At 42.1% G+C, this 72089-nt stretch overlaps 2 protein-coding genes and 3 non-coding genes across 6 annotated transcripts; 1 reads left to right on the top strand and 4 right to left on the bottom strand.

Moving 5' to 3' along the window:
• Positions 1-781: 781 nt before the first annotated feature.
• On the bottom strand, positions 782-8226 carry LOC115177143 (glycylpeptide N-tetradecanoyltransferase 2). Of its 2 annotated transcripts, XM_029737691.1 has the most exons (13): positions 7977-8098; positions 7426-7589; positions 7174-7291; positions 6693-6834; positions 4410-4528; positions 4214-4305; positions 3917-4033; positions 3629-3799; positions 3389-3497; positions 3042-3212; positions 2071-2238; positions 1827-1964; positions 782-1702 (listed from the first exon to the last, which is right to left on the bottom strand). In XM_029737691.1, exons 2-13 carry the CDS (start codon positions 7428-7430, stop codon positions 1682-1684), a joined length of 1371 nt encoding a protein of 456 aa, XP_029593551.1. In that variant the 5' UTR covers positions 7431-7589; positions 7977-8098; the 3' UTR covers positions 782-1681. The 2 variants fall into 2 exon arrangements, with proteins under 2 accessions (XP_029593551.1, XP_029593550.1); XM_029737690.1 differs by lacking the exons at positions 7426-7589; positions 7977-8098 and adding an exon at positions 8110-8226.
• Positions 8227-12226: 4000 nt separating this feature from the next.
• Positions 12227-45896, bottom strand: LOC115176567 (protein FAM171A1). Its single transcript, XM_029736624.1, has 9 exons — positions 45311-45896; positions 32806-33033; positions 29545-29637; positions 23717-23875; positions 22594-22770; positions 17222-17338; positions 16314-16428; positions 15977-16091; positions 12227-15730 (listed from the first exon to the last, which is right to left on the bottom strand). Exons 1-9 carry the CDS (start codon positions 45420-45422, stop codon positions 14135-14137), a joined length of 2712 nt encoding a protein of 903 aa, XP_029592484.1. The 5' UTR covers positions 45423-45896; the 3' UTR covers positions 12227-14134.
• Positions 45897-49211: 3315 nt separating this feature from the next.
• On the top strand, positions 49212-49284 carry trnat-ugu (transfer RNA threonine (anticodon UGU)). Its single transcript has one exon. It is a non-coding gene; the product is annotated as a tRNA-Thr (tRNA).
• A 6531-nt stretch (positions 49285-55815) lies between these two features.
• On the bottom strand, positions 55816-55888 carry trnat-ugu (transfer RNA threonine (anticodon UGU)). The gene has a single exon. It is a non-coding gene; the product is annotated as a tRNA-Thr (tRNA).
• Positions 55889-57354: 1466 nt separating this feature from the next.
• On the bottom strand, positions 57355-57427 carry trnat-ugu (transfer RNA threonine (anticodon UGU)). Its single transcript has one exon. It is a non-coding gene; the product is annotated as a tRNA-Thr (tRNA).
• Between the last annotated feature and the right edge of the window lie 14662 nt (positions 57428-72089).

Here is a 72089-nt window from a genome sequence, read left to right as displayed (position 1 = left end):
AACGTCTGAGCAGAGGAGCCTGACCCTTACCTTGGTTTGGGCACAGCCCCAGACCACGTTCACAGAGCCACACCTCAGAAACGCTTAAAGCAAGTAACTCCCCACGAGGGCAGCGTAAGAATGAGAACTATACATCTGCTCTTTCCATGACAAACTGACTTGGTGAAAGCTATGATCCCTTATTGATGTAACTTGTAAATCGGCTTCAATCAGTGTAGATGGTGAGGAGACAGGTTAAAGACAGTTTTAAGCCTTGAGACATGGATTACGTATGTGTGCCATTCAGAGGGTGAATGGGCAAGACAAAAGATTTAAGTAACTTTGAACAGGGTATGGTAGTAGGTGCCAGGAACTGCAAAGCTGCTGGGTTTTCACTCTCAACAGTTTCCCCTGTGTATCAAGAATGGTCCCCTACCCAAAGGACATCCAGCCAACTTGACAACTGTGGGAAGCATTGGAGTCAACATGGGCCAGCATCCCTGTGGAATGCTTTTGACACCTTGTAGAGTCTATGTCCCGACGATTGAGGCTGTTCTGAGGGCGAAAGGGGCTGCAACTCAATATTAGGAAGGTGTTCTTAATGTTTGGTACATTGTATTTTCCCCATGTAAACAAAAAAGCATTTTCCCCCATGTACACAATCAACTAACTCAGTTTCTCATTGACAGGGACACTTGTATATCTAACTGTAGTAACCATGATGACATCAGCAAACAGAACAGCTGTTCTCTCTCATCACAGGTTCCTTCATGTGCTGGATCATACACAAGGAGCTACCTGATACTCCAACCCAATACCTTTATTTATAGGTGAAGATGTCAGTTTGATTTTTAAGGGGCTTTAACAAATACTGACAGACATGGGAGGAATGGTGACAGAACACACACATAAGCACAATCCTAAATATCAGAATTGTGCCAGGGAAAGAAATTGGGACCTTTTTAAAATAATATGCTGTTAGCTACACAAACACACACACAAAAATAAAAACTATAACAGTTGTAAAATAATAAAATTCCCATCCTGCATTTTATGTTTCTCAAACACTCAGATATTGAAAAACCTAAATACACAAATAATCGATATATAAAATGCACCTGGGGTTGTTAAGGAGCCTTTCACTCAGTTAAGAACTTAACATTTGTGCTTCAAATACCTTCTTCCTCAAAAATCCCTAGAATCCCCTCCCCTTCTAACCGTTCATAGGAACACCAAAGTCAATAACATCTACGCTAGTTGAATCTTTCCTCTCCCACACTACAGGAATAAATATGTTCTGGCATTAAATGTACAGGTTACTACATTTCTGCACTGTCCAACAAACACAGTTACCAATGCACCTTTTTGAATAAAACAAGAAAAACATTTTGGATGCAAGTCTTCCTTCTCTTCATGTAGTGTGTGTGTACTGTACAAGAGTCTGTCTCAGGCAGAGCATGACTTCACATTCAGGATGTTGATGGTTAAAAAGAGTTATGAGTTCCGGGTGAGCAGAGAGAATGTTCTCCATGATAAAAATTATCCAGGAGAGATGCTCAAAGTGATGCACACCTCCCGATCACTTTGATTGTTGTCATTGTCTTCTTCTAGTTTGGGACTACCTGTGTGTCCAGGTAGAGCGATGTTAGGGGTCAAAGAAGACCTTTGACCTCTGAGTGTGTAGCAGTCACAGACAGACCAGTTATTGAAGAACAAGGCCAACCTGAAACAGAGCGACAGAGATAGAAACATAATTAGAATTATTGACTGATTTCCCATTATGAAATCCTTTCACAGCACACCCAGGAATACACCCCACCTTGTTGACACACACACACACGCCTCACCATGTCGGGGTCCATGGGGGGACATTTCCAGTTAAAGAGGTAATACTGCAGGTTGCCGTCTCCGATGCCAAATTTGAGCTTCTCCAGAAACACCTTGTTCTCCATCAGGTCCAGAGCATTAAACACATCAAAGCCTTTCTGTGGGACACACAAACACACACCATTTAGATGGACGTGATCGTAGTTGTGTTGAACCTTTGTATTTATGTTGGAAAGAGTGTGTGTGTGTGTGTGTGTGCAGTACCAGTTTGGCCAGTATGAGAGTGTCATTCATCAGGTCCAGTAGTGGAGTGTGTGTGTGAACGCTGTAGAAGGAGTAAGCAGCCTTTAGACTTCTGTGCTGTGGATGGTGCATCACTGTGGAGGGCAGGGTGTAGAAACTAGTGAAGTCTGTCAACACACCACCAGCACCCTGAGGGTAAACACAGAATAGCAAATTAAAAGTACTCAGATGTCAGTATCTAATTATATTGAACAAAAATATAAATGCAACATGCAACAATTTTACTGAGTTACAGTGCATATAAGGAAATCAGTCAATTGAAATAAATTCCTTAGGCCCTAATCTATGGATTTCACATGAATGGGCAGGGGCGCAGCCATAGGCCCACCCACTGGAAAGCCAGAGCCAGCCAATCAGAGTTTTTCCCCACAAAAGGGCTTTATTACAGACAGAAATATTCCTCAGTTTCATCAACTGTCCGTGTGGCTGGTCTCAGACGATCCCTGAGGTGAAGAAGCCGGATGTGGAGGTCCTGAGCTGGCGTGGTTACACGTGGTCTGCGGTTGTGAGGCCGAATTCTATAAAACGACGTTGGTGGTGGCTTATGGTAGAGAAATTAACATTAAATTATCTGGCAACAGCTCTGGTGGACATTCCTGCAGTCAGCATGCCAATTGCACACTCCCTTAAAACTTGAGACATCTGTGGCCTTGTGTTATGTGACAAAACTGCACCTTTTAGAGTGGCCTTATATTGTCCCCAGCACAATCAGCTTCTTGATATGCTACACCTGTTAGGTGGATGGATTATCTTGGCAAAGGAGAAATGCTCTCTAACAGGGATGTAGACAAGTTGGGCACAATATGAGAGAAATACGCTTTTTGTGAGTATGGAAGATTTCTGTGATCTTTAAATTTCAGCTAATGAAAATATTTTTGTTCAGTATATCCATCTAATTATCTAATTGAACAGACAAAAAGACAGACCCCTACCTCCACTACAAATGTGTCTATGATGTTGTCCTGAGGGAGGAACCAGTGTGCCACCTCCTCCTCGCCCATAGAGGGCGCCAGCTGGAAACGTCTCATGTGTTTCTGCAGCAGCTCCGTCACCTGACGCACGTCACGCCTCTCCATCACTCGCAAGCCAGGGGTCTTAGTGCTCTACAGAGCCGGAGAGAAAGGGGAGTTATACACATACACCCAACATCACACGTCTCACACAGGCCTGTAACCATAAAGCAAAGTTTATTAGCCCTGTCAGCTCGGGGAAAAGTGTCTTGCTCAGTGAAGGAGAGATGTGATAGATGGTGAAAGTGTAACATTGTGTGTGTTCTTACGTCTGGTAGTCTGTACAGTTTCATGGTTCTCTGCAGCGTCATGTTTCTGCTCAGGTGAGAGAATTTCACCTCCACCAGCTTCCTGGGGTTCAGAGAACGATGCCAGTACCTGTTCACAAAACACAACACTCCTGTTACATACTCTAGTTACAGTCAACTTACTACAGTTAGAATGCATAACTTAAGTTGCCTATGTATTCTTATTATGTTTGGACAAATTCATGAATTGTGTCTGTGTACCTGCAGGTAGACACAGGTTTGGGTAGTACCACTCCTGCCGTGTAGACGGCCTGGAATATACCCTCCAAGTTAACCCTTCGTGTGATCTCCCTGATCAGAACTGGAGCCACACGCTTTGAACGTAATTTCTTATGAACACACAGGAAGTTGATCTCAACCATTTTCTTTAAGCTGGAGAGAGGGAGGGAGGAAAACGTGTGCATCAAGTTCAGCACTGACATGCACCTGTCCACGACGTTGTTGATGTGTGATTAGAGCGTGTGTTTAGGGCGTGTGTGTGTGACTCACGTGTCGTAGATGTGGATATCAGCAGGAATGGCACTGATGAAACCGACCAGTTTCTTATTGGAGGAAACCCTCACCCCACAATGCCACTGGGGCAACCAGCCTGGAGGACGCAACGCCCTGAAAGAGAGAGAAAGAAAGAAGAGAAGGAGAGAGAGGGGGAGAGAGAAAGAAGAGAAGGAGAGAAAAAGGAGAGAGAGGGTGAGAGAGGAGGAGAGACACATAAGGAAGCAGAGTAGTTTAGACAGAGGCCAAACACAAACAGTTTAACAATCTAAGTAGAGTATGGATTTGACTTACCATTTGAGAAAGCTGGGTGAGTAATCAAATCTAAACATGTTGTCATCATCCTCCACATAGTTCTCATTCAACAAGGTGTACAACTCTTTCAGCTGAGAGAGAAAGAGAGTCTTAGTAAAGTCTTCTGACTGCACGACTTTGATGTCTGGTGGCAATGAATATAAACTTTTTAACACAAAGAAACATACACACTCACCACGTCAGCGTTGCTGAGGTCCAGAGTGTCCCACATAAAGCCCTGTGGTAGAGAGTAGGGCTCCTGTCTGATGTTGTCCTTGTCAGCCTCGATGGGCCCATGGCTGGTTACAACCTCATCTGCCAAAACACAACCAGCCAATCACAACCAACCAGCCAGCCAATCACAACCAGGGGACTTGAGGAAATACAGCCATTGTGTTTTCTTACTATAACAATGTGCTTAACTTTTCTCTGATTGTGGGAGTACTGTATCTGTACATATTTACAGGGCCTATAGAAAGTTTACACCCCCTTGAACTTTTTTTGCGTTACAAAGTGATCTTGAAATAGATTTGTCTTTTTTTTGTCATTGATCTATACAAAATACTCAAAATTCTACACATTTTTACAAATGAATAAACATTTTATACTTAGTCTTTTCAGCCCCCTTGTTTAGGCAAGCCTAAATTAGTTCAGAAGTAAAATGTGGCTTAACAAATCACATACGTTATATGGACTCACTCTGTGTGAAATAATAGGGGTCGACATGATTTTTGAATGACTACTCCTTCCTCTGTCCCCCATACATAAAACATCTGTAAGGTCCCTCAGTGAAGTATTGAATTTCAAGCACAGATTCAACTACAAAAGACCAGCAAACTTTTTGAAAGCCTCATAAAGAAGGGCAGTGATTGATAGATGGGTAACAATAACAAATCAGACATTGAATATATCTTTAAGCATGGTCAAGTTAATAATTATGCTGTGGATGATGTATTAAACCACCCAGACACATCAAAGATGCAGCAGTCCTTAACTGAGCTGCAGGACAGGAAGGAAACTGCTCAGGGACGTCACAATGAGGCCATTGGTGATGTTAAAACAGCTATAGCGTTCAATGGCTGTGATGGGAGAAAACTGAGGATGAATCAACAACATTGTAGTGACTCCACAATAATGACCTAAATGACAGAGTGAAAAGAAGAATACAAATATACAAAATACAAATATTGTAAAACATGCATATGTATGCAACAAGGCACTAAAGTAATACTGCTAAAAAAACACAGCAAAGGAACACACTTTTTGGCCTAAATGAAAAGTCTAATGTTTGGGGCAAATTCAACACAACACTGAGTAACTGCCTCCTTATTTTGGTGGTGGTGTCTGCGTCATGGTATGGGTATACTTTACATGGGCAAAGACTTCCGTTTCTTTTCATCCTGAAAAACTCAGGAGGGAGCTAATCCCAGGCAAAATCCTAGAGGAAAACCTGCTTCAAGCTGCTTTACACCAGACACTGGGAAAGGAATTCATCTTTTAGCAGGACAATAACCTACAACACAAAGCCAAATCTACACTGGCATTAGTGACCAAGAAGACAGTGAATGTTCCTGAGTGACCAAGATAGTTTTGACCTAAATCTCTTGAAAATCTATGTCAAGACTTGAAAATTGCTGTCTAGCCATGACCCCCACACCGTGACAGAACTTGAAGAATGTTGAAAATAAAATGGGCAAATATTGCACAATACAGGTGTGCAAAGCTCTTATGAAACTTACCCAAGAAGACTCACAGCTGTAAATGGCTGCCAAAGGTGTTTCTAACATGTATTGACTCAGAGGACTAAATACTAATCTAATCAAAGTATATTAGTATTTAATTTTTTCAGCCCGCCTGGTGTTCAACATTCCCAAGTTCTCCCATGTCACCCCGCACACTCCACTGGCTTCCAGTCGAAGCTCGCATCCACTACAAGACCATGGTACTTGTCTACGGAGCAGCAAAAGGAACTCTCCTTGCCGTTAGGCTAGGCTCAAATCCTGTACCCCAACCCGAGCACTCCGTTCTGCCACGTTTGGTCTCTTGTCCCTCCCACCCCACGGGAGGGCAGCTCCCCCTCAGCCCAGTCCAAAAATAAATGCCTCCTTACTAGCTCTGACTAAGCTGATAGTAAGTACATTTTTCCTGAAAGTAGCTATGACTGTGATATGTGGTTGTCCCACCCAACTATCTTAAGATGAATGCACTAACTGTAAGTCACTCTGGATAAAAGCATCTGTTAAATGACTCAAATGTACATTTATATGAATATATCTATATTTTAAAACATTCTTCCACTGAGTATTTAGCGTAGATCATAGACAAGAAAATCACTAATAAATCAATTTTAATCCCAATTTGTAACAAAATGTGAAAAAATCCAAGGGGGTGTAGACTTCTATAGGCCCTGTATGTGTAGTTTAGTAAAAGTGTGTGATCGAGTGTGTATGTCTCACTCACTGTGTGTGTCCCTACTCACTGAGTTTAGGTACTGGCTGTGTGTCCCAGAACTGGTACTTGTGTTTGGTGGCCTCGTCGATGCTCTTAGCTGGTCCCTGGCAGGACAGCAACTCCATGGCTCTCTGGATGTCCTGCAGCTTCTGCATGGGCAGCCCTGGGTTCTACACACAGGTGAGAAGGTTAGAACACACACATGAGAGAGGAGAGAGGAGAGAGGAGAGAGAGAGAGAGAGAGAGAGAGAGAGAGAGAGAGAGAGAGAGAGAGGAGAACGGGGCAAAATCCCAAATGGACCCCTTACAACCTATGCACTTGTGGAGATCTGAGAGGATTTGATTGGTATATGAAATATGGTGCAACTTCCACTTAGCCTCTCTCAGGACAAGGTGGCGCTATTACCATATTGCTTAAACCTGTCAAATCCAGTCAGATCTCCACAAGTGCATAGGGCTTGATTTGGGATTGGGCCAGAGCAAGAGGGGGAGAGAGAGCGGTTAGTCACCTTTATCTCCTGTGAGTCTGAGGCAGAGTCTGACTTGGCCCCTCCAGAGCTTGGCTTCTCTTTCTTTCTCTTCTGTTTCTTCTTCTTCTTCTTAGCCCCCAAGTCTCCCCCCGGACTCCTACACACACACACACACACACACAGATTTGATAGCTTGCTGGCTACATCTCTGCTCTGGAGTAAAGGTTAGCTGGTACTATTGTCATGCTGAATAATTAAAGTCAGGCTAAAATGGGGCCAGATTATGCATACCCCATTTGAGTTGCCGGACATGTATAAATCCACGAGTACCGCTGTAGGCTATAGTTGGTATACCTCAGTGGGTGTAACCGGAGCAGAGTAGCAATCACTGTTTTACGTCTAGCCTGCTGCTGTAACGTCAGAGAGGGACAGCCAAGGATATGCGCTGCTGTTTGCTAGCAAATGCGCCAGCAGTATAAAACAAAATAAGCCATTTAGTTAGATAAATATCAATTTAGTTTATGCCATTCCATTGACAATTGCTTTAAATGCAAACAAGTCAATCCTACAGGCTACTCACATGCTAAACTGGCAATTTAGCTAGCTGGCCAGTTAGCTTGCAATAACTACACAACGCCTAGCACGCCGAGTCTCATTCATTCAAATGAAAAGCTACTAAGCTAGCTTTCATTTATATGGCTACATTGCCATGACATCCACTAGCCAGCAGAATTACAATACACTTGCTACTCAGACGACAGAGGGCCATCATCACATAAAAACATTATGTGATAGAATTGACGAACAGGGCATATATGGTCCTTGGTCGTAAAAACACTAACGTTAGATGTATGCGCGAGCTCATTATCCAAAGAAACTCATCCACCCCCTACACAGGACTGAGCCACCGGAGCGTGGACGCGTGCTGCCCCGGACTGCTGCGTTTTGTGTCTGGTTGGTGAAGCCGAGCCTCACCCTTGCATGTGTTCATTCTCCTCCTCGTTATCGCCATCTATTCCGCAGGTGTCCTGGTCGTCCAGCTCCAGGCTCTGCTGACTGGCTGCGGACTCGCTATCTTCCGCCATCATGGATGAAAACCTATATATATATATATATATATATATATATTTAAAAATATATATATGCTGAATGAACAGGAGACAGGGAGGGATGGGAAAAACAAAGAGGTTAGTCGGCAATAGCGCCATCCAGTGGCCAATCTCATCGCAGCACGTTTGCAGAGCAGTAGGCTAAATTCCCAAATCACATCGAAACAAGGAGAGGTCAGTGATACACTACATGACCAAAAGTATGTGGACACTTGCTTGTCGAACATCTTATTCCAAAAGCATGGGCATTAATATGGAGTTGGTCCCCCTTTGTTGCTATAACAGCCTCTACTCTCCTTGTTAGGCTTTCCACTAGATGTTGGAACATTGGTGCAGGGACTTGTTTCCATTCAGCCACAAAGGCATTAGTGAGGTTAGGCCTGGCTCGCAGTCGGCGTTCCAATTCATCCCAAAGGTGTTCGATGGGGTTGAGGTCAGGTGCCCTGTGCAGGCCAGTCAACTTCTTCCACACCAATCTCAAAACATTTCTGTATGGACCTCACTTTGTGCGCGGGGGCAATGTCATGCTGAAACAAGAAGGGAAGGCCCTCAAATGGTTGCCACAAAGTTTGAAGCACAGAATCGTCTAGAATGTGATTGTATGCTGTAGCGTTAAGACTTCCCTTCTCTGGAACTAAGGGGCCTTGCCCGAACCATGAAAAACCACCCCATACCCTTATTCCTTCTCCACCAAACTATACAGTTGACAAAACATTCGGGCAGGTAGCATTCTTCTCCTGGCATCTGCAAAACCCAGATTCGTCTGTCGGACTGCCAGATGGTGAAGCGTAATTCATCACTCCAGAGAACACGTTTCCACTGCTCCAGAGTCCAATGGCTGCGAGCTTTACACCACTCTAGCCGACGCTTGGCATTGCACATGGTGATCTTAGGCTTGTACGCGGCTGATCGGCCATGGAAACCCAGCTCCGGACAAACAGTTCTTGTGCTGACGTTGCTTGCAGAGGCACTTTGGAACTTGGTAGTGAGTGTTGCAACCAAGGATAGATGTGCTTCAGAAATCCAGTTCTGTGAGCTTGTGTGGCCTTCCACTTCGTGGGTGAGCCGTTGTTGCTCCTAGACGTTTCCACTTCATAATAACAGCACTTAGAGTTGACCGGGGCAGCTCTAGCAGGGCAGAAATTTGACGAACTGACTTGTTGGAAAGGTAGCATCCTATGACAGTGCCATGTTGAAAGTCACTGAGCTATTCAATAAGGCCATTCTACTGCCAATGTTTGTTTATGGAGATTGCATGGCTGTGTGCTCGATTTTATACACCTGTCAGCAACAGGTGTGGCTGAAATGGCCAAATCCACTCATTTGAATGTGTGTTCACAAACTTTTGTATATACGATACCAGTTAACATTTTGGACACATCTACTCATTCAAGGGTTTTTCTTTATTTTGACTATTTTCTACATTGTAGAATATTAATGAAGACATAACTATGAAATAACACCTATGGAATTATGTAGTAACCCCCAAAAATGTCAACAAATAAAAATATACTTTATATTTGTGATTCTTCAAAGTAGCCACCCTTGCACACTCATGGCATTCACTCAACCAGCTTCATGAGGAAGGCTTTTCCAACAGTCTTGAAGGAGTTCCCACATATGCTGAGCACTTGTTGGCTGCTTTTCCTTCACTCTACAGTCCAACTCTTCCCAAACAATCTCAATTGGGTTGAAGTCGGGTGATTGTGGAGGCCAGGTCATCTGATACAGCACTCCATCACTCTCCTTGGTCAAACAGTCCTTACACAGCCTGGAGGTGTGTTTTGGGTCATTGTCCTGTTGAAAAACAAATTATAGTTTCACTAAGCGCAACTCAGATGGGATGGCATACTGCTGCAGAATGGTGTGGTAGCCATGCTGGTTACGTGTGCCTTGAATTCTAAATAAATCACAGACAGTGTCACCAGCAAAGCACCCCCACACATCACACCTCCTCCATACTTCACGGTGGGAACCACACATGGAGTTCATCCGTTCACCTACTCTGTGTCTCACAAAGACACGACTGTTGGAACCAAAAATCTCAAATGTAGACTCATCAGACCAAAGGACACATTTCCACCGATCTAATGTCCATTGTTCGTGTTTCTTGGCCCAAGCAAGCCTCTTCTTATTGGTGTCCTTTAGTAGTGGTTTCTTTGCAGCAATTGGACCAGGAAGGCCGGATTCACGCAGTCTCCTCTGAACAGTTGATGTTGAGATGAGTCTGTTACTTGAACTCTGTGAAGCATTTATTTGGGCTGCAATCTGAGGTGCAGTTAACTCTAATGAACTTACCCTCTGCAGCAGAGGTAACTCTGGGTCTTCCTTTCTTGTGGCGGTCCTCATAAGAGCCAGTTTCATCATAGCGCTTGATGGTTTTTGCGACTGAAATGTTCCAGATTGACTGACCTTCATGTCTTAAAATAATGATGGACAGTTGTTTCTCTCTGCTTATTTCATCTGTCCTTGCCATAATATGGTCTTTTACCAAATAGGGCTATCTTCTGTATACCACCCCTACCTTTTAACAAGGCACACATGTTAATGGAAATACATTCCAGGTGACTACCTCATTAAGCTGGTTGAGAGAATGCCAAGAGTGTGCAAAGCTGCCATCAAGGCAAAGGGTGAAGAATCTCAAATATAAAATATTTTTATTTGTTTAAACATTTTTTGGTTACTACATGATTCCATGTGTTTTGACATCTTCACTATTATTCTACAATGTAGAAAATAGTAAAAATAAAGAAAAAGCCTTGAATGAGTAGTAGGTGTGTCCAAACTTTTGACTGGTACTGTATAGCATAGATCAAACGTTTCCATCATATATTAAAAAAAAAACATCAACATTGCCACGCTATGGAGCTGATAAGGGAATTTATATGTTTAAAGGTAATGACTAAACAATTCCACCCTGAAACGTAATTATAACATTATGTAACATATATAATGAATAATTAGACAAACGTAACTATTAGTAATTATTAGATTCTGTAACATGTATAATGAATTAGAATGATAAACTTCAGTCTAATAAGGTTTGGTCGAGACAAGTAGAAATGTGTGTGTGACTAAGAAAATACCAAGAACAATTAAACTCTGTATGACCTGACCTGGCTAGAACTCTGAGAAACTTACGGCAGGAAAGGGAGTCCCATCAATGTCCCTCTAATCTCAGGGGAATGGAACTGCCAGCGTGGTAGTGATAAACAGTGGTGAGAACTATGGGGAAGGATACATCCCACCTACTGTTTGTGTGTAGGTATGTGCGTAAGTAGGGAGGGAGTGAGTTATAAAATGACATGTTCTTTTTATTTTGACTTTAGAACGTTCTCGTGAATAAACTTTACGGAGTCTTTGCCTAATTATTATTAAACCCAGTGTCTTACAAACCTTGGGGATTGGTCAAAGCTTGTTGTTAGTTATTATCATTGGGCTGGAACATTTTCGTGACAGGAGCGCGTCTGTCAGCTACTGAATTCAGGGGGAAACGGCTGAGCTGCAGGTTCTCTGGCCATTATGTCCCGATGGTGGGTTGATATGCTGCTCCCTTAAATCCGCCCGTTAGTAACTGCCAACCGGGAAAGCCTTGAGGGGGGAGTCAGGTTCTCCCAGTCAGCAAGATGTTGATTGATTTTCTGTCTATATACAGGTACGTCAAAAGGAGCATGAAATCTGACAAGCCTAATGGAAACGAATAGGTCAATCATAAGGGAATGAAAAGCTTTACCATAATTCGGTGTGGCTCAGTAATGTAGAACATGTAGCCATGACTATTGCTCTAGTTATCAGATACATTAACAAAAACCATAAGAGCAGAACGTGAACCATGCATCTGGATACAGTCTAATCCTGAAGCTTGCACACATTTGACATTGATCTACAGAGGATGACTCAATTGTTCTCCTTAATTCTACTACACTCAAACTTGCTCTATAGTCTCTAGACTAGTGCTAAACAATACACAGAAGATGCAGAAGTCCAGTTTGTCTCTTTATTCAGAATAATAAGCGTAAATTATAATACAAGCAACCAGTTAAGACATTCAGAATGGATGGAACAGTAACATACAGTACTCTTCCAGAGTGGTAACTATGGTGATGGAGTACAGAGAGAGAGAGAGAGAGGACGAGGGGTCATTCACAACACTAGCTCACATGTCAACATGTAGAGGAGAGAACTATATACACTGTAATGCCTCAGATGTCATATGCTGTCACACACACACACGACCTGCAGTATATTGTCTGCACGCACAGATATGAACACTCAGGCACATGCTTGCGCAGAAAGACATGACTACACACTGGCACACAGAGGCAGATGCAAAAATCAATAAACAATCTAGCTATGGTCACACAGCATCCTCCCTTTGTGACTGAGGAGAGGTGAGAGGGGGTTACTGCATGCTGTCTGCCAGGGACAGAGGGAGGAGAGGAGAGAGGGATGAGGTAGTGGAGGGTTAGAGCTCAACAGGGGAGAGGAGAAATAAATAGCTTGCTGAACTGATCAACTGATGTGTACGAGTCAACTTGTTCAAAGGCACTTGGAAAACGAGGAAGTCGATTATAGTGGTTTCCAAACGTCAGGATGCAGTTTGGTTTCAGAGAAAAGGCTTGGGTGTGTGTGTTTCAAACTCTGTACTTACAGTAAGGAAAGAAAACGATAAAACATATCCGAGTAGAAAATAGCATAAAAGTATTTGAGTAAAATAGTTTGGCAACTAAAATCACAGAGTACTTAAAATTACAAAACAAGGCATCTCAAGCAACTGTATAAAAGTGATGCATAGCCAGCCGTTCAGAGCAAAGTATGCCGAAGTCAGTGGTTCAACACACAAAAACCTTCATATAAAACTTCACTGGTAGAGTGCTGTAATATCAACAGTCACCAACAGAGGGGGCTGTATCCCATTATCTGATTCACCAGTCATGTGGATGGGAAACTGAAGTTACACACACACTAATCTAAGGTACCCTAACGTTATGGAAAATGCAAACCTAAAAAAAATAACGAAACAAAATATGTTTTATTGTCACATACACTGGATAGATGCAGCCATAGTAGAACAGCACCCCTGGAGCAAATCAGGGTTAAGTGCCTTGCTCAAGGGCATATCGACAGATTTTTCACCTTCTTGGCTTGGGTATTCGAACCAGCGATCTTTACATTACTGGCCCACCGCTCTAACCGCTAGGCTACCTGCCGCCCAGATTAAGACTTGTGGGGGGAAAACTGATCATAGATCTGTGCCTCTGGGCAACATCTACCTGCAGCATTAAACATTAGAGTAGCTTCCTTTCCTGCTGTATGTATATCCTGTCCTAGTTACTGATCTTAAAACACCACTACTCCTTCTACCTAGACCTGCCAGTAGACATACGCCATATTGCTTTTACTTGTCCGATGCTTTTCAGATCAGTGGACTGAAGCAGATAAGACTGAGGAAAGGAGGCTGCTGCTAAGTATTGAAACACACTCATTGTCTGTCTACTTTATTCTACAGCCCCTTTTTGCTGACACAGCTAATTTACTAAAGGCATAGCAGTTGTGCATTACATGTTCTCTGACGTTGTTTAGTTTGTTTTCACGTCAGGAGTTCATCTGTATCACTCAGACAAAGTCTCTATGGCATGTCTAGTCAGTGGCCTGTCCATGTAGTGTGGGGCTATGATGATACACAGGAAGGATTAGACATTAGAATGTATGGAGTTCCAATGGACTTCCAACTGTTCCAATCGTTTCCATTCACTGACCGTTCCATTTAGCTCCCAGTGCAGATGTATTCCTGAATGATCTGTACATCTATAGCTGGCCAATCCTTCTTCATGTCAATCTGGGGTAGGGTGGTGGGAGGGGAAGTAAGGTCATAGTTCAAGGGTCAGAGGTTATTTGAGGTTAAAGACTGCCAGTAGGGGGCGCTCCTCCCTCTTCTGCCAGGGGCTCTTCTTCTCCTCCTCTCCGTGGTCGTCAGGGGCAACAGACAATAGGGCCGTCTGGTCATGCTCAGTCCTGAAAACCACGCCCTCTGTCTCTGTGAGTGGGGGTGGAGAGGAGGAGGAGGAAGAGGAGGGGGAAGAGAGGGGTGAAGGAGCCTCTTCCTGTATCATCCCCTCTCCTCTGTGTTCCTCTTCCGCCTCCTCTTCCTCTACTTGTTGATGTCCCTGTGTGTTCTGCAACCCTGGACCTAAAGGGCTATCCTGGGGGCTACACTCAGGAGTCTCCTCCTCCCCCTCCAGGTCATCCACATATACCAGCTGGGTGTAGGCCATGGCAGGAGGGCCGCTCTTTGTCCTCCCCCTCTCTCTGTCTTTCTCTCTTTCCCTCTCTCCTACCTTCCTCTCTACCTCCCTTCCCCTCCGCCCTGCTCTGGGCTCATTCAGGTCCACCCCGGAGTCCAGACTTGCGTCGTTTCCATTGACATGTCTACCACCACTGTTGTTACCATGGCTACCTCCTCCACCTGGATTCCCCTTGGCTTGCCCAGCCCGCTGCAAGTCTATGTAAGAATGTCTGATGGCGTTAGACCGACCGTCCAATGAGACGAACCAGGCACGCGGGTGTGTGAGGGGCTTCCCTCCCCGCAGTTCCATCAGTTTCCTCTCGGCCAATAGCGTGTCCTCGCCATTCATTTGCATAATCCCTGCCTCCCCAAGTGCTGTCGGGATAGACAGGGACTCTGATAGGCTGCTCCACTCCCCTTGCCCCTCTCCTTGTCCCTGGTTGGCTGAGGCGGTAGCATAATCGGTGTGTGTTTGCCCCAGGGGCTGCTGGGAGTGTGAGGCGTTGAGCTCAGCCTGGATGGTCTCCAGGTCACTCTGCTGGTCAGTCTGTAAGAACAGGGCCTGGCCACACAGCGGGTGCTCCCCCGGCAGGCGCATGTAGTGGGCTGGGATCACCAGGGTGGGCCGGATCCTCCTGGGGTAACCGTCTCCTCCACTCAGCAGGTCCACAGAGCCACAGCACAGCAGCTGGCCCGGCCTGGGGAGGGAGAGGGGCAGGGAGCCCAGGTGGTCCACAGACCGGGACAGGAGGTAGTCTGGGGGTCTGCGCTCACACCCCTCCCCTCTGATAGGGGAGACAGGTGGGGAGCAGGGCGAGGTAGCCTCACGCACACTAGTCCCGCCCTCCCCAACACCACTCAATTGACTTGCTGACGCCTGCACCTGATTTGAGGAGGAAAGTCTATCTGGGAGCTGATTGATGGATGAGCAGATGGAGGTGTATGATTGGCGGTAGCCGGCATCCGTCCCGGTGGAGAGGGCTGACTTAAACGGGAACGTCTCCACTGACTGACGGTAGTCTCTGCTGCGCGGCGTCAGGTTGCCTAGCGACGAGCCATGACGACTTCGGCTGTGGTTTCCTAGCGACATGCGACTGTGGTTGCCATGGGAGACCAGGTCATGGCGATCGTAGGAGGAGGGTTTGAGCATGGGCGTGGTCATGTCGGGTTCTGCTGTCATAGAGACCAGCTCCAAATGAACCTAGAGATGTGATAAGGTTTTAGTGTCAGTTTCACAGACAGTAGCACTATGCCATTATCTAACATGCTCTTCAAACAAAATACACAGAACACACAGGGAACAATACCATCAATACACACCAACACAAAAGTGAAAAAACTCAACAGAATATTAGCTGTGATTATAACAATAGAAAGTGCAGTGGCAAAGGGAGAAAGCATGTTTGTATGAAGAGACCAGTGGTCCCTGGCCTGGGTGTTGACTGACCTCGCTGCTGATGAGGTTGAGGTGGGACATGGAGGTGGACTGGTCTCTCTTACTGCCCTCCAGACCAGACAGGGTCAGCTTCCGCTGGGACAGACGAGGCTTCACACAACCACGCCTGGAAAGAGACAGAGACAGGGAGAGGGAGAGACAGGGAGAGAGAGAGAAACGGGGAGAGCGCGAGAGACACAGGGAGACAGAGACAGGGAGGGAGAGAGAGAGAGAAGGGGGGAGGAAAGAGAAGACAGTCCCGTTGAAACTCAAGACTGCTTCACTGACGCACAAGACACACTTATGACAGTCAGCAGGGAAGTCCATTGATCCAGACAGACAGACAGACCTGCAGTAGTACAGTAGTAGACAGAGCAGGCAGAGGAGGATGACAGCCATGCCTCCCAGTATGGCCAATAGGAAGACTGTGTGGTACGTACTGATGTCCTTTGCCACCACCGGACCTGCAGAAACAAACACATTCTTTTTTTTTTAATGGTTCACAGAGGAAGTTATACCTGTTTTAAATGTGTGTGTTGGTACCTGTGTCTAGCGGGGACACGGCGTGTGTTGGTACCTGTGTCTAGCGGGGACACGGCGTGTGTTGGTACCTGTGTCTAGCGGGGACACGGCGTGTGTTGGTACCTGTGTCTAGCGGGGACACGGCGTGTGTTGGTACATGTGTCTAGCGGGGACACGGCATGTGTTGGTACCTGTGTCTAGCGGGGACACGGCGTGTGTTGGTACCTGTGTCTAGCGGGGACACGGCGTGTGTTGGTACCTGTGTCTAGCGGGGACACGGCGTGTGTTGGTACCTGTGTCTAGCGGGGACACGGCGTGTGTTGGTACTTGTGTCTAGCGGGGACACGGCGTGTGTTGGTACCTGTGTCTAGCGGGGACACGGCGTGTGTTGGTACCTGTGTCTAGCGGGGACACGGCGTGTGTTGGTACCTGTGTCTAGCGGGGACACGGCGTGTGTTGGTACCTGTGTCTAGCGGGGACACGGTGTGTGTTGGTACCTGTGTCTAGCGGGGACATGGTGTGTGTTGGTACCTGTGTCTAGCGGGGACACGGCGTGTGTTGGTACCTGTGTCTAGCGGGGACACGGCGTGTGTTGGTACCTGTGTCTAGCAGGGACACGGCGTGTGTTGGTACCTGTGTCTAGCGGGGACACGGTGTGTGTTGGTACCTGTGTCTAGCGGGGACACGGTGTGTGTTGGTACCTGTGTGTAGCGGGGACATGGTGTGTGTTGGTACCTGTGTATAATGGAGACATGGCAGCCACCCAGTATCCCAGCTGAGGGGCGATGTAGGTTAGGCTGAGCTGGTCTCCCTCCCTCTGGACATAGCCCAGACTGCTCTTCAACCAGGCCCCTACAAACAAACAAACAAACAAACAAACACAGAGAGAGTTAGACATATACTCTTCAACCACAGTAAATCAGTGTAAAGCGTTTGGCCTCGTCACAGTGTTGCTGCAGTTCTTCAGTCAACCACCAGGAGGCAGCATACTCACAGTGACACAGTCATAACACATACCGGCCAGGAGCCATATGAGCCAGAATCATCATAACATAGCCAGACACAGTCATTGTGTAAGATGAGGTAACACGACCTGGACAACGATCTAATGTCAGTTTTTAATTTCGTCACCATTGGTTATGATAAGGATTTGTGGTATGTAGGCTGATCCTAGATCTGTGTATGAGAGGGGCTATGACAGTGCAGCAGTGGGCTCTGCAGGGGATTCTCTGTCTATTATAGATGCTCTGATGCAACCCAATTAGAAGGGAAGAACTAATGTACAGGGAGGGGGAAGAGAGAAACAAGAGACTAATGTACAGGGAGGGGGAGAGAGAAACAAGAGAAGCAGAGAAATGCCTGTGACTCAGCATCTTTGTGAAACGCTTCGCCTCCCTCCCTCCCACAGTTGTCATCGATCCCCATGGACCAAGTACAGCTAAGCACAGAAACAGCCCAACCCAGCACAGCCCTGTCCTCTTGAGGAGTCAACTCTCACTGGATGACCTTTTACATTAGTGTATTGTATCCTCTGGCAGTAAGGCATCGCACACACACACACACACACACACACACACACACACACACACACACACACACACACACACACACACACACACACACACACACACACTCTACTGGTCACCTTTACATTGGTACTAGTCATTTGTGAGAGTTTGTAGGAATGTCATTATGAACTCTGTTCAGATGTGAACTGGATGGTAGTTACATCATTAACTCCTCTCTGTAATGTATTGAGTCTGGATGGTAGTTACAGTGGGGGAAAAAAGTATTTGATCCCCTGCTGATTTTGTACGTTTGCCCACTTACAAAGAAATGATCAGTCTCTAATTTTAATGGTAGGTTAATTTGAACAGTGAGAGACAGAATAACAACAAAACAAATCCAGAAAAACGCATGTCAAAAATGTTATAAAATGATTAGCATTTAATGAGGGAAATAAGTATTAGACCCCTCTGCAATACATGACTTAGTACTTGGTGGCAAAACCCTTGTTGGCAATCACAGAGATCAGACGTTTCTTGTAGTTGGCCACCAGGTTTGCACACATCTCAGGAGGGATTTTGTCCCACTCCTCTTTGCAGATCTTCTCCAAGTCATTAAGGTTTCGAGGCTGACGTTTGGTAACTCGAACCTTCAGCTCCCTCCACAGATTTTCTATGGGATTAAGGTCTGGAGACTGGCTAGGCCACTCTAGGACCTTAATGTGCTTCTTCTTGAGCCACTCCTTTGTTGCCTTGGCCGTGTGTTTTGGGTCATTGTCATGCTGGAATAGCCATCCACGACCCATTTTCAATGCCCTGGCTGAGGGAAGGAGGTTCTCACCCAAGATTTGACGGTACATGGCCCCGTCCATCGTCCCTTTGATGCGGTGAAGTTTTCCTGTCCCCTTAGCACAAAAACACCCCCAAAGCATAATGTTTCCACCTCCATGTTTGACGGTGGAGATGGTGTTCTTCGGGTCATAGGCAGCATTCCTCCTCCTCCAAACACGGCGAGTTGAGTTGATGCCAAAGAGCTCCATTTTGGTCTCATCTGACCACAACACTTTCACCAGTTGTCCTCTGAATCATTCAGATGTTCATTGGCAAACTTCAGACGGGCACGTATAAGTTTTCTTGAGCAGGGGGTCCTTGTGGCGCTGCAGGACTTCAGTCCTTCACGGCGTAGTGTGTTACCGATTGTTTTCTTGGTGACTATGGTCCCAGCTGCCTTGAGATCATTGACAAGATCCTCCCGTGTAGTTCTGGGCTGATTCCTCACCGTTCTCATGATCATTGCAACCCCACGAGGTGAGATCTTGCATGGAGTCCCAGGCCGAGGGATATTGACAGTTCTTTTGTGTTTCTTCCATTTGCGAATAATCGCACCAAATGTTGTCACCTTCTCACCAAGCTGCTTGGCGATGGTCTTGTAGCCCATTCCAGCCTTGTGTAGGTCTACAATCTTGTCCCTGACATCCTTGGAGAGCTCTTTGGTCTTGGCCATGGTGGAGAGTTTGTAATCTGATTGATTGATTGCTTCTGTGGACAGATGTCTTTTTTACAGTTAACAAACTGAGATTAGGAGCACTCCTAATCACTGGATGGTAGTGTGCTCCTAATCTCAGCTCGTTACCTGTATAAAAGACACCTGGGAGCCAGAAATCTTTCTGATTGAGAGGGGGTCAAATACTTATTTCCCTCATTAAAATGCAAATCAATTTATAACATTTTAGACGTGTTTTTCTGGATTTTTTTGTTGTTATTTTGTCTCCCACTGTTCAAAAAAACCTACCAGTAAAATTATAGACTGATCCTTTCTTTATCAGTGGACAAACGTACAAAATCAGCAGGGGATCAAATACTCCCCCCCCACTGTACATCATTAACTCCTCTCTGTAATGTATTGACATCATTAACTCCTCTCTGTAATGTATTGACATCATTAACTCCTCTCTGTAATGTATTGACATCATTAACTCCTCTCTGTAATGTATTGACATCATTAACTCCTCTCTGTAATGTATTGACATCATTAACTCCTCTCTGTAATGTAGTTACATCATTAACTCCTCTCTGTAATGTATTGACATCATTAACTCCTCTCTGTAATGTATTGACATCATTAACTCCTCTCTGTAGTGTAATGACATCATTAACTCCTCTCTGTAATGTATTGACATCATTAACTCCTCTCTGTAATGTATTGACATCATTAACTCCTCTCTGTAATGTAGTTACATCATTAACTCCTCTCTGTAATGTATTGACATCATTAACTCCTCTCTGTAATGTATTGACATCATTAACTCCTCTCTGTAATGTAATGACATCATTAACTCCTCTCTGTAATGTATTGACATCATTAACTCCTCTCTGTAATGTATTGACATCATTAACTCCTCTCTGTAATGTATTGACATCATTAACTCCTCTCTGTAATGTATTGATATCATTAACTCCTCTCTGTAATGTATTGACATCATTAACTCCTCTCTGTAATGTATTGAGTCTGGATGGTAGTTACATCATTAACTCCTCTCTAATGTATTGACATCATTAACTCCTCACTGTAATGTATTGAGTCTGGATGGTAGTTACATCATTAACTGGATGGTATTGACATCATAAACACACGGAGGTAAACATGCTCCTTTCTAACAGAATGTGACATCATTCAGCTCAGTGCTCCACAACATCCCAGAACAAAATACATGCTGTCAGTTAAACTAGCAGAACAGGTTTGACCAAGTCTGTGTGTGTCTTTTGCTCAAGCGTCTGTATGTGAGAGTTTGTGTGGCTCTGTATGCTCAAGCATCTGTGTGTCTCTGTGAGAGTTGGTGTGTGTGTGCTCAAGCATCTGTGTGTCTGTGTGAGAGAGTTGGTGTGTGTGTGTGTGTGAGAGAAAGAGTTGGTGTGTGTGTGAGTTGGTGTGTGTGTGTGTGAGAGAGTTGGTGTGTGGGTGTGTGTGAGAGAGTTGGTGTGGGTGTGTGTGTGTGTGTGTGTGTGTGTGTGTGTGTGTGTGTGTGTGAGAGAGTTGGTGTGTATGTGCGTCTGTGAGAGTTGGCGTGTGTATGTGTCTGTGAGAGTTGGCGTGTGTATGTGTCTGTGAGAGTTGGCGTGTGTATGTGTCTGTGAGAGTTGGCGTGTGCATGTGTCTGTGAGAGTTGGCGTGTGCATGTGTCTGTGAGAGTTGGCGTGTGTATGTCTGTGAGAGTTGGCGTGTGTATGTGTCTGTGAGAGTTGGCGTGTGTATGTGTCTGTGAGAGTTGGCGTGTGTGTGTGTCTGTGAGAGTTGGCGTGTGTGTGAGAGTTGGTGTGTGTATGTGTCTGTGAGAGTTGGTGTGTGTATGTGTCTGTGAGAGTTGGTGTGTGTATGTGTGTGTGAGAGTTGGTGTGTGTGTGAGAGTTGGTGTGTGTTATCACCTCTCCATGTGCAAGCCTAGACAACAACACACTCCCTCCTAACATTGGCTTCTTTGTGTGGAGAAAGAATGATCAGGCAGAAATATTTCTGGAGAAATCTCAAACTCTCTCTCGCACACTTACACACACAATTAAAGCCCGAAGTCTGTTAGGTTTGTTATTGGGGGGTTGCTAGGGAAACGGTGGACTAAAACAGAGGACCAGAGGTGGCTGTTTCTGGGAAATATTAACCCCATACAGCGTGTGTGTGCGTGTATTGACACAAGGCTACATACCCTCTGGCTATAAGGCATCGTGGGAACAGTGGCTTTCAATGTCAATCATGTAAAGGGTCACCCAGTGAGAGAGTTGACTCCTCAGGAGAACATGGCTATGCTGGGTCAGGCTGTGCTGGGCTAGGTACAGTACTGTGTGTGATTGTTTACACCTTATGTGTATATCTGTCTGTGTGTGTGTCTGTGATCCTATAGCCCCCGTCCTAATCAGCTCGTTGGGCTAGTGAATGGTCTCCTTCAGCAACAGTAAGTCACGTTGTGTTGGTCACAGTGACTGGACCTTCATATTACAGGACGTCCTTGGTAGTGTACCTCAGCTTGACTGGTTCAAGCACTACTCTGGCTACCTTCCTAAATCACTCCACTGCTGTCTGAGTCAATGATCTAGGGCTGACTACAACTCTACTGATCTGGGGAGGGAGGGAGAGAGGGATTTTCCAAACAGGTTAGGCTACATTTCCTAGCCAATCTTGTGATGTGGATATAATCAGGAACAAGAAGTATAGTGTTTTGATGTGTTTTAATAGGGTGCGTTACGTCCAATAATATGTCAGATAATCTTTTATAAAGTTCTCAAGTCTTCCATTCATAACTCTACCTCACTAATCTCCCGTCTCACTGTACAGTGTGTTGCATTCTGGTACGCTTTCTTTCCCCAGTTCCTTTAAAAAAAGAATGTAGTGATGCATTTCCCAGCTTGACTGAGAAACACACATCCCATCAACTTTCAGGAAACATAGATCCCACTGATGAAGGATGCAGGAGGGTAAACACACACAACACAACACACACCTTACCCCACTGATTAGAAGTTCAGAGGGCAGGAACTCTGGACCCAAACACAGGAAATCTGCTCCCTGCTCAGAAAGGGAAAAACTGAAAAGCTGTGTGTGTGTGTACTCACCTAGACTGGGGTCGAACCTCCAGGCTGGGATGTGTTGGTTCTCCTTCAGGCCGCTATTGGCCGGTAGAGGGATGGAGATGCTGATTGGGCCATTCACCTGGAGCTCCACCCCCTCGCTGGCCAATAGGTGGACAGAGATGGCCGCCACTGGAGTCAGCTCAAACCTACGCTCACTTCCTGTTAGAGGACAAGAGGAGAGCCAAAAGAGAGGAGTAGTGAGGGAGAGAGGAGAGCAGAGGAGAGTAGTGAGGGTTGAAGAGAGAGAGGAGAGGTGTAGTGAGAGGGAGAGAGAGAGAGGAGAGGTGTAGTTAGAGGGAGAGAGAGAGGAGAGGTGTAATTAGAGGGAGAGAGCAGAGGTGTAGTGAGAGGGAGAGAGAGAGAGGAGAGGTGTAGTGAGAGGGAGAGAGAGAGAGAGGAGAGGTGTAGTTAGAGGGAGAGAGAGAGGAGAGGTGTAGTGAGAGGGAGAGAGAGAGGAGAGGTGTAGTAAGAGAGGGAGAAGAGGAGCAGTGAGAGGCAGAGAGGGAGGAGAAGTTTAGTGAGAGCGAGGATATTAGAAGAAGAGGAGAGGAAGCAGGGAGAAAGAGAAGTGGAGAGTGTCTGCTAAATGATACAAATGTAAAATGGACACACACACACAGGTTGTCTGAGAGCACAGGGGTTATATTGTGTTAAAGGGGGCTCTTATGGGTAGTGTATCTTTGATGGAGCCTCTTACATAGAACTGTACCTCACCCCTACCTTCACCCCTCATCTCCTTAACCCTACCTTATTCACATCCACCCCTCACGTCACCACACCCACCCCTATCTTCACCCCTATATCACCTCACCCACTCCCCTGCCTTCACCCCACCCACTCACCCCCACCCCTCCCACCTACCTTCACCCCTACTTTCACCACATCCCCCTCACCCCTACCGTCACCTCCCCACCCATCTGTCCCTTCACCCCACATCTCCACCCACCCACTTACCCCTCATCCATCCCTTCACCACACACTCCCCACCAGCCCCTCATGTCTTCTATCCCACCCACCCCTCATCCCCCACCCACCCACCCCTCATCTCTTCCATCCAGAGTGTATTCCACCTAAGTCTGGTCCCAGTCTGTCCCAGTGGAGGTACCTGTTCCGTTGCCCCCCAGGCCCTGTAGGTAGGGGAAGTGCTGGATGTGGCTGGGGTTGTTGGCCACAGTCAGCAGGGCAGTGAGATTGCTGTAGGACGAGTTGGGAGGGAGGCTCAGGGCTCGACGCTGGAACTGAACCCAGGACTGACCCCTCGATCCTGGGGAGGAAAGAGGGGGGGGGGGGGTCAGGAACCACTCACACACTTAGATCCACTGTTCCTTAGTGTCCATCTCCCCTGTAACCCTTTTTAACGCAGCTTGTCAAATGAATGTCTGGAAGATGTGTGATGAACGCCATATGAATGCTGGCCTTCTCTCCTCTCACTCTCTTATCACTGTTTTTACTCCTCCATATTAAATCTCAACTTTCTAATGGTTTTTCTCTTTTACTCAATCGGTTCCTTCCATCTCCCTCTGCCACCCTTCCTCTCTCTCTCTCCCTCTCTCTCTCACTGCCTCCCGCTTTCTTTCTCTGTCTCTCACTGCAAGGGCTTTATTGGCATGGGAAACATGTTCACATTGCCAAAGCAAGTGGAATAGATAAACAAAAGTAAAATAAAACAATACAAATATGAACAGTAAACATTACACTCACAAAAGTTCATTATGTGCAAATAGTTAAAGTACAAAAGGGAAAATAAATAAATATGGGTTGTATTTACAATGGTGTTTGTTCTTCACTGGTTGCCCTTTTCTTGTGGCAACAGGTCACACATCTTGCTGCTGTGATTCCACACTGTGGTATTTCACCCAATAGATATGGGAGTTTATCAAAATTGGGTTTGTTTTCAAATTTTTTTGTAGGTCTGTGTAATCTGAGGGAAATATGTGTCTCTAATATGGTCATGCATTTGGCAGGAGGTTAGGAAGTGCAGCTCAGTTGCCACCTCATTTTGTGGGCAGTGTGCACATAGCAGGTTCTCTCTTCAGAGCCAGGTCTGCCTACAGCAGCCTTTCTCAATAGCAAGGCTATGCTCACTGCGTCTGTACATAGTCAAAGCTTTGCTTAAGTTTGGGTAAGTCACAGTGGTCAGGTATTCTGCCACTGTGTACTTTCTGTTTAGAACCAAATAGCATTCTAGTTTGCTCTGTTTTTTTGTTAAATCTTTCCAATGTGTCAAGTAATTCTGTTTTTATTTTCTCATGATTTGGTTGTGTCTAATTGTGTTGCTGTCCTGGGGCTCTGTGGGGTCTGTTGGTGAACAGAGCCCTAGGACCAGCTTGCTTAGGGGACTCTTCTCCAGGTTCATCGCTCTGTAGGTGATGGCTTTGTTATGGAAGGTTAGGGAATCGCTTCCTTTTAGGTGGTTGTAGAATTTAACGGCTCTTTGGATCTTAATAATTAGCGGGTATCGGCCTAATTCAGCTCTGCATGCATTATTTGGTGTTTTACGTTGTACACCGAGGATATTTTTACAGAATTCTGCATGCAGTCTCTCAATTTGGTGTTTGTCCCGTTTTGCTAATTTTTGGATTCTATAACTGATTCAAGTATTTTTAGCCAGATCCTAATTGGTATGTCGAATTGTATGTTCCTTTTGATGGCATAGAAAGCCCTTCTTGTTTCTCAGATCGTTCACAGCTTTGTGGAAGTTACCTGTGGCACTGATGTTTAGGCCGAGGTATGTTTAGGCGACAACAAACAATCTATAACTGGACTAATAGATCACTGACTAAAATCCAATTTTATTGGTCACATACACATGTTTAGCAGATGTTATTGCAGGTGTAGCGAAATGCTTGTGTTCCTAACTCCAATAGTGCAGTAGCATCTAACACTTCACAATACACACAAATCTCAAAGTAAAAGAATGGAACTAGCAAAGGATATGAACAAAATGTGCACACGTGGCTACATGCAGCTCTCGCTTTGATCTCAAAACAAGCGCATCTACTCACAACCACTCATGCTGTAAACACAGTTCAGTTCAAAGTAAATGGCACAGATCCATATATGGCAATGGTCTATTTGCATATAGGCCTATTGCAGCTCTGATTTGTTATGCTGCACCAGTCTGTGTAGATTACAGGCTGAGTCGTGCATGTCAATGCAATAGAATCCTACTCCGATGGCTTCTGCCTACAACCACATTTTGTGTTTCAGTATGTTGCATTGAAAGTGGCAAATATTGCCTTGATTCAATCAAAATTGCCACAGTAAAGGGAAACTGTGATAGTGTTAACAAGGAAAACTCTAGAACAGTAGCCACCAACCTTTGAGTCAAGATCCCTTTCTGAGTCAAAATGCAAGCCAAGATCGAACGCTCAAAAAAATTAGGCTAAACTTTTTTTCTATGAAACATTAACCAATTAAAAACAGTACTGTTGCAATGAGGTTTGTGCAGTAAGCTACAGGCCCAATACATTATCACCGCATACTGGCTTTGGCTTTGCTTGAATTGCCCTGCCAATGCATTGTTGTTCGGGACATTTAAAAAAAATTATATTAAAGCATTTGAGGTAGGCTATATGATCACACCGGTAATAGATCTGTTGTTGTATTACTTGTGAGGCACAGCTGAGTGAGCATACGTTTAAAAAATTCGCTTTTTATTTTACTGGGCTGATGGTCAGTCTCAGCAGAGGGAGAGAGCAGCAGACTGAGGGTTCACCTTTCAACATCCCTCCGCTCTCCCTTTCCTCCACTGACACTGACCAAAAAGTGACACCTTCTTCCAGCTGTTGTCGAAACTCAAGTCGCACCGCATTATTTCTGCCTCATGCACAAATTCATGTTGTTACTCCTATGACCAGAGAAAGTGAAATATTCCTTGATATTAAAAAAGACCCAAGCCGCTAATAATAACGCAAGCCTATGGATACAATGTCCTACTCATTCATTACTGCTGCACTGCTTGTTGCTGAGCTGATTGGAAATATGAGAAAAGGGCATTTTATGGCTTATAAAAGTGTTGAATACAAAGTGTTGACAGTGCTGAGTAAGAACTTAAACATGAAGTTAATCATAAAAACAGCAGCTCTTTGCTGTATTCGTTGACAGTTTCTCTCTAGTTATGGTTTTCAATGTTCTGAAATCTTTGCTATAGCTTTCTTGTACTGCAGACACGGTCATCTTAGCCATCCATTAGCCAGCGGTAGGCCTATAGTGCACTTGATTTGCTCTCCGGGTCCGCCGGGAAGGAAGAGTTTGTACCTTCAGACACATGAAATGTTTCAAAATGGCAACAGTTGGCCTACCCGGCACGCAGGGCAGCTGAATCGGGTGCAGCTACCGCCAATAACTAAAGCCAAAATAATTATAGAAACGCAGGGCTTTATCGTTGGGTTTTTTACAGAAATGTTTAGACATTGACTAGGGATGCCTTGGAGATCCATCGTGATCGACCGGTTGGTGACCACTGCTCTAGAAAGTTGAGTGAAGTTCAATCTCGTTCTTCTCTCCGTGGGCTGATATTTCTTCTGTGAGGCAGTCCCGCGGGAGGTGCGTGGTCTCAGGGCTACTGCGCGCAGCTTTGAGGGAAGATTGCTTGTGAGTACCAGAAGTCCTCAAGAGAATAGTAAACCTCACTTGTAAAAAGGCTATTTTAGGCTTATGGATTAGGTTTAGGGCAAGAACTAGGGGTTAGGTTTAGGGGTTAGAGAAAATAGGGTTTTGAGTGGGACTCAGTTGTTGGTCCCCAAAAAGTCCTCACAAGTATAGTAAGACATAGCTGTGTGTGTGTGGACATGTTTAATCGACCAACACAAAAAAAATATTTCTAGGGGGTTTAGGGTAAGGATAGAATTAGTGTCAGTGTTAGAATTGGGGTAAGTGGTTGTGGGTTAGGTTTAGGTTTTGTTGTAAGGTTAGGGAAAATAGGATTTTGAATGGGAATCAATTGTGTGTCCCCACAAGGTTAGTTAAACAAGACTGTGTGTGTGTGAGCTTGAGGACATGTTTAACTACAAGAAGAATAAACAAAAACAAAAATTAGACCAATGAAAAATACTATTTCTAGGGGGTTTAGTTAAGGTTAGAATTAGTGTTAGTATTGGGGTAAGGGGTTGTGGGTTAGGAGAAGGTGTTGGGGTATGGTTAAGGGTTAAGGAAATTAGGATTTAGAATGGGAATCAATTGTGTCCCCACAAGGTTAGTTAAACAAGACTGTGTGTGTTAAAAAGAAGTTTGTATAGTGGGGCTTCGCGATGATGTCATAGTGTTTCCACGGTGGTGAGTGTACATTCCTGGGCAATGAGACACCGCTGCAGCCGTGCCTGTGTGTTTTCTCTAGCTCTGTGTATCCTCTGCCTCCAGTACACCTGATCTGGTATTGATCTGAACATCCAGTATTAGAGGAGGTCTGGTATTGATCTGAACGTCCAGTGTTGGAGGAGGTCTGGTATTGATCTGAACGTCCAGTATTAGAGGAGGTCTGGTATTGATCTGAACGTCCAGTATTAGAGGAGGTCTGGTATTGATCTGAACGTCCAGTATTAGAGGAGGTCTGGTACTGATCTGAACGTCCAGTATTAGAGGTCTGGTATTTATCTGAACGTCCAGTATTAGAGGAGGTCTGGTATTGATCTGAACGTCCAGTATTAGAGGTCTGGTATTTATCTGAACGTCCAGTATTAGAGGAGGTCTGGTATTGATCTGAACGTCCAGCATTAGAGGAGGTCTGGTATTGACCTGAACGTCCAGTTTTGAAGCAGGTCTGGTATTGATTTGAACGTCCAGTATTAGAGGTGGTCTGGGATATAATCACATCAACAGGACTGGAGTAACAAAATGGAGAGGAGTTAGTTCTAGGAAACAGCTTGGACAGGATGTGAGAGTTAGCAGAGCATGTGTGTGTGGAGGGGGGAGGGTTCCTGTGCCAATCCAAAAAGCCCCTCCTCACCCCCTCCTAAGAGTGCCCATCCCCTCTTCCCTGCCTCTCCCCCTTTCCCTCATCCCCTCTCTTCCCCCTTTCTCTCATCCCCTCTTCCCCCTTCTCCCCACCCCCTCTCTTCCCTCTTCTCCCCACCCTCTCTCTTCCCTCTTCTCCCCACCCTGTCTCTTTTCATTCTCTCTCCTCCTGCCACATGACAAGGTTTATCGCTCCCCTGGGCTTCCAGGTTCAAAATACCATGATATAACACACTGTGTGCGGAGGGGGGCCACTGTATGCACCAGACCATAGCATGATTATTAGAGGTCAACCGATTATGATTTTTCAACGCCGATACCGATGCCGATTATTGGAGGCCCAAAACCCGATGCCGATAATAAGAATGTGTTCTTAACTGACTTTCCAAGTTAAAAAATATTTATATATAAAAAAAAAAGTTTAAAATCGGCGGCCAAAAATACCGATTACCGATTGTTATGAAAACTTGAAAATCGGCCCTAATTAATCGGCCATTCCGATTAATCGGTCGACCTCTAATGATTATCCTGCCCTCCTGGAGGACGGACACACACAACTCAGTCAGCAAGATTTAAAGGAGTAGCAGCAGCAGAACCTCCCTCAGAGAGGATGGCAGAGCTGGAGAAGAGCAGATGGTATGGGACACTCTAAATGAGTGTGGTTATTGAAGACGAACACACACACATAGCAAAACAAGCACACTGATCAGACACACGGCAGACAAAGATACATGTTATAAGATCACATCTAATTTTATCTTATCTAATGTAATTGCTCCTGACTGATTGACAGAGGACACATGCTGCCTGAGTGTGTGTGTCTTTCATTAGAGAGATGTTTTAAAGGGGTGGACATCATTCATTATTAATGTGTGTGAGGTCACTGGGCCAGTGATCTCACTCACCTCGCTCACTCACTCACTCACTCACTCACTCACTCACTCACTCACTCACTCACTCACTCACTCACTCACTCACCTTGAGATCCAGAGTTAATGTGTATCAGGTCTTCATACACCATCAGAGTGGCAGCTCTCTCTGGTAGCAGCTCCAGACTGAGAGCGGAAAACACTGGAATACACACACATTTCAGTCATTTTTACATTTCAGCAGACGCTTGGCGTTTCAAGCACCATGCTCTACCAACTGAGCCACATGGGACCCACCACAGTCAGTCATTTATTAATCACAATAACCCACCCTGTGGCTCATTTTTATTCTCACTAATAAAAGGTAAACTATTGAATTTTGGTTTTCCTCTCAACTTCATGACATATTCTAGACCTAGTGGTTTCTTTATTTTCTAGCATTGTGGTTTGTAGAAAAACATTTGTTTGAAGATCTTACTTGACTAGTTTAAATCTCTAAATTTCCCTTTTCCATTCTCTGTGACCTGCCTCTACTATTAAAGCCTTGGATGGTGTTTTTCATAGCGCCCTTCATTTTATCACAGGAGACAGTTTAATTACTCAACACTGTATTCTTCACCAAAAGGTTCTCGGTAGATCACTACAGTCTTTTTAAATACAAAACCCTGCTCCACAAACCCCCGACTTACCTTAGCTAACATCACTATTAAGACTTAAAATGACAAGTTCTAAAACCTGTTCACAGGGTTGGTTAACTCTGGAGACTCCTTTGGTGTCTAGAGTGTGTTAATATTCTTGCACCTTATGTGTGGAATGATCTACAATACACTTTAAAATGGGAGGAATTGGTGCCTCTAGGTCATGTCAGACGGCTGTTAGGGGACCTTTTTACAGAAGTCTGTTTTTTTCCATTGTGTTTTGCTTTTCGTGTATTATTGTGTATAATAATGTGTATATGAATGTGTAGTTTAATGTGTTTATTGTATTTTGATGTGCATTGTGCTGCTATACAGGGCTCACCTGGAAGAGAGACAATGACTCCCTGTCTAAATAAAGAAACCTTGATCTCAGCATTGACTCCCTGTCTAAAAAAAAGAGACGCTGGTCTCAGCATCGACTCCCTGTCTAAATAAAGAGACGCTGGTCTCAGCATTGACTCCCTGTCTAAATAAAGAGACGCTGGTCTCAGCATTGACTCCCTGTCTAAAAAAAGAGACGCTGGTCTCAGCATCGACTCCCTGTCTAAATAAAGAGACGCTGGTCTCAGCATTGACTCCCTGTCTAAATAAAGAGACGCTGGTCTCAGCATTGACTCCCTGTCTAAATAAAGAGACGCTGGTCTCAGCATCGACTCCCTGTCTAAATAAAGAGACGCTGGTCTCAGCATTGACTCCCTGTCTAAATAAAGAGACGCTGGTCTCAGCATTGACTCCCTGTCTAAAAAAAGAGACGCTGGTCTCAGCATCGACTCCCTGTCTAAATAAAGAGACGCTGGTCTCAGCATCGACTCCCTGTCTAAATAAAGAGACGCTGGTCTCAGCATCGACTCCCTGTCTAAATAAAGAGACGCTGGTCTCAGCATCGACTCCCTGTCTAAATAAAGAGACGCTGGTCTCAGCATCGACTCCCTGTCTAAATAAAGAGACGCTGGTCTCAGCATTGACTCCCTGTCTAAATAAAGAGACGCTGGTCTCAGCATTGACTCCCTGTCTAAATAAAGAGACGCTGGTCTCAGCATTGACTCCCTGTCTAAATAAAGAGACGCTGGTCTCAGCATTGTCAAAGACTCCAGCCACCCTAGTCGTTGACTGTTCTCTCTGCTACCGCACGGCAAGCTGTACCGGGGCTCCAAGTCTAGGTCCAAGAGGCTTCTAAACAGCTTCTACCCCCAAGCCATAAGACTTCTGAACATATAATCAAATGGTTACCCAGACTATTTGCATTGCCCCCCTCCTTTCACACCACTGCTACTCTTTGTTTATTATCTATGCATAGTCACTTTAATAACTCTACCTACATGTACACATTACCTCGACTAACCTGTACCCCCGCACATTGACTCTGTACCGGTACCCCCTGTATATAGTCTCGCTAATGTTATTTTACTGCTGCTCTTTAACTACTTATTACTTTTATTTCTTATTCATATTTTTTAAACTGCATTGTTGGTTAGGGGCTTGTAAGTAAGCATTTCCCTGTAAGGTCTACACTTGTTGTATTTGGCGCATGTGACTAATAAAAACATAGTTGACTCCCTGTCTAAATAAAGAGACGCTGGTCTCATCATTAACTCCCTGTCTAAATAAAGAGACGCTGGTCTCAGCATTGACTCCCTGTCTAAATAAAGAGACGCTGGTCTCAGCATTGACTCCCTGTCTAAATAAAGAGACGCTGGTCTCAGCATTGACTCCCTGTCTAAATAAAGAGACCTTGGTCTCATCATTAACTCCCTGTCTAAATAAAGAGACCTTGGTCTCATCATTGACTCCCTGTCTAAATAAAGAGACCTTGGTCTCATCATTAACTCCCTGTCTAAATAAAGAGACCTTGGTCTCAGCATTGACTCCCTGTCTAAATAAAGAGACCTTGGTCTCATCATTAACTCCCTGTCTAAATAAAGAGACCTTGGTCTCAGCATTGACTCCCTGTCTAAATAAAGAGACCTTGGTCTCATCATTGACTCCCTGTCTAAATAAAGAGACCTTGGTCTCATCATTAACTCCCTGTCTAAATAAAGAGACCTTGGTCTCATCATTGACTCCCTGTCTAAATAAAGAGACCTTGGTCTCATCATTAACTCCCTGTCTAAATAAAGAGACCTTGGTCTCATCATTGACTCCCTGTCTAAATAAAGAGACCTTGGTCTCATCATTAACTCCCTGTCTAAATAAAGAGACCTTGGTCTCAGCATTGACTCCCTGTCTAAATAAAGAGACCTTGGTCTCATCATTAACTCCCTGTCTAAATAAAGAGACCTTGGTCTCATCATTGACTCCCTGTCTAAATAAAGAGACCTTGGTCTCAGCATTGACTCCCTGTCTAAATAAAGAGACCTTGGTCTCATCATTGACTCCCTGTCTAAATAAGGGCTGAATAAAAATCATAGACAAATGTTCTCTCCTCTTTCCTCCTCCTTTCTCTGTCTTCCTGTCACTCCTCCTTTCCTCTCTCTGCCACCCCTCCTTTCCTCTCTCTGTCACCCCTAAATTGTCCAGTGCTGATAAGCATGTGTGTGAACAATCTGAAAGTGTTATGTGAGGATAATGGGGGTGGTCACTTATTATAATAAATCTGTAATGGGGCACCCTCATACACCACTTTCAGATTGTTCACACACACACACACACAATAATTTACTACTTTGACCTACCGGGCAGTCTGGTGGGTCTCCAGGGGGCGGAATTTGGCACGTAGCCCTGTCTGGTTGCTGTGACAACCAGCAGGGTTCCAAGGCGGTAGGGAAAACGCAGGTAGGCATTGCCGTCAGCAGCAGAGGTCTCTGTGGTTACAGGGGTGTGGTTGGCGAAGAGCTCGATGGTTGCTCCGCCCAGGGGCTGGTGGGTGCTGGCATCACTCAGGTGAACCTTCAGATTCACCTCTACAAAGAGAGAGTGTGAGAGTTATACACACGGCTAAGTAAGTGTCAGTGATGTAAAGTAAGATAAGTAAAAAAAAAAAAAAACTTGAAAGCACTACTTTTTGGGGGTAACTTTTACTTCACTACATTCCCAAAGAAAATAACATACCTTTTACTCCACACATTTTGACTGACACCCAAAAGTACTCATTACATTTTGAATGCTTAGCAGGACATGAAAATGGTCCAATTCACACACTTATCAAGAGACCATCCTTTGTCGTCATCCCTACTGCCTCTGATCTGGCAGACTCACTAAACACAAATTCTTCATTTGTAAATTATGTCTGCGTGTTGTACTGTGCCCCTGGCTATCCGTAAATTTAAAAAAGAAAATTGTGCTGTCTGGTTTGCTTAATAAGGAATTTTAAAGGATTTATACTTTTACTTTTGGTACTTAAGTGTATTTAAAACCAAATACTTTTCCTCAAGTAGAGTTTTACTGGGTGACTTTCACATTTACTTGAGTCATTTTCTATGAAAGTATCTTTACTTTTACTCAAGTATGACTATTTTTTCCACCACTGGTAAGCATGCACCACACAGACTCAGGCTTGTCACTTTAATTGTCTGTAATTAGTTGGCCTTCAATCTCTAATGAGTCCCATTTTATCTGAAAATTAACCAACTTAGCCGAATGAAGCGTATCAATGTCCAGTCCAACAGAAAATGAATCCTAGAACAGAGCCTATGATATAGCCTAGGCATATACAGTTGAAGTCGGAAGTTCACATACACTTAGGTTGGAGTCATTAAAACTCATTTTTCAACCACTCCACAAATGTCTTGTTAACAAACTTTAGTTTTGGCATATCGGTTAGGACATCAACTTTGTGCATGACACAAGTCATGTTTCCAACAATTGTTTACAGACAGATTATTTCACTTATAATTCACTGTATCACAATTCTAGTGGGTCAGAAGTTTACATACACTAAGTTGACTGTTCCTTTAAACAGCTTGGAAAATTTCAGAAAATGATGTCATGGCTTTATAAGCTTCTGATAGGCTAATTGACCTAATTTGAGTCAATTGGAGGTCTACCTGTGGATGTATTTTAAGGCCTACCTTCAAACTCAGTGGCTCTTTGCTTGACATCATGGGAAAATCAAAAGAAATCAGCCAAGACCTCAGAAATCAAATTGTAGACCTCCACAAGTCTGGTTCATCCTTGAGAGCAGTTTCCAAACGCCTGAAGGTACCATGTTCATCTGTACAAACAATAGTACGCAAGTATAAACCCCATGGGACCATGTAGCCGTCATACCGCTCAGGAAGGAGATGCGTTCTGTCTCCTAGAGATGAACGTACTTTGGTGCAAAAAGTGCAAATCAATCCCAGAACAGCAGAAATGGACCCTGTGAAGATGCTGGAGGAAATAGGTACATAAATATCTATATCCACAGTAAAACGAGTCCTATATCAACATAACCTGAAAGGCCGCTCAGCAAGGAAGAAGCCACTGCTCCAAAACCGCTATAAAAAAGCCAGACTACCGTTTGCAACTGCACATGGGGACAAAGATCGTACTTTTTGGAGAAATGTACTCTGGTCTGATGAAACAAAAATAGAACTGTTTGGCCATAATGACCATCATTATGTTTGGAGGAAAAAGGGGGATGTTTGCAAGCCGAAGTACACCATCCCAACCGTGAAGCATGAGGGTGGCAGCATCATGTTGTGGGGGTGCTTTGTTGCAGGAGGGACTGGTGCACTTCACAAAATAGATGGCATCATGAGGAAAGAAAGTTGTGGATATATTGAAGCAACATCTCAAGACATCAGTCAGAAAGTTAAAGCTTGGTCGCAAATGGGTCTTCCAAATGGACAATGACCCCAAGCATACTTCCAAAGTTGTGGCAAAATGGCTTAAGGACAACAAAGTCAAGGGACTGGATTGGCCATCACAAAGCCCTGACCTCAATCCTATAGAAAATTTGTGGGCAGAACTGAAAAAGTGTGTGCGAGCAAGGAGGCCTACAAACCCGATTCAGTTACACCAGCTCTGTCAGGAGGAATGGGCCAAAATTCACCCAACTTATTGTGGGAAGCTTGTGGAAGGCTACTTGAAACGTTTGACCAAAGTTAAACAATTTAAAGGCAATGCTACCAAACACGAATTGAGTGTATGTAAACTTCTGACCCACTGGGAATGTGATGAAAGAAATAATGAAAGATGGAAGAAATAAAGCTGAAATAAATAATTCTCTCTACTATTATTCTGACATATCACATTCTTAAAATAAAAGTGGTGATCCTAACTGACCTAAATCAGGGTACTTTTACTAGGATTAAATGTCAGGAATTGTGAAAAACTGAGTTTAAATGTATTTGGCTAAGGTGTATGTAAACTTCCGACTTCAACTGTATATATACACACAGTAGTCCATACAGGAGTCAGGATAAGCTTTCTGACTCAGTCACATTTGACATTGGCAGTTAACAGCCAATCACAGTGAGTGGCCAAAAGCATATTTCCTGGTTCCCAGCCAATAGCGAGGCTCTGTCAAAACAATGGGCCCTTTCGCTGTTTCTTGATGCCGGAGGAAGGAAATCTCTGAGCACACATCTCCTTTATTACTGTCATACACTTTCCTGGAAACTGCTGAATAACATACTTCCATTAAACCATTAATTCTGTTGGATAGCGGAGCATTGTAAAGCTGACCCCCCCCCCCCCACACACACACCCACCTAGTTCATGCAGTGCCAGAGCTAAACTGGGACAGAGCAACAACCCATTCTCTCAAGTGGAACACCCACACTGGCCAAGCTTATCTAGGCTAGACCTTTGTTAGGGCCCTATAAAATCTGTTGAATTTAAAAATATATATAATAATTTCAACTTTATTTAACCAGGTAGGCCAGTTATTTACAACTGCAACCTGGTCAAGATAAAGCAAAGCAGTGCGACAAAATACAACAGAGTTACACATAGGATAAACAAAAGTACAGTCAATAACACAATAGAAAAATCTATATAGTGTCTGCAAATAGAGTAAGGAGGTAAGGCAATAAATAGGCCATAGTAGCAAAGCAATTACAATTTAGTAAATTAACACTGGAGTGATAGATGATGATGTGCAAGTAGAAATACTGGTGTGCAAAAGAGCAAAAAAGTAAAAAACAATATGGGGATGAGGTAGGTATTTGGGTGATTGATTCCGTTTATTTTTCCCCCCCAAATTCCATTTGTTTTTCCAGGTTTCCGTTTCCCCGTTTTTTTCAGGTTCACTCTCAAAATTGCACTTTTTTAATAGAAAAAAAACAAATAAAGCAGAGGTCTGGGATTTTTTTGTGGAAATTAAGATTTTTGGGTGTAGATAACCTTTAATTCCAGTGAGCACCTAAGGTTTTTTGTAGCCACATGTGATGGTAGTGTTCACAAAACAAATACACACTGGATTGATGAAATAATCCTGATATCATTCTGCCACGGAAGCATAGGCTACTTTGTAGTTAACATTTCATTGAGAAGTTTTTTGGGAGCCTTTCTATCTACCAGAAGACTGTTTTCATTAGCATCATTGCCAACCGCTACACAAAGTGGTAGCTGCACGCACCGCACATACAGACAGGGGTATTCTGGAATGGGAGACAGATGGTGAAACCCCAAGTTTCACAAGAGAAATCCAAGTATTTAGAACACTTTAGTTTCAGTGAACGTGAGTTAACCTTGGCAAGGTAACACTCACTTTTACCCAGGCCAGAACGCTAACCTTTACCACTGTGGCGAAAGGCACTGTGCATGAGTCAAAACGGTGTGAGTGAGACAGAGAGAGACAGAGAGAGAGGACAACCAGGAAAAGAGAGCTAGACCTTTAAAAACAGAGTATGCGCACACATGCACAAGCACATTTCAGCTTGTTTCATAAAGGAGCTTGGCTAACAGCTTAACGGTGACTTGGTACCAACACTAAACAAATGTCTGGTCTGGCAGGTTATGTAATGTGTGCTAATAGCTAACAAGGATACTTTAGCTATACTTCATCAGTGAAATAAGTAGGAGCTCAGTCTAGTACAGTCACCTACAGTGGAACAATTCATTTAACCAACTCAAGACACACACCTTCCTCATCTCTCTGCGATTACACTATCTACTTACTCCTGTGTCGTATACGTGCACACGCAACAACGCAAGCACACCCTCTCACACACACCCCGTCACAAACCCTGTCTCACACACCCCCGCTGTCACAAACCGTCTCACACACACACCCCCTGTCACAAACACACCCCCTGTCACAAACCCTGTCTCACCTCCCCGCCCTCTCACAAACCCTGTCTCACACCCCCCCCTCACAAACACACACATATCCCCTCTCACAAACATTCTCACACACACACACACACCCCCCTCTCTCATCTACATGTCCTCTTGTGGCAGACGCTTGTCTCTGTGATAAGGGGAGTGATGTCTGATCATTGGCCCTTAATTAAGGCTGAAAGGGTGTGCCCCCCCCACCTACCGTACATACACATCCTTTACCCTTACATAGACACACCCACTCTTACCCGTCCCCCAACCCCAGAGCATGCTCTCCCTCCACTCCCATCTCCCCAAGGCTGGATGATTATTCAGGTAACAGACACAGTGACACACAGAGGGTCAGACAGATACAGAAGACAGAGAATCTGTAGTAGTCTATCTAGGTCGCCCAAAAATATCACTTACCAAACTAGTCGCAACAAACCTTTTAAGTTTCACTGTAGTGGGTCTTTTAAGGGTAGTGAAAATATGCGCGTTCCCCCAACACAGAGGTCAGGGAGAGGGAGGTATTTAAATTGGGCATCACTTCCTGTCCCAGTGTTCCGTCCTTCTTTAGGGGTACCAGCTGTGCTCACTCTGAAGAGCTCCCCTGGGAGACTGGGACGTGCACACACACACACCTCCCCATTCTGATCCAATAAATCTCTGGTGACATCATCCTTAAACAGGCTACAGCCCTCTGAAAGAAGTGCATCGTAAAAACACACACGCATGTAGGAAGAGAAATGTTGTGTTTCAGCAGCCCTGTTAAACCAGTCGTTCTCTCAGTAACTGGCTCTCGGTCGGTCTGTCTGTCTGTGTGCCATATGGAGGACAAAGGCATCAAAGGGAGTTTTTCCTGACCTGATGCTGAGATCTACCACCAATTAGCCCTAGCAACAGCAGCCAGAGCAGCAGGGCGCGTGTGAGACAGACAGTATGGGTGTGAGAGGTAGAGCCAGTGTGTATCATTATGTTTGTGTGAGTGTATGTTAGAGGTCGACCGATTAATCGGAATGGCCGATTAATTGGGGCCGATTTCAAGTTTTCATAACAATCGGTAAATCGGTATTTTTGGCCACCGATTTGCCGATAAAAAAAATAAAAAAAAGATTCATGTTTTTTTATTTTTATACCTTTATTTAACTAGGCAAGTCAGATTAAGAACACATTCGTATTTTCAATAACGGCCTAGGAACGGGGGTTAACTGCCTTGTTCAGGGGGGGATTCGTTTTTGCAACCTTCTGGTTACTAGTCCAACGCTCTAACCACCTGCCTTACATTGCACTCCATGAGTAGCCTGCATGGCAGGCTGACTACCTGTTATGCGAGGGCAGCAAGAAGTCAAGGTAAGTTGCTAGCTAGCATTAAACTTATCTTATAAAAAAACTATCAGTCATAAAATAATCACTAGTTAACTACACATGGTTGATGATATTACTAGTTTATCTAACGTGTCCTGCGTTGCATATAATCGATGCGGTGCCTGTTAATTTCTCATCGAATCACAGCCTACTTCGACAAACGGGTGATGATTTAACAAGCGCATTTGCGAAAAAAGCACTGTCGTTGCACCAATGTACTTAACCATAAACATGAATGCCTTTCTTTAAAATCAATACACAAGTATCTATTTTTAAACCTGCATATTTAGTTAATATTGCCTGCTAACATGAAATTGTGTCACTGCTCTTGCGTTCATTGACTGGCTCATTGCGAACTAATTTGCCAGAATTGTACGTAATTATGACATACCATTGAAGGTTGTGCAATGTAACAGGAATATTTAGACTTAGGGATGCCACCCGTTAGTAAAATACGGAACCGGTCCGTATTCTATCTGAAAGAAAAAAACATTTTGTTTTCGAGATGATAGTTTCCGGATTCGACCATATTAATGACCTAAGGCTCGTATTTCTGTGTGTTTATTATGTTATAATTAAGTCTATGATTTGATAGAGCAGTCTGACTGAGCGGTGGTAGGCACCAGCAAGCTCGTAAGCATTCATTCATACAGCACTTTTGTGCGTTTTGCCAGCAGCTCTTTGCAATGCATTGTGCTGTTTATGACTTTAAGCCTGTCAACTCCCAAGATTAGGCTGGTGTAACCGATGTGAAATGGATAGCTAGTTAGTGGGTGCGCGCTAATAGCGTTTCAAACGTCACTCGCTCTGAGACTTGGGAGTGGTTGTTCCCCTTGCTCTGCATGGGTAATGCTGCTTCGAGGGTGGCTGTTGTCGATGTGTTCCTGGTTCGAGCCCAGGTAGGAGCGAGGAGAGGGACGGAAGCTATACTGTTACACTGGCAATACTAAAGTGCCTATAAGAACATCCAATAGTCAAAGGTATATCAAATACAAATCGTATAGAGAGAAATAGTCCTATAATTTCTAAAATAACTACAACCTAAAACTTATTAGCTGGGAATATTGAAGACTCATGTTAAAAGGAACCACCAGCTTTTATATGTTCCCATGTTCTGAGCAAGGCACTTAAACGTTAGCTTTCTTACATGGCACATATTGCACTTTTACTTTCTTCTCCAACACTTTGTTTTTGCATTATTTAAACCAAATTGAACATGTTTCATTATTTATTTGAGGCTAAATTGATTTTATTGATGTATTATATTAAGCTAAAATAAGTGTTCATTCAGTATTGCTGTAATTGTCATTATTACAAATAAATAAATGTATTTTTTTATTTTAAATCGGCAAATTAATCGGCTTTTTTGGGTCATCCAATAATCGGTATCGGCGTTGAAAAAGCATAATCGGTCAACCTCTAGTGTGTGTAGATGTTATTGATCAGACCCTGCTGTGAGGTAGAGGGAGTAGGACATCATCACTGAGCCATAATAATGGCAGGAGGACAGTAGCATCCTCTGTCTGTGGCTACTAGCGGCTCTGATGGAGGGCTACTCCTATCAAAGGTTGACTGGTTGTGCTTATGGTATCCATGGTTAGTGGTTATTAAACTGTCAGATCTGGTCCTAGATACTGTTAACTCCTGGTGTGTGTACCGGTTCAACCCCGCTGTTGATTTTTTGTCTCCCCCCGCTCAACACAAACACACAAAAATGTAATAGGATAGGGATAATCCACCACAACATCTTTAACATAACCTACCAAATTCTCTCTTTAAAATATCCTGATCAATATTCCAGTACAGTAAATGAGTAGGCAGAGATTACAGTATAGAGAGAATAATCCCCTCAACTCTGAAGGAGAGGAGAGAGGGGGGCTTTCTTTGGTACCATCACAACCTTTCAAACTCCTCCTTGGCACACTAGGAAACTACAGTGTTCTGTGTTCTACGAAAATAAATCCTTTGAGTCATCTCATTAATATTTTGGGGATTCCCCATCTCTCTCCGTTTCTGCTCTTATTAGGTCTATTTATCATACACTCTCCATTTCCTTCATCACTTCCTGGTTTTGTGTGTATAAAGAAGTGGGGACCGAGCATGATAGACTACTTTGTTTTTGAAAAGGTCTTGTTTCAGAATGTGGGGTGCTGGTGTTGTTCTGTCTCTCTGGGGCATGGCGACCCAATCTGGGTTAGGGTGGAGAAACTCACAGACATAGTGGACGAACTGCAGAAAACATACTCAGGTACTGTGTGGATTTATATGAAACCTTCACTTTCAGTGACACAAACAATGCAAACTGACTTGAAGGTATATTTGAAGCGTTTCATTCCAAAATTCTATTTATCCATTTTCATAAATGTTGGTAAATTATATTTATTTTTGTTTAAAATAACTTATGAAAGAGATTGGTGTGTTTCCCCCCCCCCATCTAATCATGACTTGTTAAATGACAGACATGTTTGTTTGAAACTTATCACTAAATTGTTTGTCTCTCTGACATGAAACGATCACATTTTGTTTTAAAACGAGATATATCCACCTCAAATCACTGAGAAAAAAGTAGCACTGCAAGGTTTTACAAAGTCTGTGACAAATATATATTTTTAAATCAGACCCACTGCAGTCAAAACCTTTTCCTGTGTTTTGTATTACATTTCCAAACTATAAAAGTTGGAATAATATTGTGAAATTGTGAAAAATATGATAGTGCCATTTTAGTGTAAGAGCTGTTTGAAAAAAAAACATCAGCCTGTTTTGGTGGAATGGAGTTTTGGCCTGCCAGGTAACATAACCAGGCGGTACATTACTTAATAGACCAATAATAAAGTTATTAACAGCTAGTTTTCAGTTTCTCCTTCCCCCCTCAGACCACTCCCAGACAGTCCTAGCTCAATTATTGCTTAAGAAATGTATCTTCGCTAAAAAGCTATTTTTGTAAATTTTCTACCATTATAATGGAAAACAATCACAGTAAGATAGAGATAAAAACAGCTGCATTGGACATTTAATAAAGAATTGTACAAATTACATTTGTGACGTCAACACACACATATACATATATATATATATAAGCCTTCCCTACAAGCCTTCCCTGTAGCTCAGTTGGTAGAGCATGGTGTTTGCAACACCAGGGTTGTGGGTTCGATTCCCACGGGGGGCCAGCACAGAAAAAAAAAATGTATGATATGTATGAAATTGTATGAAATGTATGCCTTCACTACTGTAAGTCGCTCTGGATAAGAGCGTCTGCTAAATGACTAAAATGTAAAAAATGTATATATATATATATACACACACACACACACACACATATATACACACACATATATATATATATACACACATGTATGTATACACACACACATATATATACACACATACATACATGTATATATATATATATATATATATATATATATACACACACATATATATACATAAAATATAAAAATGTGTATATATATATATATATATATATATATATAAAAATGTATCTCTCAATAAAATGATATGAGATCTGGGCTCTGGTCAAAAGTAGTGCACTATATAGGGAATAGGGTGCCATTTGGGATTAGGCCTAACTCTAACAAAACCCTACAACATGAGGCTAATTCATGTTTTGAATTAATATGTTAAACATACAGGATACAAACATTGTAATCCAGCTAAACAATGGATATATAGCTTTTTCCAAACAAAACCATTTGTAATACACATTAAAATCTATGAACATCTGTGGACAGTAATATTTTACACATAAATAATAATAATTGATTAAACTTTTATAGTGCTTTTCATTGCAAACAAAATCTCAAAGCACTTGTTAAGCAAAATAAACAACAAAATGTAATTTAAAAAGAAATTAAGGCTACAACAGTAGCTAGATCAGCTCGATCAAGTCGGAGTGCTTCTTCAAGCCTCCCGCAGATGGGCTGCCGCAGGCATGAGAGGATTTAGAAGCTCTGCTAGATGGTCAGCAGAGGTGCTGGTCGGAGGTGGTGGTCATGTCAGCATGTCCAAGGGCAGGCAGCTCGATGTCATCAGGGCATCTCCGCGCCTTCAACTTCTCTGCTAGCTAGCATTAGCTAGTTTGTTGACAACACTGATTTTCATCAAGTTACAGGCAGGAATCCAATTCATGATATCAATACTTGATCTGCACACATTTAGCTTTTGAAAGATACACATTTTGTAAAATAAAATACATACAAAACAATGAAATATGTACATCGGAAATAGAGGAAGGACTAAAAACAGACAAAATATAACTATTGTAAAATAGATTGTGTCTGTAAAATGTGTATAAGATAAACTGAAGGTAGAAGCCTAAGTGTTTATTAGTTTACTCCAATTGGGGGAAGGGTGGTAGGGTTTGTGGGAATAATAAAGGTATATTCTTTAAAAAATATGTATATCTTTATAGTTATGTGTATATGTGTATGGATATGGATATATATATATTTACCCCAAAAATATATGGGGGATTGGAAATGATGCAGACAATTACATTGATGGAAACAACAATCTTTCCGCAATATTAAGCTTATCCACCCCTTAAAAAAACAAAAAAAAACAATAAATAATATTAAAAAAACAATGAAATATGTACAGAATTTCCAAATAATATAGCTACTGTTACAATGATAGCTAGGCTATAATATCTATTTTGTGACAGAAAAATACAATAAAAAAAAAATGAAATTAAGGTATAGAACTGACACTGTACTTTATTCAGTGTTTTGCCTAGTGCTTTCTTCAACAAAAATCACAGATCTTACTCAGTCCCTCTTAATCCAATAATTAGGTCATTGATTTCGTTCTGACAGAAACACATACATGTATTACAAAATTATAGATCTGGTGGAAAACTGTTGCAGCAATCCATCAACCAATACGGATGTTGTGCTAGTGCATGTGTGTATAAAGCACTGTTATAGTAGTTTCTGTGCACAAGCCCAGAGGATAAGCAGAGTGCTGCATTGCAGTGTGTCATATGCATAGGCACACACAAACAAACAAAGACTCTTCAACATGATTTGGTCTTCCTGGCACCCTGTCCTCTAGCCCTGGCTGCAGTGAGTCTGTTCCCAGTTGTAGTGTATTATGGGTTGCAGTAATGAGAGTTGAATCTATAATTATGTGTCTGTCTGCATCCATGTTGCTAGCTATGTGTCGTCTGGGTCTGAAGGTTAGAGTGAGAGAGTGAGAGAGCGAGAGAGCGAGAGACAAACAGAGGAGTGGGGGGTCAATCAAAATACTGAGTTGAGATGCTCAGAAGGCATCAATCATTTTCGCTACGGAACTTAATAGCCGCCTACGTCATGTGTTGACATTACGTGATGTTGGGGACACTTAATATTTAGTTACACAGACAGACAGGGACACACAAAATAGTCTAATAAATTACTGTTTGGTTAGGGTCTCACAACTACGCGCACACATTCAGTCACAGCAATATGATTAACAAACAAAATTAGAATGAAAACTGAAGCAGCAACACACAGAGCTGCACAGTTCTCCAAGCAAAGTAGTGTGTGTGTGAGAATAAGTGCGTGAGTAAATGAGAGAAACAGATGCGGCTAGTCTTGGAAGCGCTCTTCTCTTTAAAAAAGCTACGTTTTGGAGTGGCTGAATGAAATACATCTGCAGCGATTCTAACTACGCTTTAAAGTGTGTGTTGCCATTTCACTCATGTCTGTAACAATGAATAAACCACAGAATGATACAAATAGGTTCGCTGGGCCCAGCCTAAACCATTTCCAGCACTGCCCCCAATTCAGCTCCATCTCAGCAGGAGGCTGTGAAGGAAGAGGCAGTGAAGCAAAAGCCACCTGTCATATACTGCCTTTCACTCATTTATGAGAGATGGTGGTGTGTGTGAGATTCCTCCTCCCACTCACATCTGCAGCATCTAGCTTATAATCATGTCTGGAGGAATCTACTGCATACGTGGTCAAATTCATACACAAAATGCATGAACGTTATCTCTCTCGTGGAATACTGCTGGTCTGAAAACAATCCATTACACAATGATACATTGCATAAAAAAAAACATGCTCAAATTACGTTTCCACCTCATCTGAATAAGGACAAGTAAAACATGTTTTAGCTAAGGCTTGCACCAAAATTATCCATTACAATTGAGAGGCTGCAGAAGAACTTAGCATTAACTAACGTTAGCTACAGTAGCTAACTAGCTAACGTTAGCTAGCCTCTTGCCAACAACATGTAATATCAGCTAGGTCTAGCTATCTAGCTAGGTAAGATGGTGAGGTGTTTTTGTTTCAGTTGAGGACACGTTGTGAGACAGAAGCACTTCAAACCATTCAAATGATATAATACCTTGGCTAAATGAAACATGAACAACCACAGAGAGATAACGGCTGTATACAGTTTCGTGGCTGAAAAAGCCTGCCAAATTAACGTTAACGTTATATAACTAGCCAATTGAAAAGCTAACTAACGTTGCTAGATAACTATCTAAAGTTAGCACATAATAAGCCAACAACGCCAAATTACCGCTAGCTATAGAAGTAGCTAGCTAGCAAGACGAACATATTGGGCATAACATCTCACAAGTACTTTGAACAAAGTGAACCATTTGTATCAGCTACCTACCGTTTAGAGCGTTGTCATCTTGCAGGGTTTTGGTTACCGCTTCCCACACATTGCATCCCAAAAGACAGAGAACTATCGCTGCGGTCCTGCTCAAAACCCCGACCCTCATCATTGCAGATGTCACACAAAAAAAATAGTTCAAATAAATATAAAATATTGGCTGGCTACATCAATGTATTGTAAAACACACACATGTACATCGGGCAAGACTCCATATTTTGTAGCATTAGCGTTCCCTCTATTTTCCCCTTCAGTATGTCCTGTTCAGTTCTGCAACCCACCCCTCTTGCTGCTCGGTCGGTTCTTTTTTTTCTTAAAAAAGAAAGAAAGTCACTAAAGCCAAGACGGCCCCACGTTAACTATTCCAACACCAGACGCTCCCCCAACAGGCGCCTAGCAGAATCATGTGTGGGGTTTGACAGCCATCTTCAGGCGACTCACTGAAGGGGTTGTCTGAAAACCGCAAGTTAATAACACATGTTGAAGAGTTGACAGCTTTATGATGATAGTCTGTATTTGTTTTTAATTAACTATAATAACTCGCCCAAACATTTTTGATCTGAAACAATACTGATAAAAAACGCCATTTAACAAGAGATGTAATTCCTACTTGCTACTAAAAACTATACTGTCCACTAGCACTGAGCAATTACTGCTTTTTGAGGTCGGTTCGGTTTCAGTTCGATTATTAATACATCACGTTTTTCGATTATATTTTCAAACATGAAATGCACTATGCATTATATGGGTTGAATGTTGTAATAACACAGAATAAAACAATTAATACAAGTCCAATGATGGTAGTGACTGCCCATTAATGCTTATTAGCCATCATTTATTGACATGACTTTAATAAAATATCACTGTTTTTAAGCAATAGAACGCTGGTTGCAATTTCAGTTTAATCCACCAGAAAATAATAAACAAATATTACAGCTAAAGTCAAATATACTAATTGATTAAAAAAATGATTATTTGGGGATTTTTCTTTTTTTACAAATTGTTTACAGTTTTTTACGATTGCTTACACACTAAAATGTAACTTTCCCACAATTAGCAAAACCTTACACTCAAGGAGCAAAACACAAGGCTAGATTTGCACAACTGTAAGCACATTGTCAGCTTCACACATTTGCAAAACATTACACACAGTGATTTGCAAAACACTAAACACACTTGTTTACATCAGACACAGAAGTATATCATGATGTCACTTCCTTGCAATTCCAAAGCACTGACTGTCAAATTACCACACCTATGAGCCAATCTGTTTAACACAGCCATCAGGTGCACAAACACATGATTGCTAAATTGTAGACACACCAATCAGGTTTAAGCACTATAAAAATGCAGCAGGTAGGTTCACCTGCCTTCAACCAAAATGGAAGGAGTCAGAAGAAGAGTGAGGGTGAGAGGAGGAGTACACAGAGGAGGAGTACACAGAGGAGGAGTACACAGAGGTAGAGGAGAAGGAGGTAGAGAAGGAGGTAGAGCCAGAGGTCGAGGAAGACCTGAAGCAGCAGGAGAAGAATGTGCACAACGAAGAGGACCAAACTTATCAAATGACATTCGTGCAACACTAGTGAACAATGTTGTGAACCACGGATTGACACTGAGGGAGGCTGGACTGCGAGTTCAGCCAAATCTTAGCAGATATACAGTGACATCTGTCACAAGGACTTTTCGACAGGAAAACAGGTAAAAGATCTGTCTACAGTTACAGTAATCCGCCCGCTTATTGTATGCACCATATCAGCACTCGTGATACCCCTTCCTGTGACATTGTACAGTAAGTTACATGTAGTATTCTCTACATAGGATTGAGGGTCGGGGACGACAAGGAGGAAGGGGGCCCATATTCACGCAGGAACAAGAGGGAGAGATAATAAACATGGTTTTGGCCAATAATGCTATCAGGCTCAGAACTACAAGCCAACATTATCGGTGACCATGCCATTTTCAATAATGTCCATCAGGTCTCTCAGTCAACACTGGCACGCATCCTGAAAAGACATCAGGTTCAAATGAAACAACTTTATCGAGTGCCTTTTGAGCGGAATTCAGAGAGGGTCAAACGGCTGCGGCATGAGTATGTGGAGGTTTGTATTGTTCACTTTAGCACTGTGATGTTGCATACCGCACACATGACTTTTTTACATTGACTGTATACTAGACCTATCCTGAACTACACAATCTTGTCTTTCATTGTATTTCAGGGAGTTTTGCAGATGGATGCCGAGGAAATCCTGCATGAATTAATATATATTGATGAGGCAGGGTTCAACCTCACAAAAGCAAGAAGGAGAGGCAGAAATATCATTGGCCACAGGGCTATAATCAATGTCCCAGGGCAACGTGGGGGTAACATCACCCTTTGCGCTGCCATTTCACAGCATGGGGTTCTCCTCCGTCATGCCAAAATGGGCCCTTACAACACACCTCACATTCTCGCATTTTTGGACCGATTGCACCACATCGTCACAGCAGGTAATGAAATGCACCAGATGCAATACACTGTCATCTGGGACAATGTGTCATTCCACCGCTCTGCTTTGGTCCAGAACTGGTTTCAACACCATCCACCGTTGACAGTACTATACCTTCCACCATACTCTCCGTTTCTAAACCCTATCGAAGAGTTTTTCTCTGCATGGCGGTGGAAGGTTTACGATCTCCAGCCCCAGGCTCAGGTACCCCTCATTCAGGCCATGGAGGACGCCTGTGACCAAGGCGACGCCGCAGCTGTGCAAGGATGGATTCGACATTCAAGACGGTTCTTCCCGCGTTGTCTTGTTAATGAGGATATTGCTTGTGACGTTGATGAAATTCTCTGGCCATATCCAGCTAGGCGAAGAGATAATATATAGTATGTTTACTGTAGTATTTTCTGTACAATGTTGTCAGTTTTTTCAGGTTATTTTTTATGTTTGATGTTGTTATTTACTGTAATTGTAACCTGTACTGGATACAGTATTTTACGTTTGTCTGTTTGCTGAGCTAACAGTGTTATGCACACTACTGTAGTAGCATGAAAACTGGGACATGTTTTGTTGTGATTCTCCATGTTGACATGTTGACTGATTGGGTATATGGAGAGAAATAAATTATATTTTCCTCAGTTTGCAGCATTGGTCTTGTGTAGAGTTTGTATAGTTGCACTTTCTCTGTGTACTTCATTTACAGTACTCTAATCACTGACAATTTGACTTGCTAAAAGTGTTTTAGGTTAGCAACAGCAGTGTGTAACTGGTTCAAAAAGATTGAAGTCATATGAAATGTGTGTTTCGTATGGTAACAAAATATTGTTTTTATGAAGTCGTGAATAGTTTTGACAAAAGTGTACCATTTTTCAAATGATCTGAAGTGTTGTGCTACTTTGGTGTAGGGTTGTGCTAATTGTGTGTAGTGTTTTGACAAACCGAGCCCTGTTTTAAACAATTGAAAAAAACGAATTGAAGGATATCATAAATACAATTGGTGGAGTTGTCACACATGCAGCTAACAAGAAGATAATGGGATGGTTTTCAGAGATTGGTGGGAGGGGTTGAGGGTAGCTGAAGGGTGGGATGTAAAATAACAAAAAATATATGACTAATGTAAAATATACTGTGACCCGTAATATGTTTATGTATAAGCTAGAAGTAGAAGCCTAAGTATTGTTGTCCATTAATTTACTCAAATTAGGGAGGGGTGGTAGGGTTATGGGAAAATAATAAAATAAAATGTTTGTAAAAAAAATGTATGAGAGATTGGAAATAATGCAGACATTACATTGAAAAAACCATATTCTATCTGCAATATTAAAGCTGATCTACCCCTAAAAATAACAAGTAGATGGTCATGAAGGAAAGGAGACAAGTAAAGGAGGAGAGGAGACTATTAAATGAGCTTTCTGAAGAATGGCTCCATAGCTCAGTGGTTAGAGCACTGGTCTTGTAAACCAGGAGTCGTGAGTTTGATTCTCACTGGGGCCTTGATTTTGACTCCTACCCTCTGTGACATTCATCTGAAACTTTACACAGTGCTGCACAGGGTGGGAGTTACCATTTCTCTCGCTCTATACAGCAGAAAGTTCAAAATGTGACAACAAACTGACAATATCGCCCTGCAAAAATAATTCTCCCTGTAATACTACTGTAAGAGACATTGCCAAACAAACTGACGATACCATTCCACGTTTGCCGATTCTGTCCTTGGCCGCCCATCATGATTAAAAAAGGGCTGAAACTAGAGACAGGAGTAGCAGAGGTCATGTAAACCAGTGAAGCATGTTGAAAGAATAACAACATTAACTTGAACTTTTCCTTATATTAACTGTAACTCAGTAAAAACTTTTCAGTTGTGGCGTGTTGCATATATATTTTTGTTCAGTATGGTAAATAATGGTTACTTCTGAGAAAGTATTAAAACTTCTTAGAGCTAAGCGGCAGTATCCTGAATTTCTGCCTGACTGACGTGCCCAAAGCAAACTGCCTGTTACTCAGGCCCAGAAGCTAGGAAATGCATATAATTGGTAGAATTTGATAGAAAACACTTTGAAGTTTCTAAACTGTTAAAATAATGTCTGTGAGTATAACAGAATTGATATTGCAGGGAAAACCAGAGGAAAATCCATCCAGAAATATTTTTGGGGGGCGGTAACAGGCCTTTCCAATGCAAGTCTATGGGCCTATATATAAAAATTCTTCCCATATTGTAGTACCTATGGATTCCACCAGATGTCAACAGTCTTTATACAGGGTTTCAGGCTTGTTTATTGAAAAACAAACAAGTAATAGTCGTTTCTTCCAAGGGAGCTCAACAGACAAAGTAGGCTTTTGTGGCGCACGTGAATGAGGGCGCGCTCTTCGTTATTTTCCTTTCCTATTGAACACTGTTCTTTCCGTCTGAAATATTGTAGTTTATTTACATATTAGGGTACCTGAGGATTGAATAGAAACATTGTTTGACTTGTTTGGACGAAGTTTACCGGTAGCTTTTGGATTCCTTTGAATGCATGTTGAAGGAGTGGATTACTGAAATCAATGGCGCCAACTCAACTGACTTTTTTAGATATAAAGAAGAACTTTATCGAACAAAACGAACATTCATTGCGTAGCTGGGACCCTTGGGATTGCAAACAGAGGATGATCTTCAAAGGTAAGTGATTTATTTAACCTCTTACATCTAGACATTTAACCTCTTACACCTGCTCCAATAGCCAATTATGGTCGTGGCGCGAATTACAAATTCCTCAAAAATACAAAAACTTCCATTTTTCAAACATATGACTATTTTACACCATATTAAAGACAAGACTCTCCTTTATCTAACCACACTGTCCGATTTCAAAAAGGCTTTACAACGAAAGCAAAACATTAGATTATGTCAGCAGAGTACCCAGCCAGAAAAAATCAGACACCCATTTTTCAACCTAGCATATAATGTCACATAAATCCAAACCACAGCTAAATGCAGCACTAACCTTTGATGATCTTCATCAGATGACACCCCTAGGACATTATGTTATACAATACATGCATGTTTTGTTCAATCAAGTTCATATTTATATCAAAAACCAGCTTTTTACATTAGCATGTGACGTTCAGAACTAGCATACCCCCCGCAAACTTCCAGTGAATTTACTAAATTACTCACGATAAACGTTCACAAAAAACATAACAATTATTTTAAGAATTATAGATACAGAACTCCTCTATGCACTCGCTATGTCCAATTTTAAAATAGCTTTTCGGTGAAAGCACATTTTGCAATATTCTCAGTAGATAGCCCAGCCATCACGGCTAGCTATTTAGACACCCATCAAGTTTAGCACTCACCAAAGTCCGATTTACTACAAGAAATATGTTATTACCTTTGCTCATCTTCAGAATGCACTCCCAGGACTTCTACTTCAATAACAAATGTTGGTTTGGTCCCAAATAATCCATAGTTATATCCAAACAGCGGCGTTTTGTTCGTGCGTTCAAGACACTATCCGAATGGTAAAGAAGGGTGACGAGCACGACGCATTTCGTGACAAAAAAATTCTAAATATTCCATTACCGTACTTCGAAGCATGTCAACTGCTGTTTAAAATCAATTTTTATGCAATTTTTCTCTTAAAAAAAACGATAATATTCCGACCGGGAAATCGTTTTTTAGTACAAAGAGAGCAAAAGTAAAAGCATGGGATCCCCTCGTGCACGAGCTTCAGTCTGATGGCCCTCTGATCGACCACCATCCAAACGCGCTAAAGTTTTTCAGCCAGCAGGTGGAATTACATCATTCAGCTTTTTCCCGGGTTCTGAGAGCCTATGGGAGCCGAAGGAAGTGTCACGTTACAGCAAAGATCCTACATTTTCTTTAAACAGAGCCAAGAAGCTCAAGGAATGGTCAGAGAGGGTACTTCCTGTTTGGAATCTTCTCAGGTTTTTGCCTGCCATATGAGTTCTGTTATACTCACAGACACCATTCAAACAGTTTTAGAAACTTTAGGGTGTTTTCTATCCAAAGCCAATAATTATATGCATATTCTAGTTTCTGGGCAGGAGAAATAATCAGATTAAATCGGGTACGTTTTTTATCCGGCCGTGAAAATACTGCCCCCAGCCATAACAGGTTAATCGCTATTTGCGATTTTGTGAAGCCTGTGCTGGTTTAAAAAATATTTTTGATGTGGGGAGCTGTCATCAGATAATCACATGGTATGCTTTTGCCATAAAGCCTTTTTGAAATCCGACAACGCAGTTGGATTAACAGGAAGTTAAGCTTTTAAATGATATAAGACTTGCATGTTCATGAATGTTTAATATTATGACTTTGTCATTTGAATTTGGCGCTTTCCAATTTCACCGGATGTTGTCGGAAGAGGGTATTACTGTCAAGAGGAGTGAAACAAGGTTGTCCACTATCGACATATCCATTTATTATGGCCATCAAAATGATAGCTATTAAAATCAGATCCAACAATAATATCAAGGGGATAGAAATCTGAGTCTTAAAAACAAAGGTGTCATTGTACGCTGAGGACTCATGCTTTCTTTTAAATCCACCGTTTTGATCCAATAGACAATCTAGATAATTTCTCTAACCTCTCTGGAATACAACTGAACTATGATAAGTGTACCATTATAAAATGGGATGGTTTTCAGAGATTGGTGGGAGTGGTTGAGGGTAGCTGAAGGGTGGTATGTAAAATAAATACAAATATATGACTAATGTAAAATATACTGTGTCTGTAATATGTGTATAGTACGTATAAGCTAGAAGTAGAAGCCTAAGTATTGTTGTCCATTAATTTACTCAAATTAGGGAAGGGTGGTAGGGTTATGGGAAAATAATAAACTAAAATGTTTGTAAAAAAATGTATGAGGGATTGGAAATAATGCAGACATTACATTGAAAAAACCCACATTCTATCTGCAATATTAAAGCTGATCTACCCCTAAAAATAACAAATAGATGGTCATGAAGGAAAGGAGACAAGTAAAGGAGGAGAGGAGACTATTAAAGGAGATCTCTGAAGAATGGCTCCATAGCTCAGTGGTTAGAACACTGGTCTTGTAAACCAGGGGTCGTGAGTTAGATTTTTTCCTTGGGTCCTTGATTTTGACTCTACCCTCTGTGACATTCATCTGAAACTTTACACAGTGCTGCACAGGGTGGGAGTTACCATTTCTCTCGCTCTATACAGCAGAAAGTTCAAAATGTGACAACAAACTGACAATATCGCCCTGCAAAAATAATTCTCCCTGTATTATTACTGTAAGAGACATTGCCAAACAAACTAACGATACCATTCCACGTTTGCCGATTCTGTCCTGGGCCGCCCATCATGATTAAAAAAGGGCTGAAACTAGAGACAGGAGTAGCAGAGGTCATGTAAACCAGTGATGCATGTTGAAAGAATAACAACATTAACCTGTTTGTGATAGGGGGCAGTATTGAGAATTTGGAAAAAATATGTGCCCATTTTTAACTGCCTCCTACACCAACTCAGAAGCTAGAATATGCATACTATTGTTCAGGTTTGGATAGAAAACACCCTAAAGTTTCTAAAACTGTTTGAATGGTGTCTGTGAGTATAACAGAACTCCTATGGTAGGCAAAAACCTGACAAGGTTTCATGCAGGAAGTGGCCTGTCTGACAAGGAGTCGTGCGTCTTGCATCTGTTTATTGAAAAGTAAGGATCTTAGCTGTAACGTGACAATTCCTAGGGCTCCAATAGGCTCTCAGAACCCGGGAAAAACCTGAACGATGACGAGGCGGCCTCTGGCTGAAACAGATTATCGCCTTTGGTAAGTGGCCGATCAGAGGACCATTGAATGAGGTGCGTGCACGAATTGCCCCGTGGAGAAATTTCATTCGGCTGTTTAGGCTCATTGCAGATTGAAAACCATCCCATTTTAAATATATTTCTTGATGGATTTTCCTCGCGTTTTTGCCTGCCATATCAATTCTGTTATACTCACAGACATTATTTTAACAGTTTAGAAACTTCAAAGTGTTTTCTATCAAATTCTACCAATTATATGCATTTCCTAGCTTCTGGGCCTGAGTAACAGGCAGTTTGAATTGGGCACGTCAGTCAGGCAGAAATTCAGGATACTGCCCCCTAGCCCTAAGAAGTTTTAATACTTTCTCAGAAGTAGCCATTATTTACCATACTGAACAAAATATATATGCAACACGCAACAACTGAAAAGATTTTACTGAGTTACAGTTAATATAAGGAAAAATTCAAGTTAACCTCTATGGCGCATGTGGGACGAATTCGTCCCACCTACGTAACAGCCACCTGAATTCAGTGGCGCAATTTTTGAATCGTTTGAAATACTATTACTTCAATTTCTCAAACATATGACTATTTTACAGCTATTTAAAGACAAGACTCTCCTTAATCTAACCACACTGTCCGATTTCAAAAAGGCTTTACAACGAAAGCAAAACATTCGATTATGTCAGGAGAGTGCCCAGCCAGAAATAATCAGACACCCATTTTTCAACCTAGCATATAATGTCACATAAATCCAAACCACAGCTAAATGCAGCACTAACCTTTTATGATCTTCATCAGATGACACACCTAGGACATTATGTTATACAATACATGCATGTCTGTTCAATCAAGTTCATATTTATATCAAAAAACAGCTTTTTACATTAGCATGTGACGTTCAGAAAAAGCATACCCCCCGCAAACTTCCGGGGAATTTACTAACAGTTTGCTAAATTACTCACGATAAACGTTCACATAAAGCATAACAATTATTTGAAGAATTATAGATACATTACTCCTCTATGCACTCGATATGTCCGATTTTAAAATAGCTTTTCGGATGAAGCACATTTTGCAATATTCTAAGTACATAGCCCAGCCATCACGGGCTAGCTATTTAGACACCCACCCAGTTCAGCCTTCACCAAAATCACATTTACTATAAGAAAAATGTTATTACCTTTCCTGTTCTTCGTCAGAATACACTCCCAGGACTTCTACTTCAATAACAAATGTAGGTTTGGTCCCAAATAATCCATCGTTATATCCAAACAGCAACGTTTTGTTCGTGAGTTCTAGACACTATCAGAATGCTACATCACGGTCGTGCGCATGGCGCATGGCGTGACAAAAAATGTCTAAATATTCCATTACCGTACTTCGAAGCATGTCAACCGCATGTCAACCAATTTTTATGCCATTTATCTCGTAGAAAAGCGATAATATTCCGACCGGGAATCTGCAATGAGCCTAAACAGCCGAATGAAATTTCTCCACGGGGCAATTCGTGCACGCGCCTCATTCAATGGTCCTCTGATCGGCAACTTACCAAAGGCGATAATCTGTTTCAGCCAGAGGCCGCCTCATCATCGTTCAGGTTTTTCCCGGGTTCTGAGAGCCTATTGGAGCCCTAGGAATTGTCACGTTACAGCTAAGATCCTTACTTTTCAATAAACAGATGCAAGACGCACGACTCCTTGTCAGACAGGCCACTTCCTGCATGAAACCTTGTCAGGTTTTTGCCTGCCATAGGAGTTCTGTTATACTCACAGACACCATTCAAACAGTTTTAGAAACTTTAGGGTGTTTTCTATCCAAACCTGAACAATAATATGCATATTCTAGCTTCTGAGTTGGTGTAGGAGGCAGTTAAAAATGGGCACATATTTTTTCCAAATTCTCAATACTGCCCCCTATCCCAAACAGGTTAATGTTGTTATTCTTTCAACATGCATCACTGGTTTACATGACCTCTGCTACTCCTGTCTCTAGTTTCAGCCCTTTTTTAATCATGATGGGCGGCCCAGGACAGAATCGGCAAACGTGAAATGGTATCGTTAGTTTGTTTGGCAATGTCTCTTACAGTAATAATACAGGGAGAATTATTTTTGCAGGGCGATATTGTCAGTTTGTTGTCACATTTTGAACTTTCTGCTGTATAGAGCGAGAGAAATGGTAACTCCCACCCTGTGCAGCACTGTGTAAAGTTTCAGATGAATGTCACAGAGGGTAGAGTCAAAATCGAGGCCCCAGTGAGAATCGAACTCACGACCCCTGGTTTACAAGACCAGTGCTCTAACCACTGAGCTATGGAGCCATTCTTCAGAAATCTCCTTTAATAGTCTCCTCTCCTCCTTTACTTGTCTCCTTTCCTTCATGACCATCTATTTGTTATTTTTAGGGGTAGATCAGCTTTAATATTGCAGATAGAATGTGGGTTTTTTCAATGTAATGTCTGCATTATTTCCAATCCCTCAAACATTTTTTTACAAACATTTTAGTTTATTATTTTCCCATAACCCTACCACCCTTCCCTAATTTGAGTAAATTAATGGACAACAATACTTAGGCTTCTACTTCTAGCTTATACATACTATACACATATTACAGACACAGTATATTTTACATTAGTCAGAATTTTCTATTTATTTTACATACCACCCTTCAGCTACCCTCAACCACTCCCACCAATCTCTGAAAACCATCCCATTTTATAATGGTACACTTATCATAGTTCATTTGTATTCCAGAGAGGTTAGAGAAATTATCTAGATTGTCTATGGGATCAAAACGGTGGATTTAAAAGAAAGCATGAGTCCTCAGCGTACAATGACACCTTTGTTTTTAAGACTCAGATTTCTATCCCCTTGATATTATTGTTGGATCTGATTTTAATAGCTATCATTTTGATGGCCATAATAAATAGATATGTCGATAGTGGACAACCTTGTTTCACTCCTCTTGACAGTAATACCCTCTTCCGACAACATCCGGTGAAATTGGAAAGCGCCAAATTCAAATGACAAAGTCATAATATTAAACATTCATGAACATACAAGTGTCTTATATAATTTAAAAGCTTAACTTCCTGTTAATCCAACTGCGTTGTCAGATTTCAAAAAGGCTTTATGGCAAAAGCATACCATGTGATTATCTGACGACAGCTCCCCACATCAAAAATATTTTTTTCAACCAGCACAGGCTTCACAAAATCACAAATAGCGATTAAATAAATCACTTACCTTTGAAGATCTTCCTCTGTTTGCAATCCCAAGGGTCCCAGCTACGCAATGAATGTTTGTTTTGTTCGATAAAGTCCTTCTTTATATCCGAAAAAGTCAGTTGAGTTGGCGCCATTGATTTCAGTAATCCACTCCTTCAACATGCATACAAAGCAATCCAATAGTTACCGGTAAACTTCGTCCAAAAGAGTCAAACAATTTTTCTATTCAATCCTCAGGTACCCTAATATGTAAATAAACTATAATATTTCAGACGGAAAGAACGGTGTTCAATAGGAAAGGAAAATAACGAAGAGCGTGCCCTCATTCATGTGCCCACAAAAGCCTAATTTTCCTGTTGAGCTCACATGGAAGAAACTACTATTACTTGTTTGTTTTTCAATATGTATATATGTATATCAATATGTATATTGCGATATTGTCAGTTTGTTGTCACATTTTGAACTTTCTGCTGTATAGAGCGAGAGAAATGGTAACTCCCACCCTGTGCAGCACTGTGTAAAGTTTCAGATGAATGTCACAGAGGGTAGAGTCAAAATCAAGGCCCCAGTGAGAATCAAACTCTCGACAACTGGTTTACAAGACCAGTGCTCTAACCACTGAGCTATGGAGCCATTCTTCAGAAATCTCCTTTAATAGTCTCCTCTTCTCCTTTACTTGTCTCCTTTCCTTCATGACCATCTATTTGTTATTTTTAGGGGTAGATCAGCTTTAATATTGCAGATAGAATGTGGGTTTTTTCAATGTAATGTCTGCATTATTTCCAATCCCTCATACATTTTTTTACAAACATTTTAGTTTATTAATTTCCCATAACCCTACCACCCCTCCCTAATTTGAGCAAATTAATGGACTACAATACTTAGGCTTCTACTTCTAGCTTATACGTACTATACACATATTACAGACACAGTATATTTTACATTAGTCATATATTTGTATTTATTTTACGTACCACCCTTCAGCTACCCTCAACCACTCCCACCAATCTCTGAAAACCATCCCATTTTATAATGGTACACTTATCATAGTTCAGTTGTATTCCAGAGAGGTTAGAGAAATTATCTAGATTGTCTATGGGATCAAAACGGTGGATTTAAAAGAAAGCATGAGTCCTCAGCGTACAATGACACCTTTGTTTTTAAGACTCAGATTTCTATCCCCTTGATATTATTGTTGGATCTGATTTTAATAGCTATCATTTTGATGGCCATAATAAATAGATATGTCGATAGTGGACAACCTTGTTTCACTCCTCTTGACAGTAATACCCTCTTCCGACAACATCATGTGAAATTGGAAAGCGCCAAATTCAAATGACAAAGTCATAATATTAAACATTCATGAACATACAAGTGTCTTATATCATTTAAAAGCTTAACTTCCTGTTAATCCAACTGCGTTGTCAGATTTCAAAAAGGCTTTATGGCAAAAGCATACCATGTGATTATCTGACGACAGCTCCCCACATCAAAAATGTTTTTTCAACCAGCACAGGCTTCACAAAATCACAAATAGTGATTAAATAAATCACTTACCTTTGAAGATCTTCCTCTGTTTGCAATCCCAAGGGTCCCAGCTACGCAATGAATGTTTGTTTTGTTCTATAAAGTCCTTCTTTATATCCAAAAAAGTCAGTTGAGTTGGCGCCATTGATTTCAGTAATCCACTCCTTCAACATGCATACAAAGCAATCCAAAAGCTACCGGTAAACTTCGTCCAAACAAGTCAAACAATTTTTCTATTCAATCCTCAGGTACCCTAATATGTAAATAAACTATAATATTTCAGACGGAAAAAACAGTGTTCAATAGGAAAGGAAAATAACGAAGAGCGCGCCCTCATTCACGTGCGCACAAAAGCCTAATTTTCCTGTTGAGCTCCCTTGGAAGAAACGACTATTACTTGTTTGTTTTTCAAGAAACAAGCCTGAAACCCTGTATAAAGACTGTTGACATCTAGTGGAATCCATAGGTACTACAATATGGGAATAATTTTTATAAGTAGGCCCATAGACTTGCATTGGAAAGGCCTGTTACCGCCCCCCAAAAATATGTTTCTGGATGGATTTTCCTCTGATTTTTGCCTGCCATATCAATTCTGTTATACTCACAGACATTATGTTAACAGTTTAGAAACTTCAAAGTGTTTTCTATCAAATTCTACCAATTATATGCATTTCCTAGCTTCTTGGCCTGAGTAACAGGCAGTTTGCTTTGGGCACGTCAGTCAGGCAGAAATTCAGGATACTGCCCCCTAGCCCTAAGAAGTTTTAATACTTTCTCAGAAGTAGCCATTATTTACCATACTGAACAAAATATATATGCAACACGCAACAACTGAAAAGATTTTACTGATTTACAGTAAGGGAATACCCCCCTGATTTGGACAAAATAACATGGGAACATATTGGCATAGCACGAATCATACACATGATTGCAAAAACCACCCAAAGCGGCCCATCTCCGGGCCAATCATATTGCAATATTCCTATGGCAATTGCCAATTGTAACACCCCAAATTTCCTTTAGATGGCGAGCGTGCTCCACCTTGGATTTTCATACAGCAAATGATACCCAATTCTTACCCAAGTCTCAGATTTTGATAAAATGATTTTTTTTTGAAAACTTAGCACCTTGTAAAAAAGTGGTTTCTGGACCGTTTTTCGATTTTTTTTTAATTTTTATGTCAATTACACATGTATAAGAGCTGTATGGACATACTTTTGACATATTTTATTGACATAATTTTTTGGGTTGTTTTTGCTTGTGCATAAGGCATATGGTTTGTGCATTTGGAATATGATTTCATAGGAAGTCAAAAGTGACATATTTGCTTGTGCATAAGGCATATGATTTGTGCATTTGGAATATGATTTCATAGGAAGTCAAAAGTGACATATTTATATTTTTTGCCAAATGCCATTAGAAATGTGCAAATGAAATGTCCAATTCTTTTTTTGTCAATTATACATGTATGAAAGTATTGAATGTGCCAAATCAGTATGTTTGTCCGTTTGCCATGTAAGATCATAGGAAGTCGGTTTCCAAACCCAAAAGTCAGTGAACCATGGTCCAAATGGCATTTATACTGCCCAAATGATATATATCCCTATGTTAAGCCATGAATCAACGCAGATGGTCTACTTGTCATGTATGATGAGGGAGAAGTGGGACTCTGTTGCTTTTAACATTTTTAACGAATTTGACATGCTCAGAATGCATAATTGACTGGCCCGATGATCTCGAGATGGCCGTGCAGTGACTGTGGTTCCTCTCCATCGCTCGTTGTGTTGATTTCATCATGTCAACTTTGGTGATATTTTTTGCTGTTGAATCATATTGCAAATGCGCGTTACATTTGCAATATTGCGCGTTACGTTTGCAATATGATTCAATGGGCATTTAGCATCACGAATTTAGGCATGCTCAAAAATACTGCAGAAATGCATTATTGACTGGCTCGATGAACTCGGGATGGCTGGGCAGTGACTGTGGTTCCTCTCCATTGCTCGTCACCCAGCAGTCAGCGTCCATCAGTCAATTAGATGTCATTTTGACACCAAACTGATAGCATCTGACACCAAATCCACTTTTTCCAACTCGTATAGAAGCCAACTATCACATATGTCAGAGAAGGCCCATAATTCACAGTGCTTTCAATTTTAACCATAAAAAACATAAAACACATAGTTACGTTATAGCTGCGGGTCCAGCTCTGACATTATGTGTAGGCCTATGTGAGGCGACCCCGAATCCCAAGTTTTGGCTCGATAGGTCATTCGGTGCCCGAGCAATGGCCTTAATTGGTGCTGAAAATCCACTTTTTCAGGGCGTTACTACGGGGTCCCTGAATGAGCTATCGGACAGAGACATTGGGGTCCGTCTCTATGGGCCGAGGCGGTTTCAATGCACCTAGTCTTGCGAATCTGGGACATTTCTACATGTCGCCATGTCCGTGATATTCAAAATGAATTGAAAATATTGCAAATGTACGAGGCGGTTTCTCGGTCAGAGAACCTTCTAGAGCCCCATAAATCACCGTGCACTATCGACTTGAGCTCTAGAACAGGTTTCTAAAATTTCGGAGCTCTAGGTCTGACGGTTCTTGAATCGTTTGAATGAAAGTAACTATTGAAGGCGTTATAAGCCTCTAAGCCCCACACTATGTACCTATGGCCAAATTGTGTGTGTGTGTTTTTGGTTTTTTTGCAAAAAGAATAGACACACGTTGTCTTTGGGGTAGGCATATACAGAATCCTGAATATGAAGTCTCTACCTTAAGAATTGACTGAATGACACATGGTTGAGTTGAGTGATTTTCACTATCTGCAGGTGGCAATATGACAATAGCTCTTGGGTGTTTTTAACCACTTCCGGTTGTCACAGGAAGCTCTTGCTTCACACACGTTGTCTTTGGGGTAGACATAAACAGAATCCTGAATAAGAAGTCTCTACCTTAAGAATTGACTGAGTAACAGATGGTTGAGTTGCGTGATTTTCACAATGCGCACGTAATATGACAATAGCTCTTGGGTGTTTTTAACCACTTCCGGTTGTCACAGGAAGCTCTTGCTTCACACACGTTGTCTTTGGGGTAGACATAAACAGAATCCTGAATAAGAAGTCTCTACCTTAAGAATTGACTGAGTAACAGATGGTTGAGTTGCGTGATTTTCACTATGCGCACGTAATATGACAATAGCTCTTGGGTGATTTTAACCACTTCCGGTTGTCACAGGAACTCTTGCTTCACACACGTTGTCTTTGGGGTAGACATAAACAGAATCCTGAATAAGAAGTCTCTACCTTAAGAATTGACTGAGTAACAGATGGTTGAGTTGCGTGATTTTCACTATCTGCAGGTGGCAATATGACAATAGCTCTAGGCTATTTTTAACCACTTCCGGTTGTCACAGGAAGCTCTTGCTTCACACACGTTGTCTTTGGGGTAGACATAAACAGAATCCTGAATAAGAAGCCTCTACCTTAAGAATTGACTGAATGACAGATGGTTGAGTTGCGTGATTTTCACTATATGCAGGTTGTCCATATGACAATAGCTCTAGGCTGTTTTAACCACTTCCCGTTGTCACAGGAAGTTCTTACTCAACACACGTTGTCTTTGGGGTAGACATAAACAGAATCCTGAATAAGAAGTCTCTACCTTAAGAATTGACTGAGTAACAGATGGTTGAGTTGCGTGATTTTCACTATGTGCACGTAATATGACAATAGCTCTTGGGTGTTTTTAACCACTTCCGGTTGTCACAGGAAGCTCTTGCTTCACACACGTTGTCTTTGGGGTAGACATAAACAGAATCCTGAATAAGAAGTCTCTACCTTAAGAATTGACTGAGTAACAGATGGTTGAGTTGCGTGATTTTCACTATCTGCAGGTGGCAATATGACAATAGCTCTTGGGTGTTTTTAACCACTTCCGGTTGTCACAGGAAGCTCTTGCTTCACACACGTTGTCTTTGGGGTAGACATAAACAGAATCCTGAATAAGAAGCCTCTACCTTAAGAATTGACTGAGTGACAGATGGTTGAGTTGCGTGATTTTCACTATATGCAGGTTGTCCATATGACAATAGCTCTAGGCTGTTTTAACCACTTCCCGTTGTCACAGGAAGTTCTTACTCAACACACGTTGTCTTTGGGGTAGACATAAACAGAATCCTGAATAAGAAGTCTCTACCTTAAGAATTGACTGAGTAACAGATGGTTGAGTTGCGTGATTTTCACTATGCGCACGTAATATGACAATAGCTCTTGGTGTTTTTAACCACTTCCGGTTGTCACAGGAAGCTCTTGCTTCACACACGTTGTCTTTGGGGTAGACATAAACAGAATCCTGAATAAGAAGCCTCTACCTTAAGAATTGACTGAATGACAGATGGTTGAGTTGCGTGATTTTCACTATATGCAGGTTGACCATATGACAATAGCTCTAGGCTGTTTTAACCACTTCCCGTTGTCACAGGAAGTTCTTACTCAACACACGTTGTCTTTGGGGTAGACATAAACAGAATCCTGAATAAGAAGTCTCTACCTTAAGAATTGACTGAGTAACAGATGGTTGAGTTGCGTGATTTTCACTATGCGCACGTAATATGACAATAGCTCTTGGGTGATTTTAACCACTTCCGGTTGTCACAGGAAGCTCTTGCTTCACACACGTTGTCTTTGGGGTAGACATAAACAGAATCCTGAATAAGAAGTCTCTACCTTAAGAATTGACTGAGTAACAGATGGTTGAGTTGCGTGATTTTCACTATCTGCAGGTGGCAATATGACAATAGCTCTTGGGTGTTTTTAACCACTTCCGGTTGTCACAGGAAGCTCTTGCTTCACACACGTTGTCTTTGGGGTAGACATAAACAGAATCCTGAATAAGAAGTCTCTACCTTAAGAATTGACTGAGTAACAGATGGTTGAGTTGCGTGATTTTCACTATCTGCAGGTGGCAATATGACAATAGCTCTAGGCTATTTTAACCACTTCCGGTTGTCACAGGAAGCTCTTGCTTCACACACGTTGTCTTTGGGGTAGACATAAACAGAATCCTGAATAAGAAGCCTCTACCTTAAGAATTGACTGAATGACAGATGGTTGAGTTGCGTGATTTTCACTATATGCAGGTTGTCCATATGACAATAGCTCTAGGCTGTTTTAACCACTTCCCGTTGTCACAGGAAGTTCTTACTCAACACACGTTGTCTTTGGGGTAGACATAAACAGAATCCTGAATAAGAAGTCTCTACCTTAAGAATTGACTGAGTAACAGATGGTTGAGTTGCGTGATTTTCACTATCTGCAGGTGGCAATATGACAATAGCTCTTGGGTGTTTTTAACCACTTCCGGTTGTCACAGGAAGCTCTTGCTTCACACACGTTGTCTTTGGGGTAGACATAAACAGAATCCTGAATAAGAAGCCTCTACCTTAAGAATTGACTGAATGACAGATGGTTGAGTTGCGTGATTTTCACTATATGCAGGTTGACCATATGACAATAGCTCTAGGCTGTTTTAACCACTTCCCGTTGTCACAGGAAGTTCTTACTCAACACACGTTGTCTTTGGGGTAGACATAAACAGAATCCTGAATAAGAAGTCTCTACCTTAAGAATTGACTGAGTAACAGATGGTTGAGTTGCGTGATTTTCACTATGCTCACGTAATATGACAATAGCTCTTGGGTGTTTTTAACCACTTCCGGTTGTCACAGGAAGCTCTTGCTTCACACACGTTGTCTTTGGGGTAGACATAAACAGAATCCTGAATAAGAAGTCTCTACCTTAAGAATTGACTGAGTAACAGATGGTTGAGTTGCGTGATTTTCACTATGCGCACGTAATATGACAATAGCTCTTGGGTGATTTTAACCACTTCCGGTTGTCACAGGAAGCTCTTGCTTCACACACGTTGTCTTTGGGGTAGACATAAACAGAATCCTGAATAAGAAGTCTCTACCTTAAGAATTGACTGAGTAACAGATGGTTGAGTTGCGTGATTTTCACTATCTGCAGGTGGCAATATGACAATAGCTCTAGGCTGTTTTTTAACCACTTCCGGTTGTCACAGGAAGCTCTTGCTTCACACACGTTGTCTTTGGGGTAGACATAAACAGAATCCTGAATAAGAAGTCTCTACCTTAAGAATTGACTGAGTAACAGATGGTTGAGTTGCGTGATTTTCACTATATGCAGGTGTCAATATGACAATAGCTCTAGGCTGTTTTAACCACTTCCGGTTGTCACAGGAAGCTTCTTACTTCAACACACGTTGTCTTTGGGGTAGACATAAACAGAATCCTGAATAAGAAGTCTCTACCTTAAGAATTGACTGAGTAACAGATGGTTGAGTTGCGTGATTTTCACTATGCGCACGTAATATGACAATAGCTCTTGGGTGTTTTTAACCACTTCCGGTTGTCACAGGAAGCTCTTGCTTCACACACGTTGTCTTTGGGGTAGACATAAACAGAATCCTGAATAAGAAGTCTCTACCTTAAGAATTGACTGAGTAACAGATGGTTGAGTTGCGTGATTTTCACTATATGCAGGTGTCCATATGACAATAGCTCTAGGCTGTTTTAACCACTTCCCGTTGTCACAGGAAGTTCTTACTTCACACACGTTGTCTTTGGGGTAGACATAAACAGAATCCTGAATAAGAAGTCTCTACCTTAAGAATTGACTGAGTAACAGATGGTTGAGTTGCGTGATTTTCACTATGTGCACGTAATATGACAATAGCTCTTGGGTGTTTTTAACCACTTCCGGTTGTCACAGGAAGCTCTTGCTTCACACACGTTGTCTTTGGGGTAGACATAAACAGAATCCTGAATAAGAAGTCTCTACCTTAAGAATTGACTGAGTAACAGATGGTTGAGTTGCGTGATTTTCACTATATGCAGGTTGTCCATATGACAATAGCTCTAGGCTGTTTTAACCACTTCCCGTTGTCACAGGAAGTTCTTACTCAACACACGTTGTCTTTGGGGTAGACATAAACAGAATCCTGAATAAGAAGTCTCTACCTTAAGAATTGACTGAGTAACAGATGGTTGAGTTGCGTGATTTTCACTATGCGCACGTAATATGACAATAGCTCTTGGGTGTTTTAACCACTTCCGGTTGTCACAGGAAGCTCTTGCTTCACACACGTTGTCTTTGGGGTAGACATAAACAGAATCCTGAATAAGAAGTCTCTACCTTAAGAATTGACTGAGTAACAGATGGTTGAGTTGCGTGATTTTCACTATGCTCACGTAATATGACAATAGCTCTTGGGTGTTTTAACCACTTCCGGTTGTCACAGGAAGCTCTTGCTTCACACACGTTGTCTTTGGGGTAGACATAAACAGAATCCTGAATAAGAAGTCTCTACCTTAAGAATTGACTGAGTAACAGATGGTTGAGTTGCGTGATTTTCACTATCTGCAGGTGGCAATATGACAATAGCTCTAGGGCTGTTTTAACCACTTCCGGTTGTCACAGGAAGCTCTTGCTTCACACACGTTGTCTTTGGGGTAGACATAAACAGAATCCTGAATAAGAAGTCTCTACCTTAAGAATTGACTGAGTAACAGATGGTTGAGTTGCGTGATTTTCACTATGCTCACGAAATATGACAATAGCTCTTGGGTGTTTTTAACCACTTCCGGTTGTCACAGGAAGCTCTTGCTTCACACACGTTGTCTTTGGGGTAGACATAAACAGAATCCTGAATAAGAAGCTTCTACCTTAAGAATTGACTGAATGACAGATGGTTGAGTTGCGTGATTTTCACTATATGCAGGTTGTCCATATGACAATAGCTCTAGGCTGTTTTAACCACTTCCCGTTGTCACAGGAAGTTCTTACTCAACACACGTTGTCTTTGGGGTAGACATAAACAGAATCCTGAATAAGAAGTCTCTACCTTAAGAATTGACTGAGTAACAGATGGTTGAGTTGCGTGATTTTCACTATGCGCACGTAATATGACAATAGCTCTTGGGTGTTTTAACCACTTCCGGTTGTCACAGGAAGCTCTTGCTTCACACACGTTGTCTTTGGGGTAGACATAAACAGAATCCTGAATAAGAAGTCTCTACCTTAAGAATTGACTGAGTAACAGATGGTTGAGTTGCGTGATTTTCACTATGCTGCACGTGAATATGACAATAGCTCTAGGGCTGATTTTAACCACTTCCCGGTTGTCACAGGAAGCTCTTGCTTCACACACGTTGTCTTTGGGGTAGACATAAACAGAATCCTGAATAAGAAGTCTCTACCTTAAGAATTGACTGAGTAACAGATGGTTGAGTTGCGTGATTTTCACTATCTGCAGGTGCAATATGACAATAGCTCTAGGCTATTTTTAACCACTTCCGGTTGTCACAGGAAGCTCTTGCTTCACACACGTTGTCTTTGGGGTAGACATAAACAGAATCCTGAATAAGAAGTCTCTACCTTAAGAATTGACTGAGTAACAGATGGTTGAGTTGCGTGATTTTCACTATATGCAGGTTGTCCATATGACAATAGCTCTAGGCTGTTTTAACCACTTCCCGTTGTCACAGGAAGTTCTTACTCAACACACGTTGTCTTTGGGGTAGACATAAACAGAATCCTGAATAAGAAGTCTCTACCTTAAGAATTGACTGAGTAACAGATGGTTGAGTTGCGTGATTTTCACTATGTGCACGTAATATGACAATAGCTCTTGGGTGTTTTTAACCACTTCCGGTTGTCACAGGAAGCTCTTGCTTCACACACGTTGTCTTTGGGGTAGACATAAACAGAATCCTGAATAAGAAGTCTCTACCTTAAGAATTGACTGAGTAACAGATGGTTGAGTTGCGTGATTTTCACTATGCAGGTTGTCCATATGACAATAGCTCTAGGCTGTTTTAACCACTTCCCGTTGTCACAGGAAGTTCTTACTCAACACACGTTGTCTTTGGGGTAGACATAAACAGAATCCTGAATAAGAAGTCTCTACCTTAAGAATTGACTGAGTAACAGATGGTTGAGTTGCGTGATTTTCACTATGTGCACGTAATATGACAATAGCTCTTGGGTGTTTTTAACCACTTCCGGTTGTCACAGGAAGCTCTTGCTTCACACACGTTGTCTTTGGGGTAGACATAAACAGAATCCTGAATAAGAAGCCTCTACCTTAAGAATTGACTGAATGACAGATGGTTGAGTTGCGTGATTTTCACTATATGCAGGTTGTCCATATGACAATAGCTCTAGGCTGTTTTAACCACTTCCCGTTGTCACAGGAAGTTCTTACTCAACACACGTTGTCTTTGGGGTAGACATAAACAGAATCCTGAATAAGAAGTCTCTACCTTAAGAATTGACTGAGTAACAGATGGTTGAGTTGCGTGATTTTCACTATGCGCACGTAATATGACAATAGCTCTTGGGTGTTTTTAACCACTTCCGGTTGTCACAGGAAGCTCTTGCTTCACACACGTTGTCTTTGGGGTAGACATAAACAGAATCCTGAATAAGAAGTCTCTACCTTAAGAATTGACTGAGTAACAGATGGTTGAGTTGCGTGATTTTCACTATCTGCAGGTGCAATATGACAATAGCTCTAGGCTGTTTTTAACCACTTCCGGTTGTCACAGGAAGCTCTTGCTTCACACACGTTGTCTTTGGGGTAGACATAAACAGAATCCTGAATAAGAAGTCTCTACCTTAAGAATTGACTGAGTAACAGATGGTTGAGTTGCGTGATTTTCACTATATGCAGGTTGTCCATATGACAATAGCTCTAGGCTGTTTTAACCACTTCCCGTTGTCACAGGAAGTTCTTACTCAACACACGTTGTCTTTGGGGTAGACATAAACAGAATCCTGAATAAGAAGTCTCTACCTTAAGAATTGACTGAGTAACAGATGGTTGAGTTGCGTGATTTTCACTATGTGCACGTAATATGACAATAGCTCTTGGGTGTTTTTAACCACTTCCGGTTGTCACAGGAAGCTCTTGCTTCACACACGTTGTCTTTGGGGTAGACATAAACAGAATCCTGAATAAGAAGTCTCTACCTTAAGAATTGACTGAGTAACAGATGGTTGAGTTGCGTGATTTTCACTATCTGCAGGTGGCAATATGACAATAGCTCTTGGGTGTTTTTAACCACTTCCGGTTGTCACAGGAAGCTCTTGCTTCACACACGTTGTCTTTGGGGTAGACATAAACAGAATCCTGAATAAGAAGCCTCTACCTTAAGAATTGACTGAATGACAGATGGTTGAGTTGCGTGATTTTCACTATATGCAGGTTGTCCATATGACAATAGCTCTAGGCTGTTTTAACCACTTCCCGTTGTCACAGGAAGTTCTTACTCAACACACGTTGTCTTTGGGGTAGACATAAACAGAATCCTGAATAAGAAGTCTCTACCTTAAGAATTGACTGAGTAACAGATGGTTGAGTTGCGTGATTTTCACTATGCGCACGTAATATGACAATAGCTCTTGGGTGTTTTTAACCACTTCCGGTTGTCACAGGAAGCTCTTGCTTCACACACGTTGTCTTTGGGGTAGACATAAACAGAATCCTGAATAAGAAGTCTCTACCTTAAGAATTGACTGAGTAACAGATGGTTGAGTTGCGTGATTTTCACTATCTGCAGGTGGCAATATGACAATAGCTCTTGGGTGATTTTAACCACTTCCGGTTGTCACAGGAAGCTCTTGCTTCACACACGTTGTCTTTGGGGTAGACATAAACAGAATCCTGAATAAGAAGTCTCTACCTTAAGAATTGACTGAGTAACAGATGGTTGAGTTGCGTGATTTTCACTATCTGCAGGTGGCAATATGACAATAGCTCTAGGCTATTTTTAACCACTTCCGGTTGTCACAGGAAGCTCTTGCTTCACACACGTTGTCTTTGGGGTAGACATAAACAGAATCCTGAATAAGAAGCCTCTACCTTAAGAATTGACTGAATGACAGATGGTTGAGTTGCGTGATTTTCACTATATGCAGGTTGTCCATATGACAATAGCTCTAGGCTGTTTTAACCACTTCCCGTTGTCACAGGAAGTTCTTACTCAACACACGTTGTCTTTGGGGTAGACATAAACAGAATCCTGAATAAGAAGTCTCTACCTTAAGAATTGACTGAGTAACAGATGGTTGAGTTGCGTGATTTTCACTATGTGCACGTAATATGACAATAGCTCTTGGGTGTTTTTAACCACTTCCGGTTGTCACAGGAAGCTCTTGCTTCACACACGTTGTCTTTGGGGTAGACATAAACAGAATCCTGAATAAGAAGCCTCTACCTTAAGAATTGACTGAATGACAGATGGTTGAGTTGCGTGATTTTCACTATATGCAGGTTGTCCATATGACAATAGCTCTAGGCTGTTTTAACCACTTCCCGTTGTCACAGGAAGTTCTTACTCAACACACGTTGTCTTTGGGGTAGACATAAACAGAATCCTGAATAAGAAGTCTCTACCTTAAGAATTGACTGAGTAACAGATGGTTGAGTTGCGTGATTTTCACTATGCTGCACGTAATATGACAATAGCTCTTGGTGTTTTTAACCACTTCCGGTTGTCACAGGAAGCTCTTGCTTCACACACGTTGTCTTTGGGGTAGACATAAACAGAATCCTGAATAAGAAGCCTCTACCTTAAGAATTGACTGAATGACAGATGGTTGAGTTGCGTGATTTTCACTATATGCAGGTTGACCATATGACAATAGCTCTAGGCTGTTTTAACCACTTCCCGTTGTCACAGGAAGTTCTTACTCAACACACGTTGTCTTTGGGGTAGACATAAACAGAATCCTGAATAAGAAGTCTCTACCTTAAGAATTGACTGAGTAACAGATGGTTGAGTTGCGTGATTTTCACTATGCGCACGTAATATGACAATAGCTCTTGGGTGATTTTAACCACTTCCGGTTGTCACAGGAAGCTCTTGCTTCACACACGTTGTCTTTGGGGTAGACATAAACAGAATCCTGAATAAGAAGTCTCTACCTTAAGAATTGACTGAATAACAGATGGTTGAGTTGCGTGATTTTCACTATCTGCAGGTGGCAATATGACAATAGCTCTTGGGTGTTTTAACCACTTCCGGTTGTCACAGGAAGCTCTTGCTTCACACACGTTGTCTTTGGGGTAGACATAAACAGAATCCTGAATAAGAAGTCTCTACCTTAAGAATTGACTGAGTAACAGATGGTTGAGTTGCGTGATTTTCACTATCTGCAGGTGGCAATATGACAATAGCTCTAGGCTATTTTTAACCACTTCCGGTTGTCACAGGAAGCTCTTGCTTCACACACGTTGTCTTTGGGGTAGACATAAACAGAATCCTGAATAAGAAGCCTCTACCTTAAGAATTGACTGAATGACAGATGGTTGAGTTGCGTGATTTTCACTATATGCAGGTTGTCCATATGACAATAGCTCTAGGCTGTTTTAACCACTTCCCGTTGTCACAGGAAGTTCTTACTCAACACACGTTGTCTTTGGGGTAGACATAAACAGAATCCTGAATAAGAAGTCTCTACCTTAAGAATTGACTGAGTAACAGATGGTTGAGTTGCGTGATTTTCACTATGTGCACGTAATATGACAATAGCTCTTGGGTGTTTTTAACCACTTCCGGTTGTCACAGGAAGCTCTTGCTTCACACACGTTGTCTTTGGGGTAGACATAAACAGAATCCTGAATAAGAAGTCTCTACCTTAAGAATTGACTGAGTAACAGATGGTTGAGTTGCGTGATTTTCACTATCTGCAGGTGGCAATATGACAATAGCTCTTGGGTGTTTTAACCACTTCCGGTTGTCACAGGAAGCTCTTGCTTCACACACGTTGTCTTTGGGGTAGACATAAACAGAATCCTGAATAAGAAGTCTCTACCTTAAGAATTGACTGAGTAACAGATGGTTGAGTTGCGTGATTTTCACTATCTGCAGGTGGCAATATGACAATAGCTCTAGGCTATTTTTAACCACTTCCGGTTGTCACAGGAAGCTCTTGCTTCACACACGTTGTCTTTGGGGTAGACATAAACAGAATCCTGAATAAGAAGCCTCTACCTTAAGAATTGACTGAATGACAGATGGTTGAGTTGCGTGATTTTCACTATATGCAGGTTGTCCATATGACAATAGCTCTAGGCTGTTTTAACCACTTCCCGTTGTCACAGGAAGTTCTTACTCAACACACGTTGTCTTTGGGGTAGACATAAACAGAATCCTGAATAAGAAGTCTCTACCTTAAGAATTGACTGAGTAACAGATGGTTGAGTTGCGTGATTTTCACTATGTGCACGTAATATGACAATAGCTCTTGGGTGTTTTTAACCACTTCCGGTTGTCACAGGAAGCTCTTGCTTCACACACGTTGTCTTTGGGGTAGACATAAACAGAATCCTGAATAAGAAGTCTCTACCTTAAGAATTGACTGAGTAACAGATGGTTGAGTTGCGTGATTTTCACTATCTGCAGGTGGCAATATGACAATAGCTCTTGGGTGTTTTTAACCACTTCCGGTTGTCACAGGAAGCTCTTGCTTCACACACGTTGTCTTTGGGGTAGACATAAACAGAATCCTGAATAAGAAGCCTCTACCTTAAGAATTGACTGAATGACAGATGGTTGAGTTGCGTGATTTTCACTATATGCAGGTTGTCCATATGACAATAGCTCTAGGCTGTTTTAACCACTTCCCGTTGTCACAGGAAGTTCTTACTCAACACACGTTGTCTTTGGGGTAGACATAAACAGAA

This window comes from Salmo trutta, chromosome 37, assembly GCF_901001165.1.
Source record: "Salmo trutta chromosome 37, fSalTru1.1, whole genome shotgun sequence".
Lineage (NCBI taxonomy): Eukaryota > Metazoa > Chordata > Actinopteri > Salmoniformes > Salmonidae > Salmo > Salmo trutta.
The sequence above is the reverse complement of the archived record's forward strand: the minus strand, read 5'-3'. Positions and strand labels throughout refer to the sequence as shown.

Excerpts from the sequence above, each read along its gene's own strand:
- LOC115177143 (XM_029737690.1), bottom strand. The coding sequence starts at position 8,222 with ATGATGGCGGAAGATAGCGAGTCCGCAGCCAGTCAGCAGAGCCTGGAG. Across the intron at positions 6,835-7,173 it reads CAGACTCACAGGAGATAAAG|AACCCAGGGCTGCCCATGCA; the intron begins GTGACTAACCGC and ends ACCTGTGTGTAG. Across the intron at positions 1,965-2,070 it reads CTCTCATACTGGCCAAACTG|AAAGGCTTTGATGTGTTTAA; the intron begins GTACTGCACACA and ends TGTGTCCCACAG.
- LOC115176567 (XM_029736624.1), bottom strand. The coding sequence starts at position 45,422 with ATGATGAGGGTCGGGGTTTTGAGCAGGACCGCAGCGATAGTTCTCTGT. Across the intron at positions 23,876-29,544 it reads CATTAACTCTGGATCTCAAG|GATCGAGGGGTCAGTCCTGG; the intron begins GTGAGTGAGTGA and ends TTTCCTCCCCAG. Across the intron at positions 22,771-23,716 it reads CCTGGGGGGCAACGGAACAG|GAAGTGAGCGTAGGTTTGAG; the intron begins GTACCTCCACTG and ends GTCCTCTAACAG.